Source organism: Leptopilina heterotoma, unplaced genomic scaffold, assembly GCF_015476425.1.
Source record: "Leptopilina heterotoma isolate Lh14 unplaced genomic scaffold, ASM1547642v1 Lhet_186, whole genome shotgun sequence".
Classification (NCBI taxonomy): Eukaryota; Metazoa; Arthropoda; class Insecta; order Hymenoptera; family Figitidae; genus Leptopilina; species Leptopilina heterotoma.
Window position 1 is genome coordinate 330,693 of NW_025110905.1, and position 72,089 is coordinate 402,781.

A 72,089-nucleotide genomic window follows, 5' to 3' on the forward strand; every position below is an offset into this window, starting at 1 on the left:
GAACGATATCTCGTTTGCTCATAGGGATATGAGAATTGTACTCTATTACTAGGGCTTCTTTCTCGATATCTGTAATCTTGTGGTTGGTGTCGTGAATAATGGTAAGCATTATAATCTGGTTTATAGCTTTCATGACGTTGTTTACATTGTAAAGCAATGTCAAAAGCATCTTTAAGATTTTGAGGATTTCGTGCCTCTATTATAGTGGACATTGAATCTGGAAGTCCTTTAATGAAGGATTCCAAAGCACATAGATTTAGGGGTTGCATTTGAATTTTAGCATTAGAGGCTCCATAAGAACTAGCGAGTGTCGCATTTGCTCCCGCTAATAATTGAGACAATCTATCGTAAAATTCGCTAACATTTTCATTGCGGTTCATACGAATTGTGGATATTTCTTGCAAATACCATGCATATGATTTATGAGTGGAATATCTTTGTTTTAAATTATCTATTAATTCATCAATGATTCCGAAAGACTTACCTTGAGTACTGCTTCTAGCAGCACCCTTTAATTTAGCAAGGATAGATTTCAAAAACTGATCTTCACAATTTATTGGAATGGATGATTCAGCATTCAAAATATCATCAATAAAATCTTTGACTGGCATATTGTGCCCGTCGTAAAAAGGAATATTCATTATACCTTGTTGTAACGCAAAACATTCTGCCATAGAATTTACCATAGTATCATGAAGGGTTCTGTTCATAAAGGTTGCATCATTGATTGGGCCATTATTATCTTCTTCATCATTTTTATCCTTATTACCTCTTTGTTGTTTATTTTTACGAGTCATTTTATTGTTGATTAGAATAATTCGTTAATAATATCAAATGAGAATGGAAGTCCTAAAACTCCAATAATATCTGATTTGTCGTCACAAATTATTGTTTGAAATTCTATTACTGTATAATTAATACAGATTTTTGCTTCTCCGTGTGTTCGTATAGTACCGTCTCTTAAAAAGTATTTTAGTACACGATTCATTCCTAGGAAAGGATTAATTTCGTCTTCTTTGATTAAATTTATTGGTAAAGAAGGATCTAATATAAATCGACCTTCGTTACCGATGAAGAAAGATGAATTTAATAATAATTGAGGATATAATTCGTTATTTTTTATTAAGAAGTTAAAATATGAATTCATAAAGAAGTTCAAGATGGCGGATTGCTGGAGGAATTGCGACCAGCTTAAGATACGTGTGAGAGTTGCCTTTAAGTGGACGTCTGACTTGTCTCGTGGCGTACTACTTGTAGCTTCCGCGCACGAAGTCAATGAGTAGTTTATGTCAATGAGTCGATGATTAATTATATTAACCGCGCGAATTTAATTATGACCTCCTATATTAATATATTTTCCTAATCTTTTTCTTGCGCGAGGAATTGTTTAAATCAATATATCTTGTGATTTATTGATTTTAAAATTTCGAAAGATATGCCAAATTTTTAGGCACCAAATTAGGGAAAAGATTGCAATAACAAAAATTGTTGTTATTAATAAAAAATATTGCATATATTAATATCGAATAACGTTTAGAATGTAAACTCACTGGGATCGGTATTTAGGAAAGACAATCCCAATATACCTGTCAATTCGTTTTGTCTACTATTAATATAAGTTCGAAATTTGATTGGTTTTCGAGCTATTATTATTTCTGTTGTTCCAGAAGTAACAAATGAGCCTGAATTTAAAGTAATCAATTCTGTTCTATCGATTATTATACCTGATGCTAATTTTCTTTCGTTTATTAAATTAATGTTTAAAGCAGGATTCACTAAGAAAAGACCTCTCTTCTCTTTTAAACTTGGTGAAGATATGTAAATATTTGGAAAAATATCGGTATTGAATTCGATATTATTGACGTAGCAATTCATGGAAATTTTCGGAAAGACGAATTTCGTAAAATTCCGCAAATGCGTCTAATAAATCGTTGTCGAATTTATGTTTCACATCTTCGCGCTCTTCTATCGTAATCTATAGCAATTCGACTAAAATGATTAGTTTCAAATAACTGATCTAAAAATGGTGCGCCTAAAATGCCAATAATTTCGGAATTATTTTCGTAATCGATAACTTCAAATTTTAAGGAAAAATCATGAAATTCTATTATAGCACTACCTCTAGTATGAAATGAATTATGTCGACCTGTATATCGAATATTTCTATTGATATTGACAAATAAAGATAATTTGGTTCCTTTATTAAGTTTAATCGATTAGTATTATCTATTAGAAAAATTCCTTTGTGTGCTACTAAATCGCCTGAGATTAATTCGATATGAGGATAGTTAAATCGATTAAAATTAAAATAATGATTCATTTACAATGAATATCAAAATTTTTGTTTGTTTAAAATTTACTAGATTTATTGATTTTTATGAATTAATATTAATTTTTCCTTTTTGGACTGGTATACCAAATTACTGCAATTAATATTACATATACTAAGAGCATGCAACAATAAACGAAACACATCAGTTTTAATGAGGTTTTATTTTATTAATTATTAAAATTTTAAGTACATTTACTTATTTTTCAAAATTTGTTCGGTTTTATTTAATAGATTTTCAAAAAAGTTAGAAAATTCTTCTTGAGTTTTTAGTTCTTTCATTGTTGTTTTTGCTTGGAAATTTTCTACAAATTTTTCTGATTCTAGTGATGTTTGAACGTTAAATCTTCTTTGTGCTTTGATTCCTCCTCTATTTTTATTTTTCTTTGTTGGAATTTTATCGCACATTATTCTTTCAACTGCAATTAATTGACATTTTATGTATTTTAATGTCTTAAATAAAACTTGTTTAGCAATATTTTAAAATATTTCAAAAACAATTCACAGTTACTTTTAAAAGTCAGTTTTTAAATGTTAGGAAATTGTAAAAGAAGTAGATAAAAGGACAGATTCGCCGGACGGCGCAAATGTCGTTTCTTTAACTAAAATCCGTCGGACGGCGCAATAATAGTATAACAATTTTATCTCAAAATAAAGGAAAAATTCTTAATTGAACGGTTCCGCCAGACGGCGCAAACTATTCTTGAATCGAGCCAAAATCCGCCGGACGGCGCAAAAACAGCCCAATTTAAAGAACTTTATTAAGGAATTAAGGAAATTGTTTATAATTATAAACAATTAGGAGTTGGTTTTAAAAAAAGGATTCAAATATAATTATTGAACTTTTAAGTGAGTTTTTACTCTAAAAATTTTAAAATTGTTTTCAAAATTATTCAAAATTTTTAAAATTGTTTTAGAATAATTAATTTCTTAATAACAAAAGTGACAATCCCACCGCTGCCACCAAATCAGCTGTTACGTTCCGAGCAAGAGCGAGGCTTTTAAATAAAATTAAATAATTTATTTAAAATAGATTTTAAAACCAGTTAGCTGATTAATCAGGTTGGTAAAGCCTGATCTTTATTTTTATTGTAGGATCGTGATCACTTGTCAAAACTATGGGTTTTGCGTTAATAACAAGATAAATATTCCTCTTATTTAATTTATTGTTTATAGTAAGAAGAAAGTTACAATTGTTACAAATTGTTACTTACGTTTAATTACAGATTCGTTGACGAGATTATCGCAGGGTTGTTATAATTGGTTTTCTTGATTTGAACTCGTTTCAATTGAATGAAACTGAAAGTTTGTTTTATTACACTTGTGTAATATTCACAACTTTATAACAGTTTTTGTGCTAAAATAACAGTTTCACGTTTTCTAAGTGTTAAATTATTTATCTTGCACCTTTTTAGGGGAAAGAAACTTGTTTCTAAGAGACAAATAATATAACTTGCACCTTTATGGAAAGAATTAGTGAAATTTATACTATTAATTATTAATCACAAATACGACAGTTAAAATAGCAAAATTATCAACTCTAAGTGTTAAATTATTTATCTTGCACCTTTTTAGGGGAAAGAAACTTGTTTCTAAGTGACAAATAATATAACTTGCACCTTTATGGAAAGAATTAGTGAAATTTATACTATTAATTATTAATCACAAATACGACAGTTAAAATAGCAAAATTATCAACTCTAAGTGTTAAATTATTTATCTTGCACCTTTTTAGGGGAAAGAAACTTGTTTCTAAGTGACAAATAATATAACTTGCACCTTTATGGAAAGAATTAGTGAAATTTATACTATTAATTATTAATCACAAATACGACAGTTAAAATAGCAAAATTATCAACTCTAAGTGTTAAATTATTTGTCTTGCACCTTTTTAGGGGAAAGAAACTTGTTTCTAAGTGATAAATAATCTAACTTGCACCTTTTTACGGGAAAGAATACAATAATTAGCGTTTTAACCGAAGGGTCGCTCTACAATGATACTGTCCGCACTGAACTACACCGGAACTTTTGACCATCGCTCTGATTTTTACAGCAGCTTATATACTATTGAATCTAATGCATTTTAGGGATGTTGAGTGGTGGAAGCATTTTGTTTTAGGTGTTTTGACCACACATCGTTTTAGGCACGTACAACATGCACTGTTTTAGACACGTACAACATGCACTGTTTTAGGCACGTACGATTGTAATATGATCTTTTTCTATTTTATTCTACCTATCATCTATTAATTTAAACTTATAATTTTTATTCGATTCATTTCCATTAATTCAGACATTGATAAGTGTTTTTGAATTCAATAATCGAATCGACAATCGATTATCGATTAATCGATTTATTTTCGATTTGATACATTTAAATGGATTCATATTAATATTTTGACAATAAATAATAATTATCAATGATTAAATGTCATATGGATCGATCAAATAATTATTCTTATTAATATTAAATGATTTTATAAATTAGAAGAATATATGCTTTCCTATCATCTTTTAAAAATGCGTCATCTCTTTCATTCATAGCTTGACACTTGTCGTAAAGACAGAGTTCGTTGATTCATTATACTATTTCATTCACGTGAGTAATAACACGTGTTAATGAATCATGTGAATGAAATATTATAGTATTTCATTATGATTTATATTTTATGCTTTCAATTTAGGATTCGTAAAAGAAGATGTAATATTTTGAACTATGTCCTTAGACATTGTTTGAATATTACATTTATGAAATTTATTTAATTGATTATTTAACTACATTATTAAATTTACGAAATTTATAAAATTTTGAAATATGTCGGGATGTAACAGTAATCATAATAATACAACACTAACCTACCTAATTTTTTTACACAAAAAACATTTTTATAATAAAGTTTAAAAATTAAAAAATTATATCATTTATATTAATTTATTTTTAAATTTATATTCATAAGAAAATCTGATTATGTACACTTTTTGCCGCGTGAATGACTTTAGTAATTGCAGGCCTCGAACTGAGTACATAAATTAAGGAAAAGTACGTAATTTTGAATTTGGTACCTAAAAGTACGTAATTTTGACAAAAGGTCCGTAAAGTACGTAATTTTGACCATTTCGACTAAAAATCAAAATATGTATACAGATTGTGAATAAATATTTAGTTATGCCTTCTCTATTTTTATTCACATTCACTTTCCGATCAATCCGCTGACGGTGATCATTTTCAGAAACAGTGATCGGTCGAAAACGAAACTCATATTTTGTTAATAAAGGGTTCATACCACTATACATGCCTCAAAATTTAGCTTTTTTGTAGAATTTTTTTACGATCCATGTAAATTTTATTGATCTAGGTCTTTTATATCTAGGTATTTTTTTAAATTTTTTTTTCTTTTAACAAAGACACTCTCTAACTATATAGAAAACGTCGTTTTATTAAAAGAAATATTGTTTAATTATTTAAAATTTAACAATAGAATACACAACATGAAAAAATGTGAATTCTATTTTGCGATTTAAAGTCGGCACTTTCAATAAAAATTACAAATTTTGGTACGTAAATTGGTCACTAATTTCTCCTTTTTTGGTACGTAAAGTACGTAATTTTCAATGCCAAAGGCAGTTCGAGGCCTGTAATTGACCGTTTGCTGATTCGAATGCATACGCATTATGAGACCAGAGAGGGCCCCATTCGAATACGCTTCTTGCTAAATGTAACAATAAGTGAATGTTGAATGTCATCAAAACTTTAGAATAAATTATTTCCGTCTGAGCAACAAACTCATGCAAGAGTTGATCCGCAAAATCTATATCTTGAACTCGAATGTCTTCTTTTAGTAGCAAGTAAAGGGCTTCCACAAACAATATCCAATGGCAAAATAATTCTTCTGGTAAGACATCTTTTAATATTATGGGACTATAAAATAGAATCCAATTCTCCTACTCTCTTGATTTCCAAAATGCTTTTTCAGAAAATGGACGTGTTAATCGAATAATTTGATGTGGAACTTTAAAATTATTTAGTGTTTTATCAATATCTTCGATTTTTGATTTGCTGAATATTCCAGACTTTTTTGCGTTGCCAAACCACGTAGTTGCAAATTGTTTTGCTATTCCTGAACAGCAGTGCATACTATCTACAACTACACCGTAAATGAAATTGAAACCAAGGAGATTTATAAGATGAGAATATGCCTTAACACCGAAAATAGGAGTTTTTTTGTCAACTGCACTTTTCATAAGCTTTTCCGTTTCTTTAACGGTTCTATTCTTCGGAACTTTTTTTAGCAAAGGATATTTCATGTTTCCAGAACGTGGATTATTAGGATTACATTTTACCGATTCGCCTGGATGTAGGCATAGATGACAGCCATATTTCCCATTAAATTGTACAAATCCTAACATTGGAGCGCGAGCGACTGTATCCACGCAACACACTAATGGAAAGATTTTAATATTACGATTATTACCATTTATTTTACATGATACTCCTTCCGTTGAAAGCTTGTTCATAGTTTCTACAAATGGGTCAAGAAAGACTTGCATGTTCGGTTTGTCTTTACCAAACCAAAGGCCTACGTCTATTACCTCTTTTGTTCGTACATTATATGGTTATTCATTTACCATCAGATATATGGGCCATATAGAGTAAGACGAACTGGTAAAAAGTGGTGCACCGTCAGTATTAAAAATAACACTTGCATAAGCATGTTTATCAGATTCATTCAATTTTTTAACAAAATTTCGATAACGCTTCCCGTCATAAATATCACGAATGTGACCTTTTTCGTACGGCCTCTCATTCATGACATAATTGTGATAAGTACTGTTTGATTCCAGTAATTTTGAAATAGGTGCACTCGGATCTATCGTAACGAAAAAGTCTTTATGCTTATAATCGCCTACCTGGATTTTTGTTTTGCACACGCCACACTTTACAAACTTGTCTTTACGTTCGAATTTCCCAACGTACGCACCACAATTGGTACATGTCGCATGAAGTTGCATACAATCTTCAGGGTGAAACAACTTGTCTATCAAATATCGAGTGTTCGGCAGAATATGAAAAGCAAACATACAATTAATGAGCATAAACAGATCAGTGATTTGTGTTAATGATAATGCATGCACTAGAGCGTACTTTACAACCATAAATATTAATTCACCAACACTTTTATCAACTGGAACATTAATAGGAAATTCGAAATCTTTTATATTTAACATGTCTTTGAAAGACTTAAACGGTTTCTCTGGAGATTCGTCATCATCTTCATTGTCATTTATTAAGTCATCATCATCTAAAATATCCATAAAGCATTCAGCTTCTATATCGTCCGAAAATAACATTAATTAATTAACTATTGATCATAACATATTGAATATTAAATATATAAACTTCAGATGTTTTAAAAAAGTTGAATATACAAAACTTATGCCCAAAGTAAAAGAAACGTTTGTGGATTTAAATTATGCAGCACGAACGTATCTTTTTAACTAGGACTACAGAAAATAATTTATTAAAATAATTTTCACTTTCACCATCTTCTCCCAAATATTATTTATTATTATTCATGACAAATGTCTGCTTCTTGTGTAACATAAACAGAACTATAAAACAATATGTTTAAAGTTAAGAGACACAAGAGTACAAATACGAAAAAAACTAATTTTTTGTTATCATACAAATTAAAATAACAAAGACGATAATTTGTTATTATTTAGAAAACTTGACGGTTTCTTTGACAGCTGTCAACTGTCAACATCCATATTTGATGTTATATTCTTAATCAGCGACCTCGAAAACCTCATTATTGTCTTTTTTTTATTAAAAATGATCACTTTTTAGAGAAGTTGATATATATAAATCTCTATTATTATTTTATTAATGTTTAGAAATGTCTAAGACTGGAGTCCCATGGCAGCGTTTTGTAAGTAGACCATGACTGCAAATGTAGCAAATATATCCCAGATAACAAAATGCGGACACAGTGTCAGACACTAAGCTCGCACGCATGACGAATAATCCGCACCGCGCGCTTTCACTGAATCAAACAGATGCGTCCTCATATGCTACGCATTTGACTCGCACGCGTGAAGGTCGCACGCGTGACGACAAAATGCGTGTTTTATATATTATATATTTATTGTACTCTCCCTGCTACAATCATGCAGGGTTCGAGGATCCTTTTTACATTTATTTCTTAAACCTAACTTAACCTATTACATCGTCGATATTCTGCTTACTTAAATCTATCATCTTACTATTAACTACTCTTATCTATCTATATTAATGTTAATCTATATCGACCAGTGCCAGGGCTTCCGTTTCCTGTTCCTTTATGCCCTTTATGGCTTCGTCATTACTCTAACTTTAATATTTAAAATTACTCAATTTCCTTTTTGCTTCTAATTCCCTCATCCATTCCTCCCCTTGTCCAGATTCATCCAAAATCCATCTCACTCTTTCATTTATTCCCATACACTCTTCTTCTTTCCTTTCGCATCTATCTAACACATGCCCCCAGTCTTCCAATTCAAATCCACACACTCTACACAGTTTCTCCTCTTCATTCATCCAATATCTACATTCGCTCATGCCCTCACCCATTCTAAACCTTATTACACTTTTCCATTTACTCTCTTTCCAACTTCTCCTCAGGTACTTCGGAATGCCATCTCCCTTTACCATCCGGTACCACCTGTTGTACCTTGACTTCCCGATTTTCTCCCACCTCTCATCCTTATCCCTTTTTTCAACCTTAATTCCATTACACCCTCTACCCCTATTCCATTTTGACCCTTATCCTTTCTCACTTTTCTTCTCATTTTCTCCCATCTCGTCATTTCCCTTGCACCCCTTGCCTCCCTTTCCTCTATTTTCTCTAAACACATTCTTGCCCAATCACTTCCTCCTCCCTGTCTCAACTTCTCTTCAAACCTCCATGCTCTCTTTCTCTGTCTCACAACCATTTTCTCTCTCTCTAACTCCTCTCTCAACATATACCCCGGACAATACATACTCACCCCCATCACCCATCTCAACAATCTTTCATGCATGCTTTCCACTTTCTTTTCTTCCTTCCATCCCCACACTTCCGCTCCATAACTCACTATTGACCAAATCAGTACATCGAACAACCACACTCTCCTTTTCCAATCATCCTTAAACCTTCTTTCTCCTATTCCCCATACTTGCCCCATCACTCTACTCGCTTTTTCCACCCTTCTTTTAACATTCAATTCATGCGTTCCATTCCATTCAAACCAAAAACCCAAATAACAAAACTCATCTACCTCTTCTACTTCCCTTTTATTCATTTTCCAATCATACTTTTTCCCCCCTCTCCTCTTTCTAAATCTAACTACTTTCGTTTTTTCCACATTCACACACAAATCTTTCTCTCTTGCATACTTTCCAAACTCATCCATCAATAGCCTTATAGCCGCCTCGTCATCCGCCATAAGCACCACGTCATCAGCATAAGCCAATGAGTACACCCTTCCTGCTCCCAAAACTACTCCTCCTTTTCCTCTTCTTTTCAGTTTCTCCTCTAAATCCGCTAATGCGTGTTTTATATTTATTTTTAATCTCATTTTTATTAGAATTAAATTAAAAGGAAAGAATAATACATCATTTATAGAAAAACGAAATAAAATATTTTATTATAATCAAGGTTTATAATTTTGTGTACGTTGACATAAAAATTTAATAACAATTGCGTATAAAAGCACTGGTATAAATAATTACTTTAAAAAAAAACAACGACGATATTTAACGACGATATTTAAATTAATATAATAAAAAAACTTGTTTAATTATAATTTAGAAAAGTTAAATTAATGTCATAGAAGAAGAGAAAGAAAATTAAGAGGAATCATTTGCCGAATCATCTGCCAAATCAACTGCCGAATCCTCCTCCTCGTTTAAGATATTATTCTATTGACTTTCGAATTCAGCGATTTTCTTTATTTGACGGTTCATCAAAATTTGGACACTTTGTCGCCAAAACTAAAAAATATATAAATATTGAATACAGGCTACACAACCCTTCTAGACTCGTCGATATCTGATGTGGCAACGTATAAACCAACATCTTTGAATTCCTCAGTTACCAACTATACCACCACCAGAAGAAGATCATGGACGTCACCTGCACTCATCGGTCCTCCTCTTCGTCCTCCTCGCAGATTGCGGCCGTCACATCCCTGGCACATATCGATGCGTCAGAGTTCCTGAGTAGTTGCGGACCATCCCATAAATATTGAATACAGTTAAAAGTTTAATTATTAAGAATGTTTTTAATAAATTTACAATATTTATTTAAATTTGAGTTTTTCTATTCCAGTTTGCTTGAAAATAAGATTTTTATAGTATTTCAAAATATAAAAAATACTTCAGACAAATTAATTAATTCAAGTTTTTCCTTTAATTCATGTTGATTCCAAGGTTTTTGAGATGAGAATTAAAATCAATAGAAATTCAATGTTTTTAAAATTTTCAAAAATTAATGAATACACACTTTGACTTAAAAAAAATTCTATCAGGCTTCACACTCATCTACTAAAACCTACTGCTCACTCAATTTTTACGATTAGCCACTATTTCCATATTTTTTAAAAATTTTTGACACTAAAAGCTACTTTTAAATTTTGCGAAAATTTGCACTACTTAAAATCTGCTCCATAGTTGCAATAAAAAATTTTTTCTTTAAAATTTTAAAACAATTCAATTATTTTCAAAAAATTCTAAAAAATGTTTTGCAAGAAATTAATTATTTTCAAAAATAATAAATACTTTACTGTAATTTAAATTTTTTCAATATCTATACAATTTTAATACAATTTCTTTAAAAAATTCAATTATATTAGAAAAAAATTAAGAAAAAGTCCACATAAAAATTTAATAATTATCATAAATAATAAAATTTTTACAGGAATTAAATTATTTGAAATACAATTTTCAAGAGTATTCTTCCAAAGAAACCAATTATTTAAAACATTATAATAAAATTGTTTAAAAGTAATTAATAATTTCACCAATTTGGAAAACATTTATTTATAAGAATTAAATTATTTTCTCATATATAAAAATTTTATCGCAAGAATCCAATTATTTTTAATTCAATTTTAATTAAATTTTTCGAATTAGTTGAATTATTCTTTTAAATATTCATAAAATTATTCAAAAAATTCAATTATTTGAAAAGATCTAATAAAATTCAATGCAAAAATTGAATTATTTTTATAAATATCAAAACTTTTCATCGGATTTCAATTATTTTTAATAAACCTTTAATGAATTCGTCGAAAAATAAAAATTGTATTTAATTAATTGAATTCTTGTAGAACTTTTTAATAAAAATAGATTTAAAAATGAATTTTAGTTAAAATTGTAGATTATAATTAAATATTGAGTGAGTTATAATATATATTTTTAGTAATAAGTAGTAAAATTTCAAAAAGGTTTTACATTAAAATTATTTGAAATTTGCATTACTGTGGAGAAATAAATAAGTATTTATATACTTGTTTAACAAAAATTATTCAAGTACAAATAATTGAATTACGAAATTATAAAAGAAATAATCCTTTGAAAATATGAAATAGGTACAATTTTTTGAATATTAAATAAGTTAAATTATCGTGAAAATAAAAAATTGTTATTTTAATTTACATATAATTGAAAATTTTGTCAAATTTAATTAAAGTAAATTTACTTTATCTAAAAAATTTATTTTTTAAGCCTTAAAAATTATTTTTAATAATAAAAGAATTTTTGATGAACTTTAGCAAAACCTTTTTTTTAGAAATCTACAAATGTCAAGACAATGCAAAATAAAATTTTTGGGATTCGACTAAAACGAGTTTTTATTTGTTAAATTTAATTTTTCAATAACTACTTTATAATACTTTTTTCAGTCTTAAAGATACGTTTTTACTTTTTTAAAATCAATTATTGAGTGCAAAGCTTGTTAGTCATTTTTTTCGCGCAAGTAGAGAGTAAGAAAACTTACGATAGAAAGCATTAGCAACTGTTGTGACACCAAATTTTAACGAGTTTTCTCCCCCATTCCATGTTCCTGGACTTGCTGCTCCCAAATGAATCAGATGGCTAATCTATATCAGAAAAACAACAGAACAATTATATAAGAATGTCGTCTAATTATTTTATACAAGCGTTGAAAATTTTTGCGTTCCCAGTAAAACTTTCTTTTAAATGATAAAATTTTAGTGAACTGATAAATTTACTGAAAAAAGTTTACATGTCAAAAGATTCCTCTTAATTCTCAGTAACTTTTATCAGGGTTGCAACAATGTTCTATTACATTTATTTACAAAATTCTTTAATAAATTGTAAAATTATTCAAAAACATCAATAACTTTTTTTTTTAAACAAACATTTAATCATTATTACTTTTCCGTAGGAATTAAAACTCCTCAAAACATTCAAATTCAAACCTTTTTTAAATTCAACAACTTATTAGAATATTATTACAAAACATGAAGAAGGCGATCACTCCGAGTCGAAGACTCGGAGTTATCGCATTCTTCATGTTTTGTAATAATTTAAATTACTATAAAACTTTTCAAAAAAAGTTAATTATTTATAAAAATTCTAATTAAATCCTTTGCAAGAATTCAATTATTTTTCCAAGTCGTAAAACTCACAAAAATTCAGTTATTTAAAAAAAATGTAATAATATTGGTTGCAAGAATTCGACGGCTCCCGTTGATATGATCTTGTTTCAATTGTCAAAATAATAAAATCGTCTTTGGAGCTCAGTTCAATATGATCTCTATTCAATTGTCAATTTAATATAATTTCGCAAAAGTTTCCGTGTAATAAAATCTTAATTCAGAGTAATTTTAAATTCACTTAAAAAATAAAATATTAATTCGTTTTTAATATTATTTTAGGTTTTATAATGATTAAATAATTATTAATAAAATAAAATATAGAAAAATAAATGAAGAAAATTATAAAATAAATAAAAAACGATATAAATAAATTAATTTTTAACAATTAATATACGAAATAAAAATTAGAAAAAAAATAAAATTATACGAAACTAATTAATAATAAAAATACTAAATAAACTAAAATTAAGTAAAATTTCATTACGTTTTAATTATATTTTATTTTGTTAATAATTATTATTTTAAATTTCTTTGATTTATTTTATTAATTTTACTATTATTGTAAGTTAATTATTCTATTTATAAAAATATTTATTTTTTATTATTTATATTACCTACATTATACCTAAAAAAGAATTTCAGTTGAAAAATGTAGTGTACCTAATATAATTCTAAATATATTTTTTAAATATTATAGATAATACCCATTTTATTATACTTTGTTAATTTTTTTTTAATTAATTAATTTTATTATTTTTTGCAATATTATTTCATACTTTTTAATGAATAATGAATTTTATTAATTAAAATTAGTTAGTTTTGTATTTTTATTATTATTTAGATTTGTATAATTTTATTATTTATTTTTCCATTTAATTAATTATTAAATTAATTATTATTATTTATTTGTTATAGGGTTGCTTGAGAACCCATACAAAAGAGTTTGATACATAATACTTAAAAACTAAATACAAAAAAAAAAGAATTTTACTCGTAAAAGATGTTACTTAAAATTTCGTAAACATAGTATACCACTTTCTTAGACGAAGCAGGATTTCTATCATTTAACAACTCTAGCCAAGACACTCTCACACATTCCTCATCGTCAGGATTAACAAAATATTTATTCCTAATACCCACCAAAGCTTTACATTGAACAAGGAGATGATATTCATCAGAAATCAGTTTCTGATCTTCGCAATTACATTTTTGTTGTTTAGAGAGTTTAAAACATTTATTTTTTATTATTATTCTACATTGAAAAACATTGAGTAATCTATATTGCGCTAATGCCTTCATGATCTCTAATGGTAATCTTGCCAATAAGTATGGCTGAGTACCGTCATATAAATTTAATTGATTATAAAGCTTAAGGGAGGAGGACTTTTGGAGACTCAATATATCCTCATTAAATAAGAAGTTTTTATATTTTTCCAATAATTTACTTTTAGAAAATTTTAATAATTCAGGTGATAAATTAATCCAGGTCTCCTCCTCCCCTATGCTATCAAAAAATATTCTTTTGACTTGAGAGGCCCAATTATACTTCTCTTCACTCCTGTTACAATCCGACAAAAATTTAAGACGCTCAAAACAGATTCTAGGATATCTCTCAACTTCCATATCATAAATTTTTTCTAACCAATTTAATAACATTTTAAATATTCTTAGAGAGATATGATGACTCCCTGTCTCTATTCTTACCGCATAATTTGGAGTATTCCGGGGAAGGTTAAGAACTCTTTTATAAAAATTTAAATGCATTTTTTCTATATCCTCTAAATACCTAAGTCCCCAAATTATAACTCCATACAATAATATGCTGGCAATAAGACTATCAAAAAATCTATCAATAGGTCGCCAAGAGTGAAGATTAAGATTATTAATAAGAGGGATCGTAGTACCAATCACTAGTTTTGAATTAGATACTGCTTGCTGCGTCGCTGATGCAAAGAGAGCAGATTCCGCAAACGGTATTCCTAGATATGTGTACGAGTTTACAATTTCAATTTCTTCTTTATCAAATATTAGAGGAGGATATTTTTTAGTGTGACCTCGACCACCCTTCTGGAAAACCATGACTTTTGTTTTTTTGACATTTATTGTTAATTTGTTAATTTGACAGTAATCTTGGAGAATTTCAATTATTTTTTTCATTTTAATTATATTATCTGCAAGAATGGCTATGTCATCTGCGTAGGCTTGAGTGAGAATTTCTTTTAAATGGTTAATAGCAACTCCCCTTACCCCTCTATCAATCAAAAATTTATCTAAATCAGAAATAAATAAATTGAAAATCCAAGGACTCAAAACTTCACCCTGCATCACTCCTTCAGTGGCCTCAACATTAGCGGAGTTACCCTCCCTCCCTTTCACTGAAACGGATGCCCTAGAATACAAACTCATCAGTATTCTGATGAATTTCGAGCCAATACCCAGATTGTACAATTTCTTTTTAATTAGATAGTGAGACAAAGATGGGAATGCGCCTTTAAAGTCTATAAACAAGACAAACAATTTCCCCTTCTTCAGATTTATTCTATTCTGAATCATAGCATTCAGCGTAAATAAATTATCCAAACAGGAGCGCTTTTCTCGAAAACCCGACTGCGATTCAGGCATTAAGTTATTCGCATTTATCCATGAGGAAAGACGTTTCGAAAGAATCTGCGTGAAAACCTTAAGTGTGGAGTTTAATAAAGCGATTGGCCTATAATTTAAATGATCAAATTTATCTCCTTTTTTATGAATCATTATTAAATCAATATTTGTCCAATCTTCAGGAACTTTTTGTGAATCCATTATTTTATTAAATAATTTTACCAAATAATCAATTCCATTATCAGGCAGACTCTTCAGAAATTCATATGTTATACCATCGGGCCCCGGTGCCTTATTAAATTTACAATTTCTGAGACTAACAATTACTTCCTCTTTTGTTATAGGAGGGTCAACAAATTCATTATAAGACTCAGAATTGTTCAAAATATAGAGATTAGCGCTCCTTTGTGGAAAAGATTCACTAAAAAATTTCGCCCATGATTTCAGGTCCAAAAGATTTATTACGTTAGCTTTACGGCGGGATTTATTAACAATTTTCCAGAAGGTTGTCGGATCTTTTGCCGACGCTAAAATTTCAATGCGATAATCATTATAAACTTTTTTCTTTTTCTCTAATAAATTTACGTAACTCCTCCTAAGATTATTATATTCTTTAGTCAACTCTGGAGGAAAATTTTGCAGTCTACACTCTTTTAACTTACTTTTCAAAAACTTTCTTTTTTCTAAACACTCCATATCGTACCATACTTTAGAGAAGCCAATTCTATTATTCCGAACATGCAACATACCCAAATTATCAGCAACATTTTTAATAGTATTTACAAAATTCGTAGATAGAGAGTCAATGTCAGCGTCAGTTTGTAAAGATTTTAGAGACAATGAGAGAGCATTGTTATATTCAGAGATAAAATTATCATTCCATTTATATTTTGCTTTATTAACTATAACTTCATTCTCAAAACTAAGTGAAAGAGCCACCGGAAAATGATCAGACCCGGACACCATATTCATTACTTTTAAATTATTAATCATAAATGTACTGAACATATTAGTCCAAACCAAATCTATTATCGATTTTCCGCCTATAGCATTCATGAATGTATAAGTCGCCGGTATATCTCCGGTGGTTCTCCCATTCATTAAAATCATACCCAAACTCTCAAAACAAGCTACTAATTTATTTCCCCTATTATTTATTTCTTTGTCGAAGGTTAATCTATCATTAAATAAATTATTATTAAGTAAGTTTATATCTTTATCAATTTGGTTTAAATTGCCAACTCTAGAGTTCATGTCCCCACCAATGAATATAGGCGTGTCTATAAGATTCTCATTTATAGTATCAAAAATATCATTTAAAATTTCCAAATTATTAGAGATAGGATCAGTGGGGTTAAAATATAAAAGGCCTACTATAAATCTGACATTACAATTCCTGTCAGAAATTAAAATAAAAATAAATGAGTCACTTTTATGTAAAATTTTAACATTATAAATTCGCGCGTTGATTAAAATGAGCATACCTCCTTTGGGCCTTCCTCTTCCCTCACACTTCGTTGCCGGAGAAAAAATAGGCTCCAATTTGTAGTTTGGATGACAAATTTTTAATTTTGGCAAAGATGTGGACCAAATTTCCGTCAAACACAAGATATCTTCATTCGATGAATTTTCCAATAACTCTGAGATGTTTTTCCTTCCTCTTGTATTCCAGAAGAGAATCCTAGGGCCCAGCTTGTGGTTGGATTGTCAGGCCTCGGGGGTGGTTTTTGTTTCCTTAACATCAGTTATCTCTTTTTGGAAAAAATCCTTTAAGTTACCTGAAGGTGGAATCGACGAACTTTTCTTAGAGTTTTTTAATTTTTTGAATTTTAAAGACTTATTTTTTGACCCCTCAGGTCTTCCCCTCTTTCGAGTAATGGTAGGAATTGTTGAAACACTCGATTTGATGGATTCCGCGCTGTCACTATCATCTTCTCTCTCCTTGTCATCGACCAAATTTAAAGACCGTATAAATTTCAATGCCGAATGTTCGTCATACAATTTATTCTCACACAATAATTTTGTATTATGAACGTGTGAAATTTTTCCTATAGAATCGAGCTTCTGTTTATATTCAAAGAGACACTCGCGGATTCTTTTGTTATCGATTCTCTGCTCCTTTGTAAGGTCATTAGAAACGAAAATTTTTCGATCTTTGAATTTCGTTACATTTTTAAATACCAATGATTTGAAAAGGACTTCCTTGAATGCAATCAGAAGAGGTCTTGATCCAGGATTGATGCCTAGTCTTTTAATAGAACAAATATCCTCCTTCTTGAGATGCACATCTATTGAATCAAAAACATTGGTCACTACACTTGAGAGATCTTCGTTTTCGGTTTCCTCGATGCCAAACATAACGATATTTTTTTCCTTATCCTTTCTCATAAGATAATGAATAGCCGATTCTGTTTGGTCCAATCTTCTCTTTAATTGGCGATTTTCGTTTTTAACTACTTTATATTTGTGCATGCAGTCTTCCAAAGCCGATGATAAATTTTCATTTACCTCTTTCAAACTTGATATATCAGCAGCGACAGTTGACAAAGATTGTTTACTATTATTAACGTCCACTTTTATTTCTAAAAGCAACTTCATTATGTCGTCGTTTGTAGCCATTTTTTAGGCTTATATTTAACAAAAACAAGATTGAAAATACGAAAAAAGATTCACAAGACTAGCACAAAATATAAATATACGTAAATATACTATATGAAAAGCGGAACGATTGTTGACACGTCCGTACAGCTTGAAAGCCATAATCAAACTCCATTAAATTAATTATTGAAGTGTATGAAATAATATTACAAACGAATTAATATTTTATAGTTATTAATTTATTATTTTTCTGATATTTTTAATATTTTTAATAATTTTAATAATTTTCTTCTTTTATTTTTCTATATTTTATTTTATTAATAATTATTTAATCATTATAAAACCTAAAATAATATTAAAAACGAATTAATATTTTATTTTTTAAGTGAATTTAAAATTACTCTGAATTAAGATTTTATTACACGGAAACTTTTGCGAGATTATATTAAATTGACAATTGAATAGAGATCATATTGAACTGAGCTCCAAAGACGATTTTATTATTTTGACAATTGAAACAATGAATCAACGGGAGCCGTCGAATTCAATTATTTTCAAAAATAATAAATCGACTATTCGGTAATTCATTTTTAAATTAATTTTTATTAGGAAATTCTAGAAGAATTCAATTATTTAAATTTTAAAAAAAATTATTTATTAAATAATTAAATGTTTGTTAAAATTAAATTCTCATAAAGAATATGATCAACAATTTTTTAAATAATTGAATTCTTTTGACAAATTTTAATAAAAAATTTAAGAATAATTACATTTTTCGAGGAATTCGATTAAAATTGTATCAAAAATAATTAAAATCCTGCGATGAGTTTTATTATTTACAAAAATAATTAAAAATTTTCTAAAATAATTGAATTTTGGAGAAGAATTTTATTATTTATATAAACAATTGAATTCTTGCAACAAATTATATTCAAGTTTATTAAATTAATTGAATTTCGGTGAAGAATTTTATTACTTATAAAAATAATTGAATTCTTGAAACGAATTTTATAACAATCTTTTTAAATAATTAATATTTTTTGAAAAATTTTATGAAATTTTGTATTTTAAATAATTGAATTCCCGTAAACATTTTATTATTTATGAAAATAATTGAATTTCTGCTAAGAATTTTATTACTTTTGAAAATAATTGAATTCTACCAACGAATTTCATTCAAGTTTTTAAAAATAACTGAATTTCTGTGAAGAATTTTATTATTTATATAAATAATTGAATTTCTGTGTAGAATTTTATTATTTATTTAAATATAAATAATTGAATTCTTACAATAAATTATAATCAAGTTTATAAAAATAATTGAATTTCGGTGAAGAATTTTATTACTTTTGAAAATAATTGAATTCTTGCGACGAATTTTATAAAAAATCTTTTTAAATAATTGATATTTTTCATAAAATTTTATGAAATTTTTTATTTTATATAATCAAATTTCTTTGAAAATTTTATTACTTTATGAAAATAATTTAATTATTTCGAAGAGATTTATCAATAATTTTGTAAATAATTGAAGTCTTGTGAAATTTTCCAAGAATTTTATGAAAATTATTAAAACTAATTGAATTTTAGAAAAGAATTTTTTTTATTTATAAAGATAATTGAAACTTTGACGAGAATTTAAAAAAAAAATTTGAAAATAATTGAATTTCTGGAATCATTTGTAACTTTTCAAAATTGAATTTTTTTTTATTATTTTTAATTAAAATTCTTCTATAAATCTAGTATTTATAAAAATTGTAAAAATTATTCTCTAAATATTTTCTAAATAATAATTTTCTGATAGTTCTTCAAGAATTAAGTTATTTAAAAAGAAATTATTGTTAGAAATAGAAAAAAATTCAATGTTTTGTATTAGAATTCGTAGTAATTTCATAGTCATAGTTTATGAGGCAAACAAAAAACATCAAAATTCAGAGTTTTCTTATGAATTTTAGAAATAGTAAAAAATAGTAAAATTACAAACAAAATATAATTAAAACCATGTCTGGAATATAAAAACAATTTAAAAAATTATATAAAATTAAATTTAATGTTATGCTTTTTGGGATGCAAGTAAAATAAAAGAGAAAATCTCCTTCACTAAAATAAAAGAGAAAATCTGGAAGCAAAATTTTTAGGGTTAGGTTTGCTAAAATCTGATTAATCTATAATATAATGATGACTTACCAGAAGAAACACTCAGCTGAGTAAAAAAAAAATTCGCATTCACTTGCACTTCCAAATCCCGCAGCTTTTCTAATCGGAATGTTTTTTTCAAAATAATTTAGATACCCGACACCGTTTAAAACGTTGCAACCGTTGCAACAAAGGCTTGATTTTTTGAACACGTCCAGGTTTGGCTAGGTATGTGTTTGGCTCGTTCGCAATCCACCTATACCACTAAGGCCCGAACTTCTATGACACATGCGCAGAATTTACACAAAAATCACATGATTAAAGTTGCGCACATTTTGAAAAGAACAAATACACTTTTATAATTTTTATGAGTTAATAAAAATTTATTAAATACTTTTTTGTACTTATTCACAAAAAATAAATACTGTTTATCTTTTTCTGAGTACAAAATAATATTAATTTAAAAATAATACAAATTTTTAGTATATAAATATAATGTAGATGGGCAATTCCATGTGAGATTTAAGTCGACCTTTTAAAATCGTCCAAAAATATTTTTTAAATATATTTTTTCTAACATTTATTTAATCGGGACATTTAGATCTGTACACAACTGTCAATAAACATTGCAATTAAATATTCCAAGTAAAGTAAATGTTTAATACATTTTTAGGAAAGTTTCAGTGCTGTGGGGGCTGTATCGAAAAAAACATAAGTTATTTTATTTTTGTTTAATTGTCCAAATTTTCGAGTTATGTATTTTCGAAATTTTGTACTTTAATTGTAGACCTATATTCAGTAGCTTATAAGTCTAAAAATATTGAGTTGAGGAAAAAGTTGTCAAAGAATGAAAGTTTTAGTTTTCTTTCGACTTTTAAGAAATGTAAATAAATTTTTTTTTTTAAATTTGTTATTAAACAAAAATTTCTTTATAAACAAATTAATTTTTTTTAACTTTGGGCCGGATTTTTAAAAATTTTTTTTAAATTTATTTATACCTTATAGGTAGAGAAGATTTTCCAAATAGCGCCGAAATTAGTCTGATGTGTTAAATGAGTTTTAAAACATTTTCAAAAATCACTTGCAAGCATCACAGTAAAATTTCTTTTACAATTAACTTTTTAAAACTGTCTACAGCGTAGAACCTTTAATTATTGTTCATACTCCTGCCCTATTGGCCTTACGCACTTCGACAAGAGTCCCCGAGAAATACTTTTTTGGATTAAGCATAACCATTCTACATAAATTTTCTATATATTAACCTAATTTGCGTCTACAGCCGACTTTTATTAGGAGTACTCGCATTGCGCCTGGACCACCCGTCAATGGGTTTTCTCGCCAGAGAAGAGAAAAACTGTAGAAAACCTCTCCTGAGTACAACCGGTTTATCGACAGTCGAGTTCTAATGGTGTGTACCGGACAATAATCGACGGTGCTCATCATTATACCTCGACGTCAAACCTCCCGCTCAGATTGTCTCACGTGCCGGAAAAATACCAAGCCAAGTGGGCGCGAACCAAGGATACTTATACCCTTGGTCCTTAAACGACCGCCAACGCCAGGCATCTATCCGACTGAGCTAATCTGTCAGAACCTTTAATTTAAAACAAAGAACACTCAAATAGATTAAAAATTATATACTGTAGACAGTTTTAAAAAGTTAACTAATTTTTAGTAGTTTTTTACTAATTGCTAGTAGAAAATTACTAATTCAATTAGTAGCAGGAATTTTTTACTATTTCAAATTAGTAAATTTTCTACCAATAATTAGTAAAAAAAACTACTAGAAATTAGTAAAAACAGTTACTAATTCAATTGGTACACGAATACGCACTATTTCATTAGTAGAAAACTACTAATTCAGATTTAGAGAGTTTTAAAACTCATTTAACACATCAGGCCCATTTCGGGACTTTTTGAAAAATCTTCTTTATATTATAAGGTATAAATAAATTAAGAAAAAAATAAAAAAAAATCCGGCCCAAAAAAAAATCTGTTTTTTTTCGATACAGAATAGAAAAAAATACTTTTGGCCGATTTTAAGAGGTCGACTTAAATCTCACGTGTAATTGACCAGATGTATTAAAATTTTCTTTGTACTATTTTATTGAATTAAAAAAAATTATATGTATTTTATTAAGAAAAATTTTTCCAAAAAAAGAATTTAGTTTTTTCGACTTTTAAAAATATTTTCATGAATAAATAAAATATTTTTTATAAAAGAATTTAGTTACTTTATTTAAATTTTAATAAATTTATTTATTTTTTATATAATGTATTAAAAATGTTTTATTTGTTTTTATTTACATAAAAATGTATTGTTTAATATTGTAATATAAATATTGATAAAAATATATTAATAATATATATATATATTTATAAATTATAATTTATAAATTATAAATAATATAAAGATATATTATTTATAAATAATTATATTATTAATAAAAATATAATATATTTATTATTACGAGAACGCGATTGTAAGGTGTTACACCACACACCACGCCTTCACGCATGCGATAAACTAAGGTAGCACAAGTGCTACCTTTGTGCCACTCAAGAAGGCTAGAGACAGGAGGTGAAACTTCGGTAGTGGGGATGAGTCAAAAGCCTTTCATTAACCAGGCGTTTTTCGTTTCGAAAAGTCGCCGGCGCGGTGCTTCTGCACATCACTCACACATTCAAATTCTTGTATACCATATGTTTTACCGTTTTACATATGTGTATGATATGATTTTAATTTGAGGTTAACTTTAAAGTGCAATCGAGACACAATTGACAATGTGTGTCATAACGGATATATAGAAATAATGTGAGTGATTATTAAATTAAGTGTTATTCAAATAGTTAAAAATTCCGAAAACGTGCTGTGTGAAAAGTTGTAACAAGAAGAAAGATAAACCTACACAACACTATGACTATTACTTTTTGTTAACTTTTAATACACTTCATGCTACAGTTTACACATTTTTTTGTTTTTTTAATAACTAAAAGATGTTTGAAAATATAAACACTTATATTTCATATTGTATTTGTATAGAATATATTTTCCTGTGTTTACGTGTGTAGCTGCGCAGAAGTCCGTGTGGTCTATTGCGGCGAAAACTTTTTTTGAAAGTAAACGCCTGACCATACATCAGCTGAGCGACTCAGCATTGCCATACCCCCACTACCGAAGTTTTACCTCCTGTCTCTAGTCTTCTTGATGCCACTCAATACGCAGGCACACATTTTTTTCATCTTGCGTGAAGGCTACGTGAAGGTTGCGTGAGTGAATTCGGTGACTCGCATGCTGGATGCGAGTACGTGCGTCGCACGATTGTTATCTGGGTATATCTCTACCTCTATCACACTCATTATCATACAAAACGCAAAAACGCATGGGACTTTACCCTAAAATTTATTTTTACAGAAAAAGGAAATCAGTATATTTAAGTGCTAAAATTTCTTGTTTTTCTGCGAATTTAAGAGCATGTACACTCAATACCATATAGGCTGTCCTTCCGGTTTGGACAACTTTTTGAAAAGTGGTGTGCCTTCTATAAGAATTTTTTAAGTCTATGGCTTAAGTCTGTGGTTTAAGTCCATAGACTTAAAACATTCTTATAGAAGGCACACCACTTTTCAAAAAGTTCTCCAAACCGGAAGGAAAGCATATATTTTATTGAGTGTAACACTTAGATCTGTAATGTTAATTTGTCCACAACTTTTCTCGTAAAATAATGAATGGATTGAGCTAAAAATTTGCAGAGAAATTTAAAATGCTATAAGCAAGGATTAAAAGAAAATTATGGTCCGGTCCTCGGTTCTGACAGGGCCCAAAATTTTGTCGACCTGTGTTATTATATATAATATATCACAATTTTATATTTCACGGTCCTTTCTCATCATATTTTCAACTTCATAAAAAAATTTCAACTCAACCTAAGCAGTATTTTATGAGTATTTTATGACTTAGGGACACATGTCTTTAAATTTTCTTTACTAATAAGCATGATATCATCAAGACAACCAATTATTTTAAAACCGAAAAAATCATTTTTTAATTTTATTTCTCGAACACAAATTTCTTGCTCGAACATTACCTCTACAAACTTTGAGTCATTTTTTTCCTCAATGTCGTCAATATCCTCTGTCAGATTTTGTACAATTTGATGAATATAACCGATACTGTTTTCATTTCTCTGAAGTGAATCAAGTTGAGTATTTACTAGTTCCTGAAAACATATTATAATAAGTGCAAATACTTTCCATGTCAAAGTATAATTAATGAAGATAAATTTTTAATATTCGATATAATAAACAAAAAATAGGTGCATTTAAGAGTTCATTATTTAAACACGTTTCTCTGGTATCGATGATTTTGTAATTTGTAATCAACATAAATCAAATTCTATTTAACCGATTTTAAAAAAGCTACGTACATTTTTTGTCACTTTTTTGGAAGTTGTTTAGAAATTGATAGCATTTAATGTAAAACAATAACGTATAAAAAATTGCTTACATCATGTGTTACTTGTGAAAGATTTTCAGTGCTAACACTTCCCATTAAAAGATCTATATTCTCATCAAAATCTACCTCCATTTGATTTTCTTCTGATGAAGATTTAGATGATGTTTCGTCAGTATCGCTCCCCTGATTAGAAGGACTTTCTACCAAATGATCTTCATTTATCTAATTCAAATGAATTCAAAATTACATAAATGTAGTAGGAGTAGTATTAAAGTTGTATTAAAAAGTTTACCTCTTCTAAAAACTTTTTGCGACTTCTATACCAAGATGAAGAAGGAACAGAATCAGTTGATCCTGCATCTAAATACCGTTTGTAGCCTCGCCACTCATTCATGATATTAACTGTCAGAAAAAAAATGTTTAACTGATGTATTCAAAACATTAAATAGCAAAAATGTCGAAGTAAAATTTCTTTTGGATTAAAAATTTCATAATCTTTCACTTAAAATATAATTTTTTAATGATTTAATGAACAACAAATTTTAAAATGCACCGATGGTTAGTTTTTAATTAGTCAAAAATTTGTATTGAAATGCTTTAATTTGCCGTTTGGTATATACATTTTTCCATAATTTAACTACAAAAGTACTAATAGTAAAAGTACTTTTTTGTCAGTTAAGAGAAAAAAATTCGTGTAGTCGTAAAAGTCGGAATAAATTTCGCACAATATTGCAGATAATTGTTATCAATTTAGCTGTAATGAGGTATATGTAGTGCAACAACTTTTTATTGCGTATAATATAAGAGAAAATAATAAAAATTGAGAAGAAGCCGCACTTAAAAAGGGGTGCAACATAACCTCAAAAAGCGTTAAGTACAAAAGTAGCATTTTTCTGTGTTAAATTTACCCGATTAGCGGTACAAAAAAAGTTCAATAATAATATGCCTTAAAAAATTCTTTAATCATTCATCATGAAAGTTGATGATTTTATACCATCATTTCTGCTGTACAAAGTAAAAATTATAATTTTTTTGTTTTGTTTATAATCTAAGTGAACTTCGACCATATGGAAAAAGTGGTTACTAGGTTTTTACTTTGTAAAGCAGATTTGAATATAAGAAAATTTTAGATATTTGTCATAGGATTTCGTTTTGCACCAAGGGTTATAAAGGATTAAAAATCGAGTAAGTCAAGAATGTGTCAATTTTCAATTCATATTTATGATTTAAAAAAAATATATATTTCTACATTTTTTGAAGGTAAATGCACCTGTTTTATCAGCAGATTTCGGTATTATAAAGTTTAACAATACTGTGCTTGTATTTACGAAGGTATATACATACCTATATTTTTAAATATATTATTAAACATTATAGTATCCAAAAAAAATAAATTTAATAAGTAAATAAATTTTTTTAAAGTCATTCTGGATGTTGAAACATTGTATAAAAGTGTTAAATTTTTGGTTACAGTGACTGACAAAAAAGTAAAATTCTTTAGTGTAAAAATTAAAGTTTCGTATTAATTCTTTTAAAATATGCATCTCAATAGTTTAATTTTATAATACTTTAAATAATTATTAAATTCTTTTATTTTTTATAAGAATAAACTAGTAAATCCGATAATAGGTGCACCCTAATAGTTTTGTTGGACAATCGACATGATTGCCGAACACTAGGTAAATGCAAGTGCGTATTAATAAATAATACTTTAAAAATTAAAACTTTGTTCGTAAAATATTGATGAAACAAATATTGGATTTCTGAAACCTAAATTTACATCCCGAAATTTTTTTTAAACAAATAGTTATTAGATATAAAACTACTTAACTTAAAATTCGCATAATATGAACATTATTAGTCGTAAATTGCATTGCACACAAAAACCATTTAACATAAATGTCATTTGTCATAGAATTAATTTAACAGAAATATTATGTTACATAAAACTCAGGTAACTTAATTCACATTTGACATACAAATTATGTAACATAAATTTCTATTCACATAAAAATCATTTACCATAAATTTCTTTTGCACTGAGAGAAATTCCTGGTTCATACAACCAAATTTTCGTGGTGAAAAACGTCTTTGACTACGATTCAAGTTGTTCGAACATGACTGAACATAGTTGTCTTGACGATAAAACATGGTTAATATAAATTTAATTCCTGGTTATAGTAACCAGGATCATGGTTGACACTGAAATTGTGGATGGGAATGTAAAGCTATAACAGGAAACAATATGTTATCTATGATTAAGAGGTTAAAATTATATATTTTTTCATCTTCTTATTTTAGAATTTATTTTCACAATACTTATAAATAATGTAGTCCATCCTTTGTTTTCATAAAAATAATTTTAAAAATCGTTAAAAACATATAGGTTATATGAAATCATTAATTGGATTTATCTAATTAATTGTCAACAATACTGTCACTAAAATAAGTAAAAAGATTTACATCAACAGCATCATATTCACTTTTACTTTACATACTTTTGTTAATAAGAAGAAAGATGGAAAACCATAAAATACTTTAAAATAAAAACTTGATGAGTGCATTCTACGTTGTGTTAAAAGTCAAACTATAGCAGACAGTATAAAGACGTACTGCGCTTGCTCCCAACTACTGAAATCTAACAAATTGACTGGTTACTACAACCAGGTTTCATTTTCCTACAACTTTTCACTAAAGTTGTGCTATAACATGTGTTCGTAGTTGAAGACAAATTTCACCACAGATCATGGTTGTCACAACTAGGATTGTTTTTTTTGGCAATTTTAGTTAACATAACTAAATTTCTGGTTACTGTAACCAGAAAACATGTTACAAAGACAATTTTAAGTTGGTCCAGTAACTGCATTTCATTAACCACTTTTTTCTGGTTGTATTAACTTGGGTCCATTTCTCTCAGTGTGACATAAAATTCATTTAACGTAAATTTCATTTGTTACAAAATTCATTTGACATAAAATTCAGTTGACATCAATTTCATTTGGCATAAATGTCATTTAACGTCATTCTCATTTGATACAAAATCCATTTGACATAAATATCATTAGACATGAAATTAGCGTGACACAAATTTCATTTGACGTGAATATTATTTAACATAATTATTATTTAACGTAAAATTAATTTGCGCCGATATTTTTATGTAAATTGAAATTTGTGTAAAATGATTTTAATTGCAAATGAGAATTTTGTTGAATGACTTTTATGTCAAATCTAATTTATGTTAAATGACTTTTATGACAAATGAGAATTATGTTAAATGTATTTTATGTCAAATGGACTTTATGAAAATGAAATTTATGTTAAATGAGAATTATATTAAATGACATTTATATAAAATTAAATTTATGACAAGTGAAATTTATGTCAACTTAAATTTATGACAAATGAATTATAGAACAAAATAAAATATATTACGTCAAATGACGTATATTTTACACAAATTTTACCTCAAATTAATTTTCTGTCAAATAAAACTTATGTCAATTGAAATATATGTCAAGTGATTTTTATGTTAAATAAAATTCAAGTCAATTGTATTTTTACGTTAAATGGAAATTATGCTAAATGATTTTTATATGAAATAAATGTATATGTTAAATTAATTCTATGTCAAATGACATATTTGTTATATAAATTTTATGTTATTAATTATTATTAATAACATATTAATATTATGTATTAATTTTATTGCCAGGTTGGCACTTGCAATACGGAATCCCGTACCTCCCAATACTTTTTTTTACAGGGTATGCAAGACTTCACAACTTTTTAACACATATTTACTTTTCTTAGTTTACTAAGTTTAAAAATATTATTTTAAACGCACTCATTCAAAATTCACATCATATCGAGCTTGCATGACGAATTTTCAATAAAATACTTGTAAAATCAAAAATTGTATGGTAGTAAAGGCCAACGCAGAATAGATCTGTAACCGGAACCTCAATCGTAACCGTAAGCGTAAGAATGAGTTAGAGAAGGATAAACAATATACCTATCCTTCTCTAACTCATTCTTACGGTTACGCTTACGATTGCGGTTCCGGTTACAGATCTATTCTGCGTTGGCCTTAAGGAACTGTTACTTGTGAGGTAACGTTAGGTTAGGTTAGACGAGCAAGCAATTGAGCTGTGACGCAGAGCTGCCAGATACCCTCACCACCAATCGCAAGTGCGCATGCCTCGTGCTTCTATTTTAATTGGTGGACATTTTCGTTCTTATTTACAATTCCTTGTAAACTAAAACATTCCAAAATTTCCATCAATTAAAATTGGAGGCGTGAGGCATGCGCACTTGCGTTTGGTGAGGGTGCCTGGCAGCTCTGTTTCTATATAATTTTATTCACTTCGTGGTTCGTGCTTTGACGGTTGGACCCAAGCAACGAACTAAATTGAATTGGAATAAAAAAAGTGTGCAACTGAAAATGTCAGTTCAAAATATTGAGTTTGCATATGCATTATTCGGTAATGGTGAGAAGAGAAATGTGCCCGTGTCGTGTATAGAAAATTTTTCGCCGAAAAATCAAAACGATTTTATAAAAAGAAAAAAATATAAAATGTGGTCGCTGGGGAATAAAGGGCCCAATGATTTCTTACGCAGTGGTTACATTCTGCTGCTAGGTGCTAAGTAAATATAAATAGTAACATCTTATATTTATGCTGAATTCCACACAAGCCAAATAGTGGACACCATTTGCCTCAAAGATAGTTCTACTTGATGCATAGTGTAGTCACTTTCAGTCACTTTTCAATGTGTCGGATTCTTTGATTATTTTGTGTCTAACTTTATATTCAAGATTGTTTTTGAATATATAAGTGAAATGATAAATTTCTTTTTTTACCGATATATAAATGTTTTAGAAGAATTAAATTATAAAATGAGTTTTATTGTTATATATATTCAAAATTAGTTAGTGATTATAGGAATCCGACGTTTCGTAAAGTAACATCACAAATTAAACTGTCATATATATTGTATTTCCACTTTTTGAAAGTTTTTCTTTTTATACTGGTTGAGTTTAACTTAGATGGTTTTCCCTAGTCAAATTTTTATTCTTTATATAAATTTTGATTTTTTTTCAATTTACAATTTATTTATTATTCCTAAATCCCTACTCATTACTATTTTTAAAAAGAGTGAAAGATGATTCAAATTGATTAATCTCTTTAGAGAGTTTTATTAAAATAAAATTTTTTTTACATATAACTCAACAATATATTTTTATTGTAGCTGATGTAAACCACATTAATAAACAAAAGAAATCCAAACGTGTACAAATGCCAAGTCAAAAAAATTTGAGTTTTTCATCTTCATCAGAGTGTGAAAAAAAGAAAAAAAACAGGTAAAAATATTTTAAACATTTATAATTACTTTTTTTGTATACTGCTGTAAAAAACAAATTATTTTCAATATGTTTTAGTACATTATTTTTGAGGTGTCCAAAATGCTCGATCGAGTATTTTCGAGCTTTTCGTTTTTCTAGTAGAGTTATCGAGTGGAATCAGTCCGAACTCGAGCCAAATTCAAATTATTTTATCTTTTATTTTTTCTTAAATTTTCAATCGTTTAAATGAATAAATTTTTTTGTTATTATATTCATTGTATCATTGTAATATCATTGTAATTAAGTAAACAACTTATTTTGTAATACTCAAACCAATATATTTTTAAGAAATATAAAGTTAAAGTACAATTTAAATTTTTTTCTCAAGCTCGGTTGTAAATATTTGCGTCTTTATACATTAATAAGCTATGTTTTGTATATACAGTCGGGTCCCCATACTGTTACATTTTCAGAAATTTCCCACTTCTCCAGACTCAGTTCTGTTATGTGCTCAAATTATGCTTACTGGGCACCTTTCAGGAACGTAAATATATACACCTCAAGTTTGGCCTAGAAGTATATGCACCCTTTTCCTTTGTCTTAAGAATACGGCCCTGAAAATTAGTGACGTAACGTGACGTCACCTAACACTTCTGAATTTGGAGGTTATGCAAAAACATAACACTACTGAGGACATAACAGTTTGGAATCTAACAGTATGGGGACCCGACTGTATATGTATATATAATTTACTATTTTTACAGCCTGTTAAAAGAAAACTCCAGTTTCCAACTGATGCCGCAAAAAAACAGGCAAATGAAAAAATTTTTCAAAACCGATTAGAATTAATTAAAACACGAAAAATTATCCAAGAATCTGATGAAGATGAGAGTTTAGATACCGAAAGTGTTGATTCAGTGCAGCCTCTTTCAGGATCTACAGGTATATGTTTTTCAAAGGTATATATAAGGTATATATATATATATATTTCAAAGGTATATATTTTTTCAATCGAGGGCATGGAAAGCAGAGTAAGCACAGCTTCGGTTGTGCTTTCCAGGCCCTCAATTAAATTCATGACAATAATTTGAAAAATAGTAAGAGTAATAGGGATCTGAAATCATAGTTAAATCTAGTGAATTATTTTGGTCTGCATATTAAATTTAAATATAAATGAAAAGTAATGTGAAAACTAATCTTTATTTCTGAAAGAACTTTTTACTGATTCTAAAGTCATTTTTTGTAAGAAAATTTACTACTCCATCTAATGATGCTAATAAAAAAACTCTTTTTATATAAAAATAATTACATATATGTATATGAAGAAGCAGATTCTATAGACTTTTTATCAGGTGTCTATATGGGTGAATCCACTGAACTATACGATTTAAGGACATAAATCTATGTAAAGCTTAAAAATAAGACTCAAAACATTTTTTTATTAAATCAAGTAAGCACGAAGACATGGCTTGTCTTAAAAAACATCTTTAGGACGTCCTTAAGATCTCAATATCCGTCTCAAAGACGTATCGTGTCTAACAGACGTTTTTTAAACATAAGATTACTATAAAACAATTGGATTTAATGCGATTCATGCGATAAAGATGTTCACTTAAAAATTTGTAATTAATTAATTGTGATTTCGATTAATTTAATTTTCTTACTTTCTCTTTTCTAATTTTAAGCTAATAATTAACCATTTTTAACATATTTAATATTTCTAACCATTTAATAAATATATTTCATCGTTATTTTTGATTTTGAACTCAATTTAGGCAGTGGCCCACAATTCCCCAACATTTTTAAAAATCATAAAATTACATTCTTTGGTAAAACATAAATTTCTTTAAGGTAAGTGATAATTTTGGGAAACTTACTATGATATATGTGAGTTTATACCTCCTAAGATATTGAGCTAAAAAAAGTGTGGCCCACAATTCCCCAATCTCCCTTATTAAAAATCAATTTAAAATTTCCACCAGTTTTTAGAGTTATGTAGAATCTAATTCGAACTAATTGAATCGCAAGTAAACCCTACGTTACGAATGCTAAAATCTAAAATAACAATATATTGTAGGTTTAAATAAATATTACGTCAATAAACTTTAAAGTAAAAAGCAATTTTTTAAAAACAAATTAATATACAGAAAATTGTAATATTTTATATAGGATTTTATATCACACATTTCCCATACGATTTTACATGGGAATCCATATAGTTTTCTTTATGGAAGAGGGATTTTACATGGTTTTTAAGGGGTTACCCCCACTTGTAGCGCAAAAAAATAAGCCTTTTTTATGAATTTTTTTAAAGAAAACTACAAAACCTTTTTAATCTATAACTATATCATCTTAAAGAACACATATTGAAGAACTTTTAGTAATTTTTTTGTTAAAAAATATTACATAGTTAAGTGTCAAACTGCCGTCAACGAAATAATATTTTTATTTATACGGTTTGCGGTGACCAACATTGCGGCGAAGTGAATCATCGGAATCAAAAAATGTGGATAAATTTAGTCAAATATGAGTATAAACTAGTCTTTAATCGAAGGATTTAAAAAAATATTTATTTTTCACAAAATGGCTGACAGTCTAAGTTAAAAGTTCGATTTTAACGAAAAAAAACGTCCGTTTTTTGGCTATAAAACGGACATTTTTTTTCGAAAAAGAAAATCGAACGATTAAAGACTACATTTTTATGTATTAAATAAGCCTGCAAAATTTCAAGAAGATCGGTTTATTAGTGTTTGAGTAATCTTGGTCACCGACTTCAGAAATGCCATTTCGAGAAAAACGCGTTTAAAGTTTCAATTTCAGTTTCCACGAAGAAAATAATTTTTTTGTAAAGTTACATAGAATCAACTCCGGTAAGTGGGAGTACGTAATAGTTTGGTTTCCAGAAGTAGGCTGAAAAGTCATGGTGGTAATTAAAAAAAAGATATTCATTTTATCGATGCATATATGTATATACAAATCAGTATATATCAGTCTCTTTCGTCTCTTTCAAAGCTCATATCTCAGTCAATTTTGTTGGAATTGACTTGAAATTTTCAGGACATACTTTCAGTTACTTATGCTTCAAAAAAATGCAATAAAAGAAAAATCGATTTTTTCAAAGTTGCAAGTGGGGGTAACCCCTTAATATAGGATTCCATGTGGGGATTTTCAATAGGGAAACTAATCAAAACTAATGAATCGACTCACCCGTTTTACTTTAAAAAAGATCAAACATAATTTCATTACATGTTAGTATTAATAAATTATATATTAAATAATTTGTGATTATGCTTCTAAATCAGATGAAGCCTAAAAGGCCAGTCCCATGTCAGCATGAAAACGGAAAACGTTTATCCAATAACAACTTCCGATTCAATGGAAATCGTTCTAAAAGAAAATTCTTATTGGTTGAACGTTTTCCGGTTCACGCTGACATGGGACTCAATCGAATTGATTCAAAATCAAGGTCCCTGCTCTATAAATCTGAATTAGTAGTTTCCTACTAATGAGATAGTGCAGATGCATTTACCAATTTGAATTAAAAATAGTTTTGACTAATTTTTAGTAAAAAACTACTATTTGTTAGTAGAAAACTATAAATTTAATTAATAAGACGAATTTTTACTATCTCAAATTAGCAAACTGACTTACTAATGAATTAGTAATTTTCTACTAGCAATTAGTAGAAAAGTACTAAAAATTAGTCAAAATGTCACTAATTCAATTGGTAAACAAATCCGCACTATTTCATCAGTAGAAAACTACTAATTCAGATTTAGGGAGTGAAGTTGACATCGACGCTGCGCATCGAAAAATTTTTTTGTATAGGAAACCGGAAAATATCACTGAATATTTTTTTACTTTCTAGGTGAATAGAAGAAGCGAAATTTTTTTAAATTTTATCAAAAAGAGAAAAAAAATAGTTTTTGATGCTGAACATTGATTCTAACTTTAGGAAGCTTAAAATGATGCTAACAAAACTTTGTCTTCTTAGATTAGTTAAAATATAATAAATGACCTCATCTTTTTTTTAAAATTAAAGAGGAATCATTATGTAATGCCTTTTAGATTTAGGAAAATTCTAGATTAATTTAATTTTTAGTATGTACGAGACTCTCGTTGAAAATCCGAAACTTATATTAGTCTCAATTTCGTCTCGAATTTTTTTCTGTTGTCTCTGTCTCGTTATACTGAAAATCGAGACGTGACCAAGACTTTTAATGTCTCGTGTGAAGCCCCAATTATAATATGCATTTTATATTATTGCAGTAAAAAAAAGAATAAAAAAGGCCCAGAATCAAAAAAACGGCGTTGTATTGTCGAGGAAACTGGCGACGAAAGTTCAGAGAAAGATGATGGTAAGAATAATAATTTTCAATATTTTACAAAAATTAGAATAACTTCAAAAATAATGATCGCTTTTTAATGATCTTACGCTTATTTTGAAGGTTATTTTCTACAGTAAGAGAATTATTTATAGGTATTAATGAGTAATTTTTCTTCTTAGAAACTGCAGGTCGTAAAACTTGGACCAAAAAATTTGAAATAATTTTTTTGTACTAAAAACTATTCTAGAAAAAATATATGGGACGTTTCACGTCAAACGGCCCAAAGCTGTGCCCAAAATTGTATGCAATGAAAATACAAGTTATGCACATGAAAATACTCGTCATGACATCCCCTTTCAATTGCAAAGTGGCATAATTGAAAATTCAAAATGGCGTCCTTGCTACGTCAATTAGAAGAGGCTAAACTCGAAAATAAGTAAATATATTTATTAATTACTTTTAAAAAACAATGCATAAATATTGGGTCAAAATATATTTTAATGTTTTTAGGGGCGCTGATTACGAATCTGAAGTCAGATTTCAAAAATTCAAAATGTCGGATCCAATATGGCGGACGGATTAAAAAAAATACATTGAATTTGCTTAAAACTTTTTACTCGGGGGTTTTCGGGGTCGCTGGTTACGAATCTGAAGTCAGATTTTAAAAATTCAAAATGGCGGATCCAATATGGCGAACGAATTTGAACAAACTTATTGAATTCGCTTGAAATTTTTGTTCAAATAACGCAATCATAAAAATGGCGTTATTTGTCTCTCAGTAGGCCAACGTAAAGTGATTCTTTTTAGTACGTTGTTACGACAATACTGCGAATGACAGTTCAGTTCAAAAAAGAACTTTGTTTGTGCTTGTTCGAGTATTTTTGTAACGCTCGAGTAGTTGCAATTCCGTCCAGTAGAGGCGTGATTATGTTTTTGTTCAGTTACCTACTTTTACCGTGTCTTAAAGCTGCAACACAGCATCTGTCAAATACTAAGAGTTTCTAACCTCCTTTTCGCGATCACTCGTGTGAAAATTCCGTTTTTATTCATTATTGATATTATTTTTATTAATACGTCGAAGTACATGACTAGGTTTCAGGGGGCTTCGCCCCCAACGTGTCCGGTGACTTGGGGTATTATAAAATGCGATTATTCGAAATGTCGAAAATTGTTATTATTCTTTTGAGTTGGTTTTTTGTAATCCAGGGACTTTGCCCCCTCCAACTCCCTGATCGGTGCTCCGCCCCTGGACCCCATTCGTGGGAGACCCCCCGAACACCCCCGCGCGATCAACTAGTAGCGTACGCTTGACAGTGGATCTGTGTTCCGAATCTTATGTACCCGTTTCTCAACATTCTTTTCAAATAAATAAGTTTTTCAGTGTCAACGCCTTTTTATGATTTTGTTATGAAAAGTATCGTGGGCAGTGGGCAACACGTGTAGCGGCATTTTGGAACTCGCGCTACTTTTGCGTAACGAGTCATGTACTTCGACGTATTAATGAAAATAATATCATTAATGTATATAAACGGAACTTTCGTAATCAGCGACCCCGAAAACCCCCGAGTAAAAAGTTTTAAGCAAATTCAATAAATTTTTTTAAATTCGTCCGCCATATTGGATCCGCCATATCTAATTTTGAAAATCTGAATTCAGATTCGTAATCAGCGACCCCGAAAACCCCCGAGTAAAAAGTTTTAAGCAAATTCAATAAATTGACGTAGCAAGGACGCCATTTTGAATTTTCAATTATGCCACTTTGCAATTGAAAGGGAATGTCATGACGAGTATTTTCATGTGCATAACTTGTATTTTCATTGCATACAATTTTGGGCACAGCTTTGGGCCGTTTGACGTGAAACGTCCCATATATATATTTATATACATATATGTTGTAGATTTTTCAATAAAATTTAATAAAAAAAATAATAGGCAGAATGTTCTTTTTACTCAGGCAATTTTTGCCTACGTTCAAAAACAAAACAAGAAAAGCAATTGTTTTTAGGCATCAATTGACTGAGTAAAAAGCACATTCTGCCTATTATTTTTTCAGTTTGTTTAAATTTCAAAAATTACTTTTCTGTTAATAAGATTGTTTCAAATTTTTTTTGTCTAAATTTGACACCTAATGTTAATAAGCTTTATGTAAATTTAAAATTTTTAAATATATAAATAAATGAATATTTTAATTATGCTGACTAAATAACAACCCTAAAAGACTAAATAATTTATCACATTACAAAATTAATGCGTTACATCTGTACATTTTCAATAATTTAAACATTTATACGTAAACACTGAGTACCGGTAACGCTTCACAGGGCATTTAATATTTTAACTTTCTTTCATTATTTTTCTACTTCATAAAAATTCTTTTTTGATAAATAGGCAATTGTCAAAGTCATGAACGATCTCTTTCTCCTCTCATAGACTCTCTTCTCGCAGTTGATGAAGTGGACGGTACTCCTCAGCGTTCACGATATTCACCTTCAGGCGTTGGAGGTGAAATGAATGGCGCATCAAACAGTGGTAAGTTTTACAAAATTGTTGTACACAATATTAATTCAAATTCAAAATATTAACTTAAGGATCGACCATTGAGATTCTCAAGAACAAGTTGACGTATGCTGAGCTAAACTCTGATTGGTAACGGGTAACTGGAATAGGAAGTTATCAGAAATTTATTTAATTGGGTTAAAAAAAAGTGCGTTCGTTTGAAATATTGAATATTAAGAATATTTTAAACGATCCCGGTAATTTCGACCAATGATAAAAAAATGTGTACTTCACCTTCGATTAAATAGGCTTGGAATTTTTTTAAATGTGCATGACAACATAATATTGTTAACTATATAATATAATATAATATATATATATATATATACTACGGTCGGGAATAATCAGTACGGCTGCACGCGCAGGGCGCAAAACCATACCCATCATCAAATCACGATTTTTTTGTAAATACAAATGTCAGAAAATTAACAAATATACCATTCGAAAGATTATTAAATTCTAAGATTAATGATATGAAACTGAAAATTTTAATAATTTATACAAAGCTTGCAGCAATCTACAAATTTGACAAAAAATGAAAAAAATAAATTTTTTTTTGAAATTATTTCGACCCTTGCCTATTTTTTAAAAATTGTAGGAAAAATTTGCATCTTAGATAGGTGTAATCATTCAAGTCTCATCTTTAATTTAAGACCAAAAAGAGGTAAAAAATTTTATTCGGTTCGAAAGATAGCATTATAAACGACCGAGCATTTTCAGCCAAAAAGCAATTAAAATCGGCTAATTCAATGCATTTTTCAAAAAACATGCTCGGACGTTTATAATGATATCTCACGAACCGAATAAGATTTTTTAACTTTTTTGGTCTTAAATTAAAGATGAGACTTGAATGATTACATCTATATAAGTTTTAAATTTTTCTTATAATTTTTAAAAAATATGCAAGGGTCGAAATAATTTCAAAAAAAAATTTATTTTTTTCATTTTTTTGTCAAATTTGTAGATTACTGCAAGCTTCATATAAATTATTAAAATTTTCAGTTACATATCATTAATCGTAGAAATTACATATATATACGTAAATACTGAGTACCTGTAACGTTTTACAGGGCATTTAATATTTTAACTTTCTTTCATTATTTTTCTACTTCATAAAAATTATTTTTGATAAATAATATGTCAAAGTCATGAACGATCTCTTTCTCTTTCACAAAATCGTGATTTGAAGATTAGCATGTTTTTGGGCCCTGCGCGTGCAGCCGTACCGATAATTCCTGACGGTAGTGTATATATTTAATAATCATTTTTTTCAGATTCACACATTCAACGTACCCAAGATTCGAGTATCCGCAATGAGACGCCGAGAAGTAATCGTCGCAGGGAAACCCCGAATCCAAATATGCGCAATGAATCGCCCAGAAGTAATCGTCGCAGGGAAAACCCGAATCCAAATATGCGCAATGAAACGCCGAGAAGTAATCGTCGCAGGGAAACCCCGAATCCAAATATGCGCAATGAATCGCCGAGAAGTAAACGTCGCAGGGAAACCCCGAATCCAAATATGCGCAATGAATCGCCGAGAAGTAATCGTCGCAGAGAAACCCCGAATCCAAATATGCGCAATGAAACGCCGAGAAGTAATCGTCGCAGGGAAACCCCGAATCCAAATATGCGCAATGAAACGCCGAGAAGTAATCGTCGCAGGGAAACCCCAGATTCGAGTATCCGCAATGAAACGCCGAGAAGTAATCGTCGCAGGGAAACCCCGAATCCAAATATGCGCAATGAAACGCCGAGAAGTAATCGTCGCAGGGAGACCCCGAATCCAAATATGCGCAATGAAACGCCGAGAAGTAATCGTCGCAGGGAAACCCCGAATCCAAATATGCGCAATGAATCGCCGAGAAGTAAACGTCGCAGGGAAACCCCGAATCCAAATATGCGCAATGAAACGCCGAGAAGTAATCGTCGCAGGGAAACCCCGAATCCAAATATGCGCAATGAATCGCCGAGAAGTAATCGTCGCAGGGAAACCCCGAATCCAAATATGCGCAATGAAACGCCGAGAAGTAATCGTCGCAGGGAGACCCAAGATTCGAGTATCCGCAATGAAACGCCGATAAGTAATAGTCGCAGGGAAACCCCGAATCCAAATATGCGCAATGTATCGCCGAGAAGTAATCGTCGCAGGGAAACCCCGAATCTAAATATGCGCAATGAAACGCCGAGAAGTAATCGTCGCAGGGAAATTCCGAATCCAAATATGCGCAATGAAACGCCGAGAAGTAATCGTCGCAGGGAGACCCAAGATTCGAGTATCCGCAATGAAACGCCGATAAGTAATAGTCGCAGGGAAACCCCGAATCCAAATATGCGCAATGTATCGCCGAGAAGTAATCGTCGCAGGGAAACCCCGAATCTAAATATGCGCAATGAAACGCCGAGAAGTAATCGTCGCAGGGAAATTCCGAATCCAAATATGCGCAATGAAACGCCGAGAAGTAATCGTCGCAGGGAGACCCAAGATTCGAGTATCCGCAATGAAACGCCGATAAGTAATAGTCGCAGCGAAACCCCGAATCCAAATATGCGCAATGAAACGCCGAGAAGAAATCGTCGCTGGGAAACCCAGAATCCAAATATGCGCAATGAAACGCCGAGAAGTAATCGTCGCAGAGAAACCCCGAATCCAAATGAACGTAATGAAACGCCGATAAGAAATCGTCGTAGGGAAACCCAGAATCCAAATGTACGCAATGAAACGCTGAGAAGTAATCGTCGAGTGGAAACCCCTCAACGGGTTACTCGACGGGGAAATAATAATCGTCAAGTAAATGCTCCAAATCGAAACGCACATATTGCAATTGAGGGTCTGCGACGACAAATCATTATCGAAAATGAAGTAGTATGTATATAGTGTATATGTAGTTATATGAAAAGCTTGATTAAATATGTAAATTTAAAATTATTTTATGCTTATAAACTACAGAATTATTTTCCTTGCAGGTACATATAGATGAAAACGTTAAAACTGGCCTTGAAACGTGGGAAATGATTCATCTAAGGAAAGATGATTCAAAATTTATTAAGGATATGGCAGTTGTTATCTGGACAAGGGAAGGGCTTCGAACAAAGTGTTTGAATCCACAAAGAGCCAATAAAAATGTCACAGAAGAAGATATTCGGCAAGCAGTGACGCCATCAAAATACCAATTATTAAAAGGTATCTATATTTTCTTGATTCGAAACGACTTAATTCACAATTGCAATAAGTATTTATTACATGTAGTGTTTTGTTTATTGCAATTTTTTTCGAATTGTCTGAAAATAACCATTTTCCCTTGGTAAACCCTTTTTTTAAACTTATTCAGTGTATATTCTGTACAATATTATATAAAAAGGGTAATATTAAGAAAAAGTAATATAATTTTACATGTTTAATTTTTATTATCATTCTTATTTAAATCACATTGAATCAGCATTAATATTATATTTGTATTATAATCTTCAATTTGAAATAACAAAATATAACATTATTTTAAATAAACATCAAAAACTTTGTCTTTTCAGGGTTGCTCTAAAAATTTAAGAAATATTTTGATTCACTCTAAAAATTCCTAATACGTTTATTTTACTTCTTCAAAATTATTTTCATCATTTAAATTGAATTTAGAATTTTTAACTAAAACATTTGCCTTTAAATCAATTATTAGTTAAAAGTACGAAAAATTTAGATTTCCGAAGATTTTAATTTGAAACCTTTGCAAAATTTAATAAGGTATTTCTATACTATCATGCTATAATGCTTTTAATATTAATTATTATTTAAAATTTTAACCGAAATTCATATTTAAATCAATATTTATTATAAAGTTCTACGAGAATTCGATTATGTAAATAAAAAAAAATAATTTATTCAATAATTGAATGTTGCTTTAACAATATAATTTTTAAGAAGAATTGTAGTAAAAACTTTTAAAAGGTATTAATTTTTTAAGGAATTTAATAAAAATAATACTAAAATTCATTATATTAAAGAATTTTATAACAATTTTTGAAAATAATCAAAGCTCGAATCAGTGAATGTATTTAAAAATACGGACTTTACGGACCAAAAATGAAAATTACATTTATGAAGAATTTCCTTAAGGGGGGAAGAACCTCATTTAGAAGATCGAAAAATGCGTCATTTTTGGGATTTTTTTTCTCGGGTAAAATAACTTCAAACGTTTTGTAATTTATAGGGTACTTTAATACATGTATTGACAGTCTAAAAAAACTTTTTGAGAAAAAAACAAAACATTTTTAGTATTTAAATATACACCGCGTCCATGGCGCCTCATTTTATCTGTGAACATTCTAGCGCTCTGAATTTTTTTCTAAATCAAAGAAACCAACGTTTTTTTTTAAACTGTAGGATAATACCTTCGATGTGACATTTCGATTTAAAAAAAAATTCGAGAATTGATTTTTTTACCCATTTTAAAGTTAAAAGTGATTTTTCGTGCATAAAAATTGACTTTAAAATTCCAAAAAATATGAAAATTTTTTTTTTCAAGAAACACTAAATGAAACATTGAAGATTACTTAATTATCTTTAAAATGAGGTATCATAAAGCCCGATTGGTTTAATAGAGCGTTCTCAATCGTGTTCACAAAATTAAAAAAGGGTGTTTCGAGAAAAATGCGTTTAAAGTTTTTTTTAAATAAAGTGACACGAATGTCAAACAAATGAAAGTATGGTTGCAACATAGAAATTACAAATTATACTGACAGTTGTACTCTGAATGAAAGAAGAAGGCAGATTGAATGCTAAAACAGAAAAAACTCCTGACTTTGGTAAACATTTCACCGACGACCATGAAAAAAATAAATATTTAAAAATTTTGTTACTTCTTCAATAATACAGAAATCGACTTAAAATTTGAAAGGTATATTCTTGAATAGTTGTAGAATTGATTAAAATTATTTCCAGAAAATCAATTTTTTGACGCAATGAAGGAGGTTCCCCCCTTTAAAGTTTTTAAAATAATCATATTTTTTAATAATTCAAATTAAACATTTAATTATTGAATTTTATTAAAATTAAAAAAAAAATGTTTAACTTCCTGTCAAAATTTAATGACAATTTTTTAATATAATTTAATTGATACAAAGAATTTTATTAAAATATTGAAAAGAATTGAATTCTTTCAAAGAGTAGATCAATTTTTTTAAGAGTTTTTCTAAATAATTAAATTCTTTTGAAGTGTTTCTTTTTTTTTTTTTTGAAAATAATCTAGTTTCTTTAAAATAATTTTGATTAAAAACTTTGAGAAGAATTAAATTAAACAAACAATGTTCTTCAACTTTTTAAATTAACGACTCTGTTAATAATTATAATTAAAAATTTGATTATTAAATTTTATTAAGATTTTATTGAAAATAATTGAATCCCTAAGAAAAATTTTTAAACATAATACACGGAAAAAATAAATTTAGCAGATTTTACGAAACTGTTACGGAGTAGCGGATACAGCTTTTTACGAAACTGAGTTTTATAAAATGTAAGGAATATTTCAGGATAAAGTACAGAACTTTCGTAGTTTATACTAAATATTTTTGAAGTTTATCCTGAAATATTCCTTACATTTTACAAAACTCAGTTTCGTAAAAAGCTGTATCCGCTACTCCGTAACAGTTTTGTAAAATCTGCTAAATTTATTATTTCCGTGTAGTATTTCTGCGAAGAATTTTCTTACTCCTGAAAATGATTGAATTTATCCAATAATTTATAACTTTTTGCAGAATTCCACATACCTAATTCTTAGTTAAAAATTTGAAAATTTCATATTTTCAACGATTTTAATTAGAAACCTATTCAAAATTCAATTATTTCTATAATTTTAATTCATTTTATAATTATTTTTAATAGAAAATTCTACCATAATTCAATTATTTAAATACAAAAATTGAATAATTTATTAAGTAATAAAAATGTTTCTTAAAAATGAACTCTCATAAACAATTTTATCAATAAATTGTTAAATACACTGCAAGCCCGATCAGCGGTCACCCGATCAGTGGTCACTTGTTTACGTCGTTTGTTGATGGGGCGGGCGAGGGGCAAAGAGGGAGTCGAAAAGTTGTGGCAGTAGCGTATACATTAAAGACGCTCTGGCCCCTTAAAAAAAAATTCAGTAGTCAAGTAATGGTAGCCCATCATAAAACAGTTCGTACGGTCCTATATGTTTACGCCCGATCAGCGGTCGAGCACCCCCGGAGCTGACCGCTGATCGGGCTTGCAGTGTAATTGAATTCTTTGGATGAATTTTAATACAAATTTTTAATAATAATAACATTTTTCGAGAAATTCGATTAAAATTGTATTAAAAATAATTAAAATTCAACAATGAGTTTTATTTTTTTTATAAAAATAATTGAATTATTGCGAAGAAATTTATAAAAATTGGTAAATATCATTAAATTACTGTGAAATTCTTATTACCTATTTTATGAATGTAACTAAATGTTTGCGTAGAATTTTATTATACAATTTTTTTGAATAATTGAATTCTTTTGGAAAATTTTATTAAAATAGTAGATATTGAAAATCATTAAATTCAGGGAAATTTTTTAAAAGAATTATCAAGAATTGTATTAAAATTTTTGAAAATACCTAACAAAATTTTCGGAGAAGAATATTATTAAATTTTGTTTGAATAATTTTAATTTTTTCAAGAATTTTATTAAAATTTTTGAAAATAATTGATTTCATGGGATAAGAATTGTGTTGTTTATCGAGATAATTGCGTTAAAACTGTTAAAATAATTAAATAATATTAAAAAATTTATTTTTGTCAGAAATAAAAAATATTTTGAAAGTTCTGTATTAGAATTTGTTGTAGTTTCATAGTTAATTGAGGCAAACAAAAGAGGCACAAAAAATTTAGAATTGTTTTAGTAATTCTATAAAAATTTAATAATTTTTTTCAGTATTTTTAATAAAAATCCCTGACTTTTCCCTGATTTCCCTGACCTGTGACAACCCTGCATTGTTTCATTATTACGACCATTTTAAGAAATAATTCTGATGAAAAAATATAATTGACGTACATTTTCCGTTAAAAAAAGAATCCCGTAAAATTGCCGCTTATTTCCATGACTCTAAATTAAAAGCAGGTAACCTGAACATAAAATACAATTTTTTACGCTTAAAACTTTTTAAATTATATGTATTTGTCATATAAATAAAAGAAAAATATAATATCACAAAATTTGATAACAAAATATTTTGAAACAATCACAAAATGGTTTTTTCCCCACAATTTGAAAAAGGAAATTTAAATTTCGATTTTATAGTGTAAAAAGTAAAAACGTATTTTTTTATCCCACTCTACCGTACACATTGTAATAGGAATGATTCTCGAATGGCTCTTTAGAGCACCTTTACGGCATTTTGAAACCACCTGTAATTATTATAAAATACATTGACACACCTAAACAACATTAATTTAGATGACATGAAATTTCAAATTTACCTCACCTTAATACCTATAATTTATACCAAATTTCTAATTTTGAAATCGTATTCATTTCAGATTTGCTGCACGATAAGCTAACAAAGTTAGGAGTAAAAGGATACAGTAGACAAAGACGACTGAATAAAGTATGGCGATATTTGGCACAAAAAATTTACTACGATAGCGTGTATAAAAAATCGCTAATTTCTTAAACTTATTTTTTAAATAAATAAATATATATTTATATATATAAATATATATAAAAAAATATAAATATTAAAAATATTTATTTAAAAAATATTAAAAATATTTATTTAAAAAAAAAATATATATATATATATATATATATATATATATTTAATAAATAAAAAACTAATTTCTTACACTTTTTAAGTAATTAAAAATTAAAAAATATCTATATGTATATTTAAATATTATAAATGAATAACATTTTTTAATTATTATTTAAATAATATTTAATAATAATAATATTTATTTATTTTATTTAAATAAATTTTACCTTCTGTAAAATCCTTTTATTAAAGTGGAAGAGTTTAACTTCGCAATAAAAATATGTATTATTTTATATGCTGCTTTTTTATTTTACAATATAAATTGTTTACTGTTTAAAAACAGATTTTCCCTTTTCAGTTGGAAAGATTTCCGGAAAAACTTCGAAAACCACAAAGAAAATAAAAAAAAATTTTTAATAAAAAATAGACTCAAAAAGTGACTAAAAATTAACGTAAAAAATTACGTCATTTTTTATCCCAAAAAATTACGTCCTTTTTTACGTCAATTTTTACGTCACCTTTTACAATATTTCTGTTAGACCAAATTCCGTACAAATATGTTTTCTTTTTAAATAAATTCATATTTAATAAACATTGTATTTCATAAAATTCATTAATTAAAAAATTCTATTAAACAAAAATTTTGACAAATAAGAATAAGAATAAATAAAAATATTAGGATTTTAAACTACGTATAAATACCAATTTGTTTAATTATACTATACACCAAGATAAATTTCATACAATTTGAAATTTGGTTTTATATTAATCATATAATTGGAAAATTTGTCTAAATAAAAAATCAATTTGATTAAGTATCTGTTTTATAAATATTAACTAAATTTAAATTTTCTATAATTTTAATTTTATCATTTAAAAGTTAATTTCAATAAACATTTAATTAAATATAAATTCCTCTAAATAATAAATTTCAAACATTAAAGGTTATTGAAACATTAATTTTGAATAATGACATTTTGTTCTAATTAAGGTTTTGAAATATGGAAGTTTAAATAAACGGAAAATTATAACTATGAAATATTTCTAATATAAAATTTTTATAAAGCTGCAATTCTATTTAACAAAAATTTAACAAATCCAAATTTTTCATAAAAATAATTTCTGTATATTGTTTTAAATAGATTATAATTTTTATAAAAGAAAACTCCAAGAAAAAGAAGTTTTGACAAATAAAATAAGGTGTATTGAATATTATGCAGGATTTTTGTCTGGAATGGCGCTAATACATGTAATTGCGTCCACGTGGGGCGAGGGGGGGTTAAAATTTCCAAAAAATTGGTCTACGTAGTTTATGGACGTTCCCTAAGTGATAGAATAGAAAATGTTCTTAAAAAGTTCTCATTAACTGCTTTTTTGTTACTTAAATCAATCCCTACTGGAAGTAAAAAGATAGAAAGAGATAGAATTTTGGGGATAGAAAGAGATAAAGTTTTTTCTATCCATTTGAAATAGCCACTTTGCATACCCGAAATATTATACCTTTTTATCTCCAAATTTCTATCTCTTTTTATACCCTATTATCCCCTATCTATCTCTTTTTATACCTATGTACTTTTATCTCTTTTTATTTCTCTTTGCTGTAAATTTTTATCCTTTTTAATATATAAAGAATTAATTAACGAATATTATTAACAATATTAAAGACTTTATGAAGTATTACAATTTAAATTGAATTTATTATTTAAAAAAAATATTTTTAGAGTTTTCGTACTTCTATTTATAACCTATTTTTAACAAATCAAGTTATTTATTTATTTGTAATAAAATTATTATTTATTGTTTAAATCTACACGGAGAAAAAGATAAGGTTATACTAACCGGAGACCCCGGTTAAAACTACTTGACCGACACAGGCGTTAACATAACCTCTGATTCCCAAGTCAGCACAATTTGACAGCCAGGCAGTTTTGGCCTGGCTGCCTCAAGTAGTTTCAATGGCTGGATCGATATCAGTAGTAAATTAACTGACGAAAACTAAAGACTCAACTGGAGGGCTTGAACCCTGAACCTTCGGGACGCAAGTCGAATACACATGTCACACAGCCACGCTAGCTTGGAAGATATTTTTCTTGAACTACCTTTTAAATTTCGGGACTGTATTGATCTCTTTTTATCTCTTACTCTATCACTCTTTATCTCTCAGTTGATCTCTTTTTTAAAAGAACAGAATAAATGTCATAAAAAATTATTGAGATAAAAGAAGAAAAGCCCTTTTTAAATCGAATTGGAAATAAATAGACTGATATAGAATCGAGGGGATAAAAAGAAAAAAGTGTGGTATTAGAATAAAGTTAGGATAAAAAGAAAAGAAAGTGAATAGTAAAAGAATTAATAGAGATAAAGTAAAGGTTATTAAAAGGGATTGAGCAAAAGTAGGTGATGGAAAGAGATTGAATAGAATCGAGAGGTGATAGACTAAAATTAAACCTAAGGTATAAATGGTGATGAGTGTGTACTAAGATTAAAATGTGGATAAAAAGAGAGAAGTACAAGGATAAAAAGGATTGAAGGGTATAAAACAAATGTTATTTAGAAAGATAAGGGAAAAAATAAATACTAAGATTCAAATGAGAATAGAAAGAGAATAGAGTAAATAGTAGTAGGATTAAAAGAGATAAAATAAGGGTTATTAGAAGAGGTTGAGAAAAAGATGAGATAAAAAGGGATTGAAGGGATTATAAAAGGAAAAGTCTGGGATAAAGGAAGGTCATAAGCAGAGATCAGTGTTTTCTTAGATTAAAGTAGCGACAGAAAAGGAAGAAAGTAGATAGGAAAAGTATTGAAGAAGATAAGAAAAATGTTATTCAAAAAGATTGAGAAGAAGAGAAGATAGAAAGCGATAGTAGTAATAAAAATAGGGATAGATTAAAAAAGATAAACTTTATCTCTTTACATCTCAGAGATAAACAAATATTCAAGGAGATAGGATTTCTATCCCTTTACCTCCAGCAGGGAGATATAAAACTGGATAAATATGAAGTGACATTGAAAAGGGTAGAAAAAGTTAACTTTGGGGATTGAAAAAGGATTCAATGGGATATAATAAAGACTATTGAAAAAGATTAAGGAAAAAGAACAAATTGGATTGTTAACTATTTATTTTTAAAAAAATTGTAATAGGATTTTTTTATTCTAATAGAAAAGAGCTAGACTCTGATAGAACCGGCGGAATAAAAAGAGACAAATATGAAATGAGATTTAAATAGGGATAGAAAGGAAAAGAAGTTAATAGTAAAAGGATAAAAGGCGATAAAGTAAGAGTTATTAAAAGAGATTGAATAAAAAGGAAAGATAAAAAGAGATTGAGAGGAATGAAAAAGGGATAGCTTGGGATAGAAACAAGAATGTTAAAAGAGATAAGTATGTTTTTTTTTATTAAATGGCTTTTTGCAAAGCAGATAGCCAAAACTCAAATCCAAAGTCCATCTCATCCTTTGGAAGTGTTTCCCCGTACACACATGAGACGTCCTCATCCTTGTAACACTGTTTAAAAATTTTCTTTTGGCATTAAAACTATCAAACCATGGTCTCTTATCTGTGAATTAATTTTCGTGAAAATATGGATTCGTAGAATTCGGTTTCCTCTCAAAGGGCCAATTATTTTTATAATAAATATAATTATCTTTAATTAATTTGTTATTTAAATCACATACTGGAGTACCAGAAAATCTCTCTAAGTTTAATGAGAGAAAGAATTTGGCAATTCTATCCGCTTCTTCGTTACCCGAAATACCCACATGGGATGGAACCCAAATAAAATCAACATTTATATCTTTAGAGAGTATAATGCCTAATAGATGTCTCATTTTAATGGTAGTCGGGTGAGGATTTCTAAGCCTAAAAACATCCCTAATGTTCTTCAATGCTAATTTGGAATCCGAAAGAATAAGAAAATAGGAAAGAGTTAAAGTTGATATAAATTTCAGAGCCAAATATATACTATATAGTTCTGCTGACAAGATAGAAGTCATATCACTCAGTCTCACACCAAATTCAAAATTTAAAGATGGAACAAAATAAGATGCACTAGCTTTATTTTCATTCTGACTTCGTGCTCCATCTGTATAGATATTAGTACAATTTGCATAATTGGTATTTAAAACTTGTTTCAACATTTCGTTTGGATTTTTATGTGACTTAATCTCAGATCCTGTAGAAGTGTCAATCTGAGGGTTAATGTCAAGTCTCGCCAAGATAGATCAAAGTAAGAAAATTTATTTAAACATAGAGAATCTTTAGTTAGATCTTTAATATATTCAAATCTACCAAAAAGAGGGAATTTATCAAATTTAATTTCCCTTCCCCTTCTAGTTAGAGATTTTTCATATAAAAGTCTAAGTCGTGGAATTAGGGTGTTGGATTTTGTAGAGAAACTACGTACTAAAAATTTATCCAATAATAATTTTCTACGGGTCGCGAAGGTAGGCTCATTACATTCGAATAATAGTATACTGATAGGAGTAGAACTCATACAACCAAGCACCACTCTCAAGGCTTCGTATTGCAATCTATCTAATATTTTGAGGGATTTATTACTTGCATGAGCAAATAATTGTGCTCCCCACTCCAAATGTGCCCTTACCAAACCTTTATAAGCGAGAAGTAATGCAGAAGGATGGGCACCCCAAGAAACTCTTTCCATAGCTTTAAAAGCGTTAATAGCTTTACTAGCCTTTGAAGCGATATATTTAATATGTGGATCCCAAGTCAATCTCTTATCCAATAGAAATCTCAGATACATGAGGGTTTTTTCAACATGTATTGTGGAGTTTAAAACCTCTAGTGTTATATTCATTTCATCAGGAATAGAACGTGAAAATAAAATCGATTGACACTTTGGAAGAGAAATAGATAAACCTAAGTCACTCAACCAAACAGAGAGTATCTCAACCGCAGAACTCAATAATCTTAAAGCATCCTCGATAGAAGTGAACCTAACATATATTAACAAATCGTCTGCATACATTGAGGCTTTAACACCAATAGGTAATTGTTCAAATAAATTCATAAGGTAAATATTAAATAAAATAGGGGAAAGAACTCCACCTTGTGGTACCCCTACATAAGAGGTTTCAGAGCTATTCAAGTCTGGAGAAACAAATAAATTTCTATGCTAAGGTACTTTCTTTATTAGCAAAGCCGTTAGATATATCGGCTGTCACCGTCGATACACAATCCAGAACTGATTTTCCCCTCCTAAATCCAAACTGGTTAGAAGGAATCCAATTATTAGATTCGGCTAAAAATTCCAATCTTTTCTGAATCAATTTTTCATATAATTTACAAAGTGATGAGGTGAGAGAAATAGGTCTAAAACCTTTTCCACCTGGTTTGGGAATAAACAAAACCCTAGTATCTCTCCAACATGTGGGATATATAGAGCAAGTAAACATTTCATTAAAAATTTTAAATAAAAAATCTCGCATGAATTTTGGCAACTTCAGAACAAAATCATAAGATATACCATCTAATCCTGGGGCAGAGCTCTTCTTACAATCCGACAAAGCACTATCAAATTCCAACTCAGAAAAGGGATTATTAAATTCTTCAAATTCTCCCATATCATCATTTAGAGGAATTGATTTATAATATGGGACGTCATTGCTAATCAATTCTGATCTCAATTTTTGAAAATCTGCAGAGGAAGGATCATTACAAATATTGGTGTGTGAAGGGGAATTTTTATTTAGAAGGATCTTACAGTCTTCCACGTTCTAGACATCCCCTCAGAAGGAGAGACAGAATTACAGAAAGAGATAAAAGACTCCTTCTTTTTCCCCCTCAAAAACCACTTCACCTCCTGATCTATCTCTTTAAAACGGGCTCTAAGTTCTTGAGTTTGATTATTTATCCAATCCTTCCTTGCGTTCCTACGTCTTTCAATTTGAATAGAGCAATCATTATCCCACCAAAGTGGCTAAATTTTTCTCTTCCCAGAGAGTGATTGTGGCCTATAGGCACCGTATTCAAAAACTGTGGATAAAAGTGAATCAATAAGTTTATTATATATCTGATCTGGTGGAGTTCCTCTATTTAGAGATTTCTCCAATTCACTGGCTTGAGCTCTTAGAGGTTCCTCAATCTTCGACCAGTCCAGATTTTTAAAGTTAATTCTAGTAGAACTAGAGCTAACATACTTAGGACTTAGATCGAATTTTGAGATAACCAGCAGATGATCAGATCCATATAAATCACTTGTAACTTCAGCAAGTGCCTGAGCAATTAACGTGTCTGGAATTAATATTAGGTCGAGATTATTATTCTTTCTATCAGCTCTATCAATACGAGTAGGTTCGGAATCATTAAGGGAGAAAAGAGAAAAAATATCGAATATCTCCATCAAATCAGAACCTCTAGGAGAATTAAAGGTAGCACCCCAAGAAAAGGAGTGTGCATTGAAATCACCTCCTACAATTAAAGGTCCTTAACTAGTAGCTTCCTCAAAGAATTTCATCCAGATGTTATACGGAATTTGTATCCCAGGAGGGGCGTAAATAGAGATGATTGCTCTAGGACCATCTAAAGTTTGAATAGTTACACCCACAGCATCAAAAAAAGGAGAGACAACAGTTTTAAATTTAATTGTATTGACCATGATCTCTTGTCTCACCAAGAGAACAGTACCACCACCATGAGCATCTCGGTCAGCTCTATATGTATTATAACCAAAGAATTCCCATACTTTAAATTTATCTGACAACCATGTTTCTGTGATAGACAAGATATCAACTTTATGTTGAAATAATAAAGCCTCTATTTCTGTCTTTTTATTTACCACACTGCATGCATTCCATGTGGCAAATATTAAACACCTTCCCTCCCTTTCCCCCTCGAGAACCATGTTAATATATAAATGGGAAAAGGAAGAGAGGAGAAAAAAGAAAAAGTAACAAAAGAAAAAAAAAGAAAAATTAAAAGGAAAAAAAGAGGCTTTTATAAGAAACAAAAACAAATTAAAACATAAACATAATCATGCCTCAAATTTAACACAGATAAAATATAGAGAAACAAAAAAGAAACAAAAAAGGAACAAAAATAAAACAATGAAATAAATACAACAACTTGTCAAAAACAAAAAAAACAAAAATAAAAAAAACAAGTAGATAAATAAATATGTAAGAGAAAAAGAGAAGAAAAAAAACAAGATACATCTAAGAGGCTGGAAAACTGAGATTCATTAGAATTCAAGTTTTAGGGTCAGAATCAACCAAATCAATTAGACCATGAGCAGCAATCATATCTCTATCTGTTCTACATTCAATACCCGTCTGTATACCACTCGGTCCTGCCACATCGTTCAAATTTAAAAAGGAAAATAAAGATTGACCTTCAAGTTCCCGTTCACCTTCAGCTATAGACAAATTTAAAGGATTCGAAGCAACCTGTGAATCAGCCGCTTGTTTCAGAGCATTTCTAGCTCTTCTAGAAATATCCGGAGAGCCACTGAAACACAGGTATTCCAATGCCTCTTCTCTATTGCAATTATTTATATACCGGCATCTTAGGATTTCAAATTCAAAATTATAAATAGGACAGTTGATATCTACAGCATCATGTGGACCACCACAGTTGGTACACAGTGGAATCTGTTCTCTATATGGACAAATATTGTATCTATGATTACCCGAACAATGGGAGCAAACCGGATGTGTTGACCGACACTGGTCAGCGATATGAGAGAATCTCTGACATCTAAAACACCGCGATGGTCTAGGGATAATAGATGTAATAGTCAAAGCAAAATCCCTAACAAAAATGATTCTTGGAATAAAAGTAGAGCGGAATGAAAATTCAACTCTACCTGTGATTTCCAATTTATTGTTAAAGCAACGTTTAATAGCTATTACACTATTTCTAGTGTCTGTATCCAGACTATCTCTCAACTCAGAAACAGATCTCGAAGTTGGAATATCATTACTAAATCCTCTTCGACTTATTTGACTCTCTGGAATATAAGTTCTATATGTTATATTTAATTCAGAAGATTCAATCAAGGTGTTAGCATCTTTATAATTCTCACAAATTATCTTGACTTGGTTTTGTCCGCTTCTAAAAAATTCGTTTAGGGCCCGAAATGATAGACTCTATAAGATCAGAGATGGCAAAAGGATCATATTTGCCCAAAGCTTTTTTTGGATCTTTTGATTCCATAAGAACGAAATACGGGCCAATAGATTTTTCCCCATACCTAAAAAGGCTGTTCACATTCTCCGAACACAACCAATAATAAACTGGATTCTCCAGCAGATCTCTGAGTTTCGACCCCCTATCAAGAGCAGATTCCTGTTCACCAGAGAGAACCTCACCTCCATGATCCACCTGAGAATCCCCCCCATCAAGAGGATCATCAACAGAATGTAGAGTATCAGGATCACTCAACTTACTAGACAAATCAGAAGGTTTTTCCCCATTATCATGTGGGTTAGTTGGACAATTTTCAGTTTGAGATTGAGTAGAAATAGAAGATTTTTTTGTAATCTTATGAGGAGTTCTAGAAGAACCTGAAGAATCAGAAGCATTAGGTGAAGAATAGTTCACTGATTTAGTTAAGGGTCGAGATCTCTTCTTTTTATCCCCCCCATTAGACTCCTCCACTTCCATTTTCTCATTGCCACCGTTATCCCCATTACCTAAGTTCTTAGATTGAATATTGGTTTGTTGTCCTTGTTGTTGTTGTATTTGAAGAAATTTCCTATCAGAACTTCTCTGACTCAGAAATCCTCTTCCGACTCCTGGCCTTCTTGTGTTTAATTTCGATCCATTCGTAGTTGAGGACATCTCAGGTGTGTTCAGAGGGTTCTTAGGAGGCATATTAACGAATCTATAAAGAAAAGTAACCAATCAGCAACAAAAAAAACGAGAAGAAAAGAAAATAATAATAACTATTTAATAAGCAAAAAAGAAAAGTGTTAGAGTCAAAGTTGTTGTTAGAGAATAAAATCCAAAACAGATTCCAGCCTCATTAATTAATTAATTAAATACATTTAACAAAATAACAAAGAAAACAACTCAATAATTTAAATAAAATTAGTAATCATAAAAGAGAGAAAAAAAATTAAAACTGGCAAATATCTTTCCTATAAATTAGTTAGATAAAATCCTTTCTTAAAAACGAGGTGCGTAAGATCGACTAACTTCAGGTGTAGAACTTTTTCTTGATTGGCTATTTTTTCAAAATCCTTTATTCCTTTATTTTGATTGGATAAAATTCAAAATCCTTTATTTTGATTGGATATAATCGAGACATTACTTACTGATGTCAAAGCAGCTAACTTCAAGTGTAGAACTTTTTTCTCATTGGCTGAAGTCCTTTCTTAAAAACGAGGTGCGTAAGATCGACTAACTTCAGGTGTAGAACTTTTTCTTGATTGGCTATTTTTTCAAAATCCTTTATTCCTTTATTTTGATTGGATAAAATTCAAAATCCTTTATTTTGATTGGATATAATCGAGACGACATTACTTACTGATGTCAAAGCAGCTAACTTCAAGTGTAGAACTTTTTCCTCATTGGCTGATTTTTGGCTGATTTTATAATGAGTGTTCCTCATTGGCTGAATTTTATAATGATGGTGACCTCACACTTTTAAATTTTCGTTTTAATAATAAAATATATTCAATTTTATGATTCATTTTAGACGCTTCAAAATTGTTGGGCGCGCATCTTTTTTTCCAAACAATTGTTTGTTCGCTACGTAACCTCACCTCAGTGTGAAACGCATAGTTTTTTTTGGTTGGTATGAAAAATTACAAAATATTACAAGTGTCAGCAACTGTCAGCCATTTGCAAAGTGTGACAAGTGTATCGTTTCGATAAGAAGTATTGGCTGTTATTTGCTGAGTGATTTTTTTCTAAAAGTGTTGATTGTGAATTTTGTGGTTTTGTTTTTTTGTACATTTGAAAAAAGTTGCAATTCTTTTGTACATTTGAAAAAAGTTAAAGTACATGTAAATACAAATTAAATTTTTTGTTAATATTATTTGTATATATATTTATTAGGAAGAGTTTGTAAATATAATGTGTGAATTATTTAATTTATTAATTTAAAGGATTTAATTAATTTTATTAATTAAAGTTAAAGGTTAAAGTTAAATACATTAATTTAATTAAAGTTAGAGTTTTAAAGTTAAAGTTTAAAGGATACATTAATTTAATTAAAGTTAAAGTTTAAAGGAATACAGGACATTTGCCTGTTATTTTGATTTCTAAATGTAGAATATTGATTTTTTAAATTCTGATGTTTGTACATAATTAAATTATAGTGGTAATAATTATTATTTAATATTGATTAATATTTGTTTTTTAAATATTAAGTATTAGTTTTTTAACATTTTGTTTTTTAACATTTTGGTAGTTAGTTATTATTTTGGAAAAAACTTTTTGAATATTAAAGATGTACTAAAAATAACATGTGATTACGAGATACCAGATACTTGATAAACAGAGATTTAGTCAAGAGGTACTAGATTAACAGATACTCTATTAACAGATACTAGATTAACAGATACTAAACAGATACAAAACAGATACAAAACAGAAAAATTTACCAAAAATATACTTATATTTAATAATATTAATAATATTAATAGATGAAGATACATTCTTTACATTCTTAATAATCTTCAATAAGAAAGGATAAGATAAAAATTCCAGTTACTGTTAAATGTGACAATAGTAACATTATTTACATGTGTTCTGAATTAATTAATTTTATGAAAAACTATTTTTTAGAAGCGATATCTTTTCAATAAATTGAAAGAAATCATGTCGAACAAAGAAGGAACTGTTAATTTAAGTGTTACAGATTTTAATATTATACTTACTGAAGGAGGAATGTTAAATGATACTCATATTGATGAATTCGAAAAATTATTGAGAAGAAAATCAAATTCTGCTTTTAGCATGCAAAGCACTTTGTATTTTTATACGCTTGAATTTATTAGTCCGATTGAAAAAGGTAAAAAGCATATTCAAATACTTTTTAGTGGACCTATCAAGAAAGGTCATTGGATTTTCACTTATTATGATGGAATGAGACTTTATATTTATGGTAGTCTTAATGAAGGATGTTTAAATGAAGATCAAAGGAAATATTTAAGTAGATATCCTTTTAAACCTCCAGTAGTTTTCACAACTGTTGATCAACAACCAAACAATAGTCTTGCTTGTGGAATATATGCAATAGCATTCGCAACATCGATATTTTTTAATATTATGCCCCACTCTGTCAATTACTATTATTATAACATGAGAAATCATTTAATGTTAATGTTCAAAAACAATCGTTTAAGTAAATTTCCGTCAGTAAGGTCGACTAATATTAGAACTATGACTGTTAAATGTAATTGGGAGTGTCTTCTTAGGAATCGAGCTAGAGAAAAAATTTTCCAAAATGAAGAAAATAAAATTGTTGACAATAATGTATCATCGTTAAATTCAACCAGCAATGTTTGTAAAAGAAATTTTGTTGATAGTTGTTTAGAAGATTTGCCTTTAATTCCAGCAAATGATGTTAATAATATTTCTATTGATTCAAGCAATGGAATGAAAGATACAAGATAAATAATAACTGAGAAGTAAGGAGAAAAAAGAGCTATGGTTCATTTTCCTGAAGAAGAGGAAAAATATAAAATCATAAAACGTCAAAAAAAAGCTGCTTATCAAAAAAAATATCGACAAAAAAAGCGAGAAATAATAAAATTGTTCGCTCTGAATCATTGGATTCTAATGAATTCATTAGTGCAGAGCAAACTTTAAATACGAGGCCCCAAAGCACATCTACAGCTTTATCATCAGCAGAAGAAAATATTTCTACTTCTAAAGTTAAAACGTCAATTCGTGACAGAAATGTTGCTTACAAGCGCACCTCTCGACAAAATAAACATACTTCTGTTCAAAAACAAAATCAGTCTGATATTATTTCAAAGTCACATATAGAGATGGGTTATTGTAATGAAATGAACATTACACGTGATCATTCTTATGTAAAACTTTGTGAACATAAAGTTAACAGTGAATTATTTATAAAATCAAAAACTAATGATGACTGTAATGATTCAAGAAATGTTACAAAATATACTAATTTAAAAAATGAAAATCAAGTAAAAAAAGATCAATAATACGTTCTTTAGAGGAAGAAGAACAACATCAAGTCATGAAACTTTAAAAGAAAGCTGCTTATCAAAGAAAGTTTCGACAAAAAAAACAAGAGAATAATAGAATTCTTAACCCTCAATCACTTCAAACAAAGGACAGTATTATTACAGTGTCAAAATCAAATATAAATTCAGAAAAATCCTCTACAACTGTTACTACATCTTTGGCAAAAGATAATGTAACTGTTACATCAAATTTAGCAAATACTAATATTTCCGGTCGTCAAAAAAATGTAGCTTATCAAAAAACTCATAGCCAAAAAAACGGGATTTTGCACAGAATCAAAATTTCTCTGACAGTATTTCAGTCTCGCATATAGAAGAACATTTTGCTGGTGCGATGAACATTTCATGTGAGCATTGTAATGCTAAACATTTCCAAGCAGAAAGAGTATCTAATAAAAAAAATTCATTTCATGATTGTTGTAAACATGGCGAAGTCATTCTTGAAGATCTACCTGCTCCTCCACTCATATTACAAAATTTATTTGATGGCACCCACGAATTATCTGGGCATTTTCTTCATAACATACGACCTTACAATAATTCATTTGGTTTTGCTTCTTTCAACGCTAACTTAGTTAATTTTAACAATAGACGACCAGGACCATATTGTTTCAAAATACATGGTCAGGTTTATTATCAAATGAATACATCTTTGTATGCAGAAAGGAACGATACTCCTTCATTTGGACAATTATTTATTGTTCATCAAAACGAAGCTTCCGAAATTTGTTGTAAGAATAATGTTCAATTAAACCGAGATATTGTTGATGGAATTGAAACAGCCCTTCGGGACTGTAACCTATTTGCACAGTCCTACCGTATGATGCATGAAGAAATTAAAAAAACAATGACTGAAAATAATGCAGAAATTGAGCCTGAGATGCAATTATTATTTTCATTAAAGCCTGGGATGGATAGTAGACGTTATAATTTACAAAGTGTCAATGAAGTTGCAGCAATTTTTACTACAACTGCTGATGGTGATATTCCAGAATCATATGTTACCGTATGTCGCGTCACAGGTTATATTTTACGTAAATTTCCGTTGGATTCACTAATAACCAATGGCTGGATTCTTTTTACTGTTGTAACCGCTTGAAAGCGGGCACTGAATTTAAATTTGAATTTATTATTCAAATTAAATGGTGGGATAAATAAATATACACTTATATTTTAATTGGAAAAACCCCTTTCGGGTAAAAAACCAATTTTATTTAAGTTCAAATATTGTTTCTTTTAAATATACACTTCACAATTCTGTTTTACAAATAATTGTTTTATTGTTAAATATTAATTTAACAATTTATATTGTTTGTCGAAGGTTTGCTTTTATTCACACTTTGTAAGATTCGTTGATTTTAACAATATATAATACTTTTAAAGATATACACTAATAATTAGTGGTCTCTTCTCAAGTCTCGAAAATTGTCTGAAACTCTGGGTCTCAGGCCCTCTCTTTATATACTCAACTAAAAGGGGGGGAGGTTTACCCTCCCCTCTTTGTTTAACCAATCAGAACGCTGATGACGTGGCACTCGACCAATAAACGTTGAACACTCAAGGTTAAGTTATTACGCATTTTCCAAATGACTAAAATGATGACACGTGTCAAGGTTAAATTATTACGCATTTAACAGATCTCAAGGTCAAATTATTACGCATTTTACAAATGACTCATTATTGTCATATATTTTACTGCGCAGTTTTTAACTGCGCAATAAAATAACTGTCATACGAAGATTTACAATATAATTTTGCAGTTTTTTCTTATCAATAATAAAAAGTACAAATACAGCATTTTATAATCATAGTTTCGTTTCATTTTTAAATTATAAGTAAAATATTTAATCATATTCCTTAATTAATTAAACACTAATAATAATAATAAACTTAAATTAATATTATATCTAATTACAGTTTTATATAATTATTTATAATAATAGTTTTACAATATTCTTAAATAATACAATGATTACACGATAGAGAGAGAAAGAAAAAGAACAAATGTCAAATAGAAGGTCTTTTCAATTTCTGAATCAAATAATAAATATAATATTAATAATAATAATAACAATAATAATAATGATATTTAATTGTAATATAAATATAACTTTAGATGTTTAAATTTGAATCCTTCAATGATGACAATCGAAAATTCCTAGTTCATTTATATAGAATTTAAAATTCCCTATAAAATTTACTAGGCACTGATGCCAGATGCCACACCTCCCCACACAAAAATGTGGCACACCTATGCGTGTGTCCACTTTAGAATTTATTTTATTATAAAAAGTATATAATTAAGTGTTTGTTTATTTTTCAAAATGTTTTGTGATTTTTTTTAAATATTTATGCTCAACGAAATGTATAACTCAATGGATTAATTGTGTTCTTCTTTTCAAATAAATTCTTAAAATATGGATGAGAATTTTCCTTTTTGGAGCAACAAAACAAAATGGTGAGTAAAAGGTATTCTTATTTAAGAAAATTATAAATCTTTGCTTTATTATGAATATATATTCATATACATTTTTGTACATAATAGAAAAATAAAAAGAACTGAACAAAACCATTTTTTTACATATATATATATTTTCATTACTTTATATATATACAGTCGAACCTGGATAAGTGGAACCTCAAGGGACCAAAGTTCTTGTTCCACTTATAGAGGTATTCCACTTATCCAGGTCATTTAAGGTCAAATTACTTGTGCAGGGACTGCAAAGAAAGTTCCACTTAAAGAGGATTCCCACTTATCAAGGGACCACTTATCCAGGTTCGACTGTATATTTTTTTAAAACGCAAGAAAATAATAAATTAAACAAAACCTCTTTTTTTTATTTTTTATTTATTTTTATTTTTATTATTTATATGAAATTTAAACAAAACTCTTCCTTTTTTTTTTTTTTAAACGTAAATAAATAATAATAAAATAATGAAATTTAAACAAAACTTTTTTCCTTTTATAATAATAATAAAATAAAGAAATTTAAACAAAACCTTTTTTTTTTTTTTTTTTTTTTTTTTTAGATAGATAATTGAATTATCTATCGATAATGTCTCCATTGCGTTGCTCCATTGGGATATCACCGTTACCCTGAATTAAGAGGGGAGGGTTCTCCTCCTCATCCTCCCCCTCATCAACCACAAGCACAGGAGCAACAATCTCAGGATTGTCAGGATTATCGTCCTCCTCATCCTCAGGCTCATAAAAGATTTCGTTATTGACGATGTTTATTTTTAAAAGAAAAATTTGGGTCGCACGTGGGTACGTGCTATCATCCGGGAACAAGCACCGGAGATAAGGTACATTATTACTCTCGATAATTTGTACCAGCAAGTGTCGAGGGTCTCCAACCACTAAATTCAGTGACTGGAATGCCCACAGACAATGCCAGCACTGCCCAGCAGGTCGATGGTTAAAAATATTATTTCTGTTACAGCCTGGGCACCCTCGCTCGGCAGACATTTCCGTAGTTGTTGCCAGGAAATGACGCTCAACAATTGTTCCAGGTTCATTTTCCGGCAACCTATCCTGGAAATAGCACACTGTACAACGCCATGTGCGTGTTTCTGGGTTATTCGGAACCCACATCAGCCCACTTAGGTGATTGTGAGCTGAGTTCATCTCGGATAAGGCATTTAATGTGCTCTATATAAAAAAAAAATTATGTCTATAAATATATATATATATATTTTTCCTTTCATAGATAAACACCCATACAATAAATATAAAAGAGGAGTCATTGAAGGGTTAAGAAAAATAAGATGGGATGAAAGGAAAAAGAAATTTTATTTATTTATTTATGACGGAGAAATCTTCAGTGATTATCCGGTTTAAGAGAAGAGGGAGTCCATTATTCGATCATTCTCTCCAGTTTTAATCATAAGAAATACTTACGACTGGCAGAGTAATTCGAGTGAACGGTCTACTTTCCCATTCTTCTTTTGTGATATAATAGTGCGGATCACCTCGATGGTAATAGGTGGGTGGAATGTTTGCCATTTTCACTTTTTATTTTATTTATATAGCGAACGAGTGGAGGAGAGTGTCAACAGTGTCTACATGACTTTTAGTAAACAAAGGGCTGAATTACTAAGAAAAGGATCAGGGCTGGAAAGCTCAATAACTCGAAATTATGTATCTTTACGTTATAAGAGTTATTAATGTCCTTTAAATTATTAACTTAAAGGTCGGTCAACTGTAATTGGTCGCGATGTACTATTCTAATCTTATTATTACTGATTTTCTTTATTTTAACATTAAATTCGCCGATTAATTCGATTATTTTGTAAGGTCCTTCAAAAAGGGGTCAAATTTTTTATCATTTCGAATGTTTATTTTTACGTTTACTATATCGTTAACTTTATAATTAACAGGATGAACATTTTTGTCATAATAATGTTTGTTTTTTCTTTTAGATTTCTCCAAGTTTTCACGAGCAAGGGACTGGACGTTATCCAATTTATGAAAAAGCTCTTGTAAGTATTGTTGATAAGTTTTATCGGGTAATTCTTGGGGAAAACTGGACGGAATTACAGCTTCTTTTCCAAAGACTAAAGTATAAGGTGCGAATCCCGTTGATTCGTGAATAGAAGTATTATAAGAAAATAAAGCAAATCGCAACTTTTCGTCCCAAGATTGAGCGTTACTAAATTGACGGAGGTATTGTATTAGATCTTGGTGACTTCGTTCCAATGATCCTAAAGATTGAGGATGATAGGCGGTTGATTCTATTTTTTCAATATCAAAAATTTTACAGAAAAGTTTCATAACTTTACTCATGAAATTTCTCCCTTGATCAGTATGAATTATTTTAGGACAACCGTAGCGAGATATAAATTTTTCAGCAAGAGCTTGGGCTATTGTAACCGAATCTATATTTTTTAATGGAATTGCGTCAGCATACTTTGAAAATACACATTGTATAGTCAAAATATACCTATTTTCACGAGGAGTAATTGGCAAAGGGCCAACTATATCTATTTGTATTTTATCAAAAGGTTCTTTTGGAGTATCTGTAATTCTCATAGGTTGTTTTGTTCGTAAATTTATAATTTTATTTCTTTGACAATTTTTACAGGCTTTAATGAATTTTTGTATTTTAATTTTCATGTTAGGCCAAAAATATTTTGATCGAATTCTAGAATAGGTTTTTGAAACACCTTTGTGACCTCCCACAGTTGACTCATGAAATTCTTTAATAATTGAATGCCTTTCTTCTAATTTTGGGATTATTATTTCACCTGAGCAGACCATAATTTTTATTTGTGAATCAGAGAAATGCTGACAAAACATTTTCTCAATGGAAAACCAGGAAATTTCGTCTAGATTATTCCCAACTTTTGAAACTCTAGCAAAATGTACATCAAGTGGCTCCATAGCATTTCTCAAGCCAAGAATAGCACTGGATACTTTATTCAAATATGCTTTGCCATCAAATTTCTCTTTTACTACAACATGAAAAATGTAGCGATTTCCTTGAGGAATAACAATTACATTTCCAACTTTAAAATCATCATTTTTTATTGCATTTACATTTAACAAATTTCTTTCTATTAATTCTTTACTTATATCAGAATCAAAAATGCAATCTTCCGAGACAAAGTGAACAATATGACCAGTTCCCATGGACAACATATCTTTACTATAAATTATACAAACATTATCAATTTGGAACACATATCCAATTATTTCATCAATTTTAATTTTGTCTTCAAGGTTGATCGTTCGGCAAGAATCAGGAATACTACATTCACCTTGGCCAAGGACATTTTCACTGTCACCCATTAAGTGGTGCAAAGACATAACAGGGATTCCATTAAATAATGGACAATCCAAACAATTCTCCGATCCCAAGTTGAATGTTTGCGTTTTAAGAGAACCATTACCCTCCGCAGATATAATATTGGATACAGCTCCCTTAGTTCCCAAACAATTCTCCTGGTAACTCGTTAAGAGAAAATCACAATCACACAATCCAAACGCACGATCAACCAGACAATGTATATTAATAATTTTTACTGTTTCTATTCCAACCTCATCATTGTTCACAGGATTTCTCGATAAAGCATCAGCATTAGCATTAATTCTACCAGGCTTGTAAATAATTTTGTAATCGTATTCACTCAATTTAATACGCCATCTTGCTAATCTGGAGACTGGATCTTTTAATCCATTTAACCAAACTAAAGGTCTATGGTCTGTAACAAGTGTAAATTCCCTGCCATACAAATATGGACGGAAATGTTTCACACAAAACACAATAGCCAATAATTCCTTCTCAATGGTTGAATAATTAATTTCAGCCATTTGCAGGACTCTGGAAGCATATGCTATGGGAAGATCCTGTCCAATTGGACCTTGACTGAGAACTCCTCCAAAAGCATACTCAGAAGCATCTGTGGTCAAAACGAATGGTTTTGAAAAATCTGGGTATTGCAGAATAGGAGGTCTGCAAATCTGATCCCTTAATAATTCAAATGATTTTTGATGGAAAGAGGTCCAAACAAATGGAATATCCTTCTTCAACAATAAGGTAAGTGGTTTAGATATCTTAGAATATTCATTAATAAACCTTCTATAATAACCCGTAAGACCAAGAAATTGTTTAATGTTTTTTCTTGTTTTAGGTATAGGAAATTTTTGGACTGCCTCCAATTTTCGAGGATCTCGTTTCACTCCCTTTTCAGTAACTAAATGCCCTAAATAAGTGATTTCTTTACGAAGAAAATTGCATTTATCCGGTTGCAGAGTAAGACCAGCAGAACTAAGTCTTCCTAACAATTTCCTTAATTTTTGAGAATGTTCCTTCAAACTGGATGCATATATAACAATATCATCCATATAAACGAACATTTCAATCCCTTGTAAACCTGTCAAAACGTGATCCATCAATCTCTGAAAAGTACTTGGGGCTGTTTTTAATCCAAAAGGCATGCGGGTATATTGATAATGACCAAAAGGAGCACTAAAGGCGGTTTTCTGTTCACTTTCTGGATCAAGAGGAATTTGATGAAATCCTAAAGCTAGATCCAAAACAGAAAAATACTTAGCGCCACCACATTGATCGATTATATCGATAATGCTAGGTATCGGATAAACGACTCCCACTGTGATTTCATTTAATTTTCGGTAATCAATTACCATTCTCCAGCGCTTATTACCCTTAGAATCTGGACTTTTGGGTACAATCCAGAGGGGCGAATTATAAGGGGATGTAGACGGCTTAATAATATTTGCTGACAAAAGATTATTTAATTGTTTATTGATTTCATCGTTATGAATACGTGGATATCTATATTGTTTAACAAAAATTGGATTCTCCGTATTTGTGATAACGAGAACGATCGCGCGCTGCCGCGCGCGCGTTTTTTCTCTTGCATTTTTATTCTTTAAATTACAGTCTTTTGTTTGTTAAGGTATCAATTTGAGTGACAGTTTCTGATAATAGGAATTTTTAAATATTATTCAATTTAATAAAATAATAGCCTATGTTGTGCGTAAAACAATTTTTTATACCTTTACAATTCTAGTTCTGTTTTTATCTGTTTCTAAATGTATCATTTCTAAAGTTTATGGTTTTGATAAAAAAAAACACTTTTCTTTGCTCAAAGAAAAGCGTATATTTCAAGAATGGCACATTTTATAAAAAGTTTTGTACGATGAAGTTATAGAAAACCTTTTTATAATCAAAGTAATCTATTTGTTAATTAAATTTTGTAACATTTAAAATCTTCCATAGTAAATTTATATTTTAAAAAATAGTGATGAAAGAAAAACGTTACTAAATAAACAATTTTTAACTATTTTTCACTTAGCTAGCAAAAAAACATCTCTACTGTCAAAGAAAGCCATAAACAGAGGATATTAAATTAAAAATTTACTTTTGTTTCTTAAAATCGTTCCTACTTTTGCTATAAAAAAGAAATATAAGTGTGGTTTCTGTGAATATTATACAAAAAATGTAAGTACTCCGTCATTTCGAAGAAAATAATTTATTTCAATATATGCTTTTCTATAAGATTCATGGGATGCAAAATTTCGTTAATAATCTTGAGAAATATTATCTTTAAACTTTTTTCAAAGTTCATTTGGATGAACTGGTTGGCAGTACATTAAAATACGTACAAATAAGTGTCTTAATTATCTGAAGTTTGAACTATTATTTGAAATTAGGAAATTAAAACGTCTTTGACCAATTGATAAGAAAGAAACGTGTAAAGAAATCTTACGTGTGAATCTTATTACAAAAAAATGACCTAATTTACCAATAAGAAGCGTCGAAGAAAGTCTTACGCGTAAAGACAGCCATACTGAGACACACTCCTTTTTGAAGAAAAAAAATATATAACGACTCAGACATTTTTATAGAAAAAATATTTACTTTTATTTCAATAATTCAGTGCAAACATAATTCTTGATTAGTAAATTAGGTCTTTGATTTCCTAAATATATAATTAATGATTCCCAAGATTTAACTCGTGAAAATGCAACATATACTTGCCCATGATTAAATACATTTTTACGAAGGTCTACACCAATCTTGTCAAAAGTTTGTCCTTGGCTTTTATTTATTGTTATTGCGAATGCTAATTTTATAGGAAATTGCCGTCGTTTGAAAGTAAAAGGATAAATATCCTCACAATACAGCGTAATACGATTTATAAATACAATATCTCCAACCTTATCACCTGTTAAAATACGACAACGTAGCAGATTGTTTGATAGTTCTAATACCTGCATTCGCGTTCCATTACATAAACCTTCATTAATACTAAGATTTCGAAGTAGCATGACAATACAATTGGCTCTTAATCGTAATTCATAAGGCGGGAAATTTGATGGATTTAAAGTATTCAAATACTCTGGTAAAATAGCATCATTTATACTTCCATTATCACAATTTTCGGTACTATCAACACTTGTATAAATTCGCTCACTTTTATTATCAAACAGTTCAAGTACCTTGTTGTTAATTTCATCAACATCAACATTTCGAGCAGACAATATTGCTACTTTTGCTAAATCATCGTATTTATTATTGATAATTAATTCTCCAAATATTTTATGAATATCACCATTTTCTACACATTGCTCTGGTGCTAGTATATTATTATCATTATCATTTAAAGTACCATTTCCAACTGATAATAAATATTCTGGAAATTCTTTTTCACCAGGTAAAGTTCTCATATTTTCTGTTAATGATATCACCTTAAAATGACTCCATAATGTGCTAGATTTAATAGATAAATTAACTAATTTGCTTCTAGTAGCATTAACTTTAACAGGCAATAATTGTCTAAAATCACCACCCAAAAGCATAGTTTTTCCACCAAATTGCATATCAACATTCATAAAATCGCGTAATGTTCTATCAATTAATTCCATAGCATATCTTGGCGCCATTGGAGCTTCATCCCAAATAAAGACATCAACCTCTTTCAAAAATGTAGCTTCCTTAGATTGACTTTTAATATTTGATGTAGAATCATAGAACAATGGAACAGGCATCCCAAATGTTTTATGTACAGTTTTACCACGGGGAAGTAATATTGCGGCAATGCCTGTAAATGCCATAGTACAAACACATTTTCCTTTACTTCTTAACAAATGGTATAAAGTTGTATAAACAAAAGTTTTTCCGGATCCACCTGGTCCATCAATGTAATAACATGAAGAAGATGGTATTCTTTTATCTTGAATAACTGCATTTAATACTTCATCAACAATATCCTTCTGTTTGGAATTCAGTTTCACAGATTGCATTTCACCAATCTCTTTATGTTGTTGCAATGACATTTCGTTGTTCGCTTGATTTTCTGTTTCAATACTTATTTCATTTAACTGTATTATTTCAGGAAAATTGCTAATATTTGATCCTTCATGCAACAGAAAGTTAATTATATCATTATATGCTCTTTTATGAGCTTCATTAGATGGATAATTTTTCTGATAATCTTCAGACATAGCCTCTTTAAACTTTTCCCAAAGTTCGTTTGGATGAACTGGATGGCAATAAATTAAAATACGCACAAATAAACGTCTTAATTGTTGTGGCATCATCCATACTTCTCCTTCTGTCAAAGCACGTTCCCATTCTCCATCATCTTCAATAAGGCCTAATGCTAAACATGCACTACGAAAAATGTCATGTAAAATATTTTTGACAGTTCGCAGATCATCATAACTTTTAGCGCCTTTAACTACTATTAAAAGTAATCTAAGATGAAACAGTTCTGATTGACTGGGCGAAATTGAATACATCCGTCTAATGACATTAAATGACCCTTTACGCTTCACCCATTTTAATGCATTTTCACCACGTTCTTTCTTAAAAACATAATAACATGGAATTTCTGCATATGTATATTGTCTAGCTTGTGGATCACGCCTATTTAAATCGAAATATTCTAATAACATAGTCCGTTTCTGTAAAGCTTCATTTATAGCATCATCATTTGCTTCTTCACTAATGGTTACAGTATGCCGATTAATTAAATGAACAGGTAATCGGAGAATAGAATGACTTTTACTCTGTAATGGTCTACCAAATATTCTATCACATGCTTCAACAGGACTAACATATCGAGTTTCAATAAAGTTTTTTATTTCATCATATTCTAAAGAACTTGTATTATTACTACTATCGGTAATTACTACAGCAGCAGCATCATGTCCCTTAAAAATATATTTATACAAATATTTTACGGATTTAATACTTGAAACTACTTCTACATTAATATGACAATTAAATAACTGAAGTAATGTAGGATTGTATGGAATAACGTATTGATTATCTGTAGTTCCTCCATTTAGGCGATCGTATTGTCCTGTATTAAGGCAGCGATACGTTAGGTATCCGTTTTCATCCATTATTGTCTCAGAACAGAATTGTTTTGGGAAACCTTTCAAACATTTACTATTATTATCTTTACACCAATTTCCACATGGGACATGAATCATATTTTTCATAACGATGTCATGAAGTATAACATTTTCTGATTGACTTGAAATTTCTGCCGAAATATATTTGTCTACAATCTCGGGTGTTGTTATTTTATAATTTTGTTTCAAAGTCACTAATCAATGCATATGCGGCAATCCACGTTTTTGATATTCAATGACATACACATAAGCAATCACTTCGCCAAATAATTGTTCCTTTACAATAGTATTAATAAGTTTATCTTTTTTTATGGTAAAAACACGCGATACAATATCTGGTCTGTCAAAGGCAGTTTGGTTAGGTAATAAATTTTCCTTAATTTCACGCCAGTTTGGATTACACGTCATCGTAATAAAAAGATCAGGTTTACCAAATTTTCTCACAATAGCCATTGCATCTTGGTAATGCTGTAACATATTTCTCGGAGAACCTGTGAAAGATGATAGAAGTATTACAATTTTCCCAATTTCATTGTTCAAATCATTAGCTCTTCTTTGTAAATGATCAATTAGACCTTCGTTAGTGTCTGCACGAAGTTTCTTTTGATTATTTCGAGAGAAATTTCTCCTATCTTTTTCAATTTTCACATAACTGTCGACAATCCATTGCTGAAATAATCTACCACCCTTTAAAAATACATTGTTGTCCCTAGAAGCCATTCTATGCCTGATGTATGCAGCTCTTGATACACGTTTATTTGTATTAGCGCAGGTCAGATTTTTGTCCCAAACTCTTGTTCCATGTGGATAAAATAAAGGATATATCCATGGCTCAACATTGGGATTCATAGAACTTATATATTGTAAACTTTTTGTATTCTTATTATATACGGTAACATATAATTCTGGAATATCACTATCAGCAGTTGTAGTAAAAATTGCTGCAACTTCATTGACACTTTGTAAATTATAACGTCTACTATCCATCCCAGGCTTTAATGAAAATAATAATTGCATCTCAGGCTAAATTTCTGCATTATTTTCAGTCATTGTTTTTTTTAATTTTTTCATGCATCATACGGTAGGACTGTGCAAATAGGTTACAATCCCGAAGGGCTGTTTCAATTCCATCAACAATATCTCGGTTTAATTGAACATTATTCTTACAACAAATTTCGGAAGCTTCGTTTTGATCAACAATAAATAACTGTCCAAATGAAGGAGTATCGTTCCTTTCTGCATACAAAGATGTATTCATTTGATAATAAACCTGACCATGTATTTTGAAACAATATGGTCCTGGTCGTCTATTGTTAAAATTAACTAAGTTAGCGTTGAAAGAAGCAAAACCAAATGAATTATTGTAAGGTCGTATATTATGAAGAAAATGCCCAAATAATTCGTGGGTGCCATCAAATAAATTTTGTAATATGAGTGGAGGAGCAGGTAGATCTTCAAGAATGACTTCGCCATGTTTACAACAATCATGAAATGAATTTTTTTTATTAGATACTCTTTCTGCTTGGAAATGTTTAGCATTACAATGCTCACATGAAATGTTCATCGCACCAGCAAAATGTTCTTCTATATGCGAGACTGAAATACTGTCAGAGAAATTTTGATTCTGTGCAAAATCCCGTTTTTTTGGCTATGAGTTTTTTGATAAGCTACATTTTTTTGACGACCGGAAATATTAGTATTTGCTAAATTTGCTGTAACAGTTACATTATCTTTTGCCAAAGATGTAGTAACAGTTGTAGAGGATTTTTCTGAATTTATATTTGATTTTGACACTGTAATAATACTGTCCTTTGTTTGAAGTGATTGAGGGTTAAGAATTCTATTATTCTCTTGTTTTTTTTGTCAAAACTTTCTTTGATAAGCAGCTTTCTTTTAAAGTTTCATGACTTGATGTTGTTCTTCTTCCTCTAAAGAACGTATTATTGATCTTTTTTTACTTGATTTTCATTTTTTAAATTAGTATATTTTGTAACATTTCTTGAATCATTACAATCATTATTAGTTTTTGATTTTATAAATAATTCACTGTTAACTTTATGTTCACAAAGTTTTACATAAGAATGATCACGTGAAATGTTCATTTCATTACAATAACCCATCTCTATATGTGACTTTGAAATAATATCAGACTGATTTTGTTTTTGAACAGAAGTATGTTTATTTTGTCGAGAGGTGCGCTTGTAAGCAACATTTCTGTCACGAATTGACGTTTTAACGTTAGAAGTAGAAATATTTTCTTCTGCTGATGATAAAGCTGTAGATGTGCTTTGGGGCCTCGTATTTAAAGTTTGCTCTGCACTAATGAATTTATTAGAATCCAATGATTCAGAGCGAACAATTTTATTATTTTCTCGCTTTTTTTGTCGATATTTCTTTTGATAAGCAGCTTTTTTTTTATGTTTTATGATTTTATATTTTTCCTCTTCTTCAGGAAAATGAACCATAGCTCTTTTTTCTCCTTGCTTCTCAGTTATTATTAATCTTGTATCTTTTATTCTATTGCTTGAATCAATAGAAATATTATTAACATCATTTGCTGGAATTAAAGGCAAATCTTCTAAACAACTATCAACAAAATTTTTTTTACAAACATTGCTGGTTGAATTCAACGATGATAAATTATTGTCAACAATTTTATTTTCTTCATTTTGGAAACTTTTTTCTCTAGCTCTATTAGTCGACCTTACTGACGGAAATTTACTTAAACGATTGTTTTTGAACATTAACATTAAATGATTTCTCATGTTATAATAATAGTAATTGACAGAGTGGGGCATAATATTAAAAAATATCGATGTTGCGAATGCTATTGCATATATTCCACAAGCAAGACTATTGTTTGGTTGTTGATCAACAGTTGTGAAAACTACTGGAGGTTTAAAAGGATATAATCTACTTAAATATTTCCTTTGATCTTCATTTAAACATCCTTCATTAAGACTATCATAAATATAAAGTCTTATTCCATCATAATAAGTGCAAATCCAATGACCTTTCTTGATAGGTCCACTAAAAAGTATTTGAATATGCTTTTTACCTTTTTCAATCGGACTAATAAATGCAAGCGTATAAAAAAAAAAGTGCTTTGCATGCTAAAAGCAGAATTTGATTCCCTTCTAAATAATTTTTCGAATTCATCAATATGAGTATCATTTAACATTCCTCCTTCAGTAAGTATAATATTAAAATCTGTAACACCTAAATTAACAGTTCCTTCTTTGTTCGACATGATTTCTTTCAATTTATTGAAAAGATATCGCTTCTAAAAAATAGTTTTTCATAAAATTAATTAATTCAGAACACATGTAAATAATGTTACTATTGTCACATTTAACAGTAACTGGAATTTTTATCTTATCCTTTCTTATTAAAGATTATTAAGAATGTAAAGAATGTATCTTCATCTATTAATATTATTAATATTATTAAATATAAGTATATTTTTGGTAAATTTTTCTGTTTTGTATCTGTTTTGTATCTGTTAATCTAGTATCTGTTAATAGAGTATCTGTTAATCTAGTACCTCTTGACTAAACCTCTGTTTATCAAGTATCTGGTATCTCGTAATCACATGTTATTTTTAGTACATCTTTAATATTCATGAAGTTTTTTCCAAAATAATAACTAACTACCAAAATGTTAAAAAACAAAATGTTAAAAAATCAATAATTAAGATTTAAAAAAACAAATATTAATCAATATTAAATAATAATTATTACCACTATAATATAATTATGTACAAACATCAGAATTTAAAAAATCAATATTCTACATTTAGAAATCAAAATAACAGGCAAATGTCCTTTATTCCTTTAAATTAATAAATCAAATAATTCACACATTATATTTACAAACTCTTCCTAATAAATATATATACAAATAATATTAACAAAAAATTTAATTTGTATTTACATGTATTTTAATTTTAATACTTACGTACGTAACGTATGCAATGTACTTTAACTTTTTTCAAATGTACAAAAAAATTGCAACTTTTTTCAAATGTACAAAAAAACAAAACCACAAAATTCACAATCAACACTTTCAGAAAAAAATCACTCAGCAAATAACAGCCAATACTTCTTATCGAATCGATACACTTGTCACACTTTGCAAATGGCTGACAGTTGCTGACACTTGTAATATTTTGTAATTTTTCATACCAACCAAAAAAAACTATGCGTTTCACACTGAGGTGAGGTTACGTAGCGAACAAACAATTGTTTGGAAAAAAAGATGCGCGCGCA

At 29.2% G+C, this 72,089-nt stretch overlaps 2 protein-coding genes and 1 long non-coding RNA gene across 3 annotated transcripts; 1 reads left to right on the plus strand and 2 right to left on the minus strand.

The window, feature by feature from the left end:
• Window positions 1-9,013: 9,013 nt before the first annotated feature.
• Window positions 9,014-9,925, minus strand: LOC122500467. The gene has a single exon (XM_043609406.1). The coding sequence runs from the start codon at window positions 9,923-9,925 to the stop codon at window positions 9,014-9,016; it is 912 nt and encodes a 303-aa protein (XP_043465341.1).
• Window positions 9,926-10,203: 278 nt separating this feature from the next.
• On the minus strand, window positions 10,204-12,462 carry LOC122500444. Its single transcript, XR_006301478.1, has 3 exons — window positions 12,346-12,462; window positions 10,483-10,564; window positions 10,204-10,340 (listed from the first exon to the last, which is right to left on the minus strand). It is a non-coding gene; the product is annotated as an uncharacterized LOC122500444 (long non-coding RNA).
• A 16,683-nt stretch (window positions 12,463-29,145) lies between these two features.
• On the plus strand, window positions 29,146-44,664 carry LOC122500468 (serine/arginine repetitive matrix protein 2-like). The gene is made up of 8 exons (XM_043609407.1): window positions 29,146-29,408; window positions 30,012-30,123; window positions 30,870-31,047; window positions 34,375-34,463; window positions 36,864-36,962; window positions 38,264-39,855; window positions 39,957-40,173; window positions 44,531-44,664. The coding sequence occupies exons 5-8, from the start codon at window positions 36,941-36,943 to the stop codon at window positions 44,662-44,664; spliced, it is 1,965 nt and encodes a 654-aa protein (XP_043465342.1). The 5' UTR covers window positions 29,146-29,408; window positions 30,012-30,123; window positions 30,870-31,047; window positions 34,375-34,463; window positions 36,864-36,940.
• Window positions 44,665-72,089: the final 27,425 nt, after the last annotated feature.

Coding starts and splice junctions, on each gene's coding strand:
- LOC122500467 (XM_043609406.1), bottom strand. CDS start 9,925: ATGAGATTAAAAATAAATATAAAACACGCATTAGCGGATTTAGAGGAG.
- LOC122500468 (XM_043609407.1), top strand. CDS start 36,941: ATGAATGGCGCATCAAACAGTG. Junction 39,856..39,956: donor TCATTATCGAAAATGAAGTA/GTATGTATATAG, acceptor TTTTCCTTGCAG/GTACATATAGATGAAAACGT. Junction 40,174..44,530: donor AAAATACCAATTATTAAAAG/GTATCTATATTT, acceptor TATTCATTTCAG/ATTTGCTGCACGATAAGCTA.